The sequence below is a fragment of the Phaenicophaeus curvirostris genome, chromosome 9 (genome assembly GCF_032191515.1).
Source record: "Phaenicophaeus curvirostris isolate KB17595 chromosome 9, BPBGC_Pcur_1.0, whole genome shotgun sequence".
NCBI lineage: Eukaryota > Metazoa > Chordata > Aves > Cuculiformes > Cuculidae > Phaenicophaeus > Phaenicophaeus curvirostris.
The window spans coordinates 10,042,297-10,114,385 of NC_091400.1; positions in this window are offsets into that span (position 1 = coordinate 10,042,297).

Consider the following 72,089-nt stretch of genomic DNA (forward strand, 5'->3'; position numbering starts at 1 on the left):
TGCACATCACTGCATCTACACATTTGGCGTAACTACCTCTGAATGTTTTGTCTGATACTCTGCTCTCTGGAGATGGTTAGCAGGCTCTCAGGAGCACCAAACTCACTCAGCCACTATCATGTATATTGGCTTATTTCTGACAAGTGTCTGATCTTCTCTTCGCTGCATTTGGTAAAGACATGACATTGGCAAGTAATATGCTAGGAGTGACCATCGTGTCTGGCACTCTTGGTGGTTCTTAATGTAAGATAAGGTACAGAAGTCTCTTTAGCAATTGACAATCAAACTTGCTGCTCTTCTGCCTATACTCCTATCTTTCAATAGAAATAATACCTTCTGACTTAGAGTACACATTGTAATGGATACAATTTATGCTGGATGAAGTAGAGATTGCCAAGCTCATCTAACGCTTTGTTGTTGGTGAAATGGGGAAATCTTGCTTTTCCCCTTTCTTCCCTCTTTTTCTGTCTTCTATTAAGCTCCTGCCTGATGAGTCTCCCTATCCCTGCACCAAGTTTATTCAGGCCTTTGCTGACCTCATGTAACCTCCTAACTTGGCAGAAAGACCAGCAAGGCTGGTGAAGCACAAGGTATGTGGAGGAACTGGGAATGGGGAGCAGGCAAGGTAGAGATGGGACTTCTCTGTTCAGTGATGGTGAACAGAGACATCAGCTACTTCAGTGGCAGACATACCTAAGCCACTGCTAAATGGGATGATTTGGGGGGTTGCTAGCCATATAGCTCCACGTGAACTAGAAGTTTGTGCTGTCACCTTACAGCTGGCATGTGAGAAGTTATCTTTGCTCAGCTCATTTCTATCTATGAAGCAGCTGTCAGTTATTGATAAGCTGCTATCAAAACCTGTTAGCTAAAAGCTCATTTGAGTATAACTATTCCAGCTCCAGCTGCTGTGATGTTGGTGCTTTTTTTGACAACTTACAATCAGGAGAAAGCCATTGACTCTGGGAGATGGGTCAGCTGTCAGCTTGTAAAACATAGAAGCAACATCTCAAGGATGGCAAGGTCTGTGGGGAAGCAGTATCATCTACTGGTACAGTTACTGTTGAAAAAACAGCAGCATCTACAAGACACGCAGCCTTCCTTTAGGTTTCTGTCATGACTTTCCTCACAATCTTCACCATTCAAGAATGCTGGGTGTAAAGAGTTCACAGCTACTCCTTGCCACCACTTATTTCCTTCCAAACTCCAGTTTGGAAACGACTCTGAAATCAACTCCTGCACATGACGAGGCACATCTTGTTATTCTGTTGTTTCTTTAGGACCTTATACTTGTGACTGTGGATGAAATCAAGGTCACTTATTACCCCGTATTTTGGGTTTGCCAGTTACTTTCATAAAATGACATCACACTACAGTAATTAAAAGGCATCTATTTTGACAACTAGTGTGGTTGAGGCATTCTCAGGCGTTTTAGAGAAGAATAGGTAAAGTGTGATGCTGTGAACTTGTGTGTTGAAATGTCTGGGTACTTATTCCAGCTGTCTTTACTGCACATTCCCAATTCTCTCTCCCTACATATCTAGTCTTGTCCTTAACCTGCTCCAACAGGCCCTCTCTGCACCAGTACTGCTGGGGCCTGGGAATATTTTCAGCTGATTAAACCATTCAGCATTATTGTACTCAGGTTCTCACCAGCATGACTTCTTCACTTTGTCCCATATGTTTAGGCTAACCTCCCTTTCCCCTTACAAATCATTCCTCTGTGAACTACTGGCATCTCTACCCACATATTTTTGTATGCACCTCAGTAGGGAATGTATGAAATCAACGTTCCTTAAAGAGCATTGTGAGCAGGTCAAACTTTATATTCATAATGAAAAGTCTTAACAGTGTTGCTTTAAACTCAGCTGCATCTCAGCCTCTCTCTTTCTTCCTTCTAAACATGGTTTTACTTGGTATCCTAAAAACAAGTTCCAGGAATTTCTATCTGGTCTGGTGAATCATAAGCCTCCTGTGTCTTCTCTGAATGCTGGCTTGGCTTTGAACAATTTATATAGAAAAGTATTGGAATTAAAACTTGCAATGACTTCACTGGAAGAAGTTGAGATTTTTTATATGTTGTTGGTATGAAAATTGAATGAAAAGATTATTGCAGAATAAAAAAACCCAGTATTTTTGAGAGGTGTGTATGTCAACAGAACTGAAAGTTTGATTCCAGCTTGCATATTTTAAATAAATACTTTTATTTTTAAAATAAAACTTAAGTTTGTCACCTAAAGGTAGTTTTAACCTAGGGAATGCGTGTGTTACTTTTTAAACTCAGATCCCACCACCCCATTTCAGTTAACCATTGAGGAAAACAACAGAAACTAATGAGACTTTTTAGTATTTAATCTTTATTTTTCTCACAAAAAAAAAAAAAAGGAGGGGGAAGGAGCAGCTTTGTGCAAAATAATAAAAGCAAAGAAAAGATAACCTATCTCTCCTAGGAAGATGGAATGAGCTTGAAGACCCAGTGATGTTCAGTTAAGTTAGTACCTTTTTCTTCTGTTTGCAATAACATAGAATGATTTAGGTTGGGAGGGACCTTAAAGATCACCCAGTTCCACACTGCAGCCTTGGGCAGGGACGTCAGTAGGACAATGCCCAGATGCATGGACAGGGACTGTCCCAGGGAAAGGCATTTTGGGTGCCTGGTTTTATTTCACCATTGAAAGTCATTTGATCCCACCAGTTACACTTAAGGTTGTTTTGTTGGCAGTAGTTGTGGGGTTTTTTCTTTCTTTTTTTTTTATATAAGCAAATTTGAAGAAAATGCAGCAAATTGAATGACAGATACAATTTTGAAGGCTAAAAACCTAAAACCTTTAAGCAGTGATTTAAAAGCTAATTATTATGGATATAGCCATTCAGCATTCATTTCTTAATATTGTTCCCTCAAGAAATAGTGATTTAGTCAACCAATTATTTTATCTCTTTTAGGGATACTTTCTTAATTGCAAAACAATCTAAAAATATAATCAGCATGCTAAATACATGTGCTATCTTGTTTAGAATGCTATGTTGGAGGAAGAATGCAATTAAACTGTCAAAATGTAATTGTTTCTTATATTTAATTTAAAGAGTCTGATTCAGATTTGCTTTTCATGTTCAGGAGTTAAAAAACAAAGCAGGCTACTAGTAGAACTATTAGTTTTTTTATAAAGACAACATGAGCTTGGAGCACTCACGAAAGCTGCCTCTGTCAGGAGATATTGCTATCAAGAGATAGGCAAACATTCACAGTTTTTCACTCCTCACATGACTGCGGTTCAGAATGCAAAGTTTCCGTTTGCAAGGGCATATTTGTAATTTCAGGTGCAGCTCTAACACGCGGTGCTGTGTGAACTGTATACCCTCCATCCACCCCGTTGACTTTGAAGCCCCTGCCCCTCAGAGATGTCTTCCACCCATTGCTGTTCCTTCCTTGCTGCTGGAGGAAGGAGACCTTGAGCCAGGATCCATCACATTCATCTTTCTTCCTCACTGCTCCTGCTCTGGAGGAAGGGAGATATACAGCGACTTCATACATGTGTAGCTGCATCCAGAACCACCTGTCCAGTGATAGCGAGTCCAGATTTGCGTTTCTAGTCATTCCAAACTGAAGTGACAATATAAACAATGAAGCAGTGCAGTCCTGGGACCACTCCTTCACAGGATATAAAACTTCAGTGGAACGGAAGGAAAGGGGAGACTCATTTGGATACGTGCATTATCTTCAAAGACAGCTTTGAGCAGAGACCTCTCCCGCTCACTCAGATGCATACAGATGTTTTCATCATGATGCCAAAACAACTAGTTCTTGGTTCCAGGTCAGAATAAGTAGGTTTGTCTCCTTTTCTTTTAAATATCATGTCAGTTCAGCAACCTTGTACACTTCTTTTTGTAGCAAGCAACTTCTTAAAAGTTGTATGACATCCAGTTAAGGAACTTTGAGTGAAATTAATCCAAGTCTGCTGGGCCCATATCAAGTTGTCAGGAGCTTTCCAATCCCACTTATCTGCTGAGCAAAGATAGAAGCTCTGTGGAATCAGTAGCAGTGGGATTTAACTTCAGATCTCAGATGGGGTGGAAATCTTCTAGTGAGCACTATGCTGAATTCCGTTTGTGGTAAGAAATGTGATATCACAAATTATTCAAACCAACTCACCCAAACACCTTACACTTGGGCCTTGCTGCCTGAAGTAGTATGTGTTCTGGTGAGCAGGCATGAAAGACACATGCAAATGCAAGGCAAAAAAAAAAAAAGTCATGGTAGTACACACATTTACAGACCTGCGTGTCTACATTGCCTTGGATATATTATCTAACAGTTTATTTAGGGAATTGAACTGTCATGAAAACAGTCCCATTTAAGTACAGTTTAAGTGAAAATATAGATCACTGGAGGGTTTTTTTAATAATTTTATTGGGTTTTGTGTATTACTGGTATATATATTATTATTGCTATCCAAACTGAGTGGATTTACTTTTGGCTTAGATTATATGTTTTGTCAATTCTATGACTAGAACAATAAATAGCATTAGTAGGTTGTTCATAGAATGATTTGTGTTGGAAAAGACCCTAAAGCCCATCCAGGAGGCAGGGACACCTCCCACTGGATCCGGTTGCTCCAAGCCCCATCCAACCTGGCCTTGAACACCTCCAGGGATGGGGCAGCCACGACTTGTCTGCACAACCAGGGCCAGGGCCTCCCCACCCTCACAGGAAAACATTTCTTTCTAATATCTTATCTCAATCCCTCCTCTTTCAGCTTAAATCTTTTACCCCTCATCCTATCACTGCATCACCTGATATAGATATGGTGCAGCCTTCAGAGAGGGCTGAGACATCAGCTTAGCAGGTGGGTTTCCTACATTTTTGTTTCCAGCAGAGTAGATCTGCAGGTTTATTCCTACATACAAAGATGGGATCTAGCTGAAAGATAATTAAAGATCTGTCTGCCTCTTCCCCTAAAATCTCCCCTTTTCCTGGTGGTACTTTCCTTATTCCTTAACATGGCCCAGCTGCAAGTGAGGTGCTATACAGGAAGGGAGTGTTCTTAGTGCAAACTGAAGTACTAACAAAGCTCTGGTAAGCAAGAGCTAAGAGGTTTACAGCTATGCCAAAGCTGAAAGTCCACAGATTTACTGCAAAATTGAAGGTAGCACATCCTTTACTCTAGAAAGAAATCCCTATTGAGTAATTCCCACTGTAGCCTTTCCCAAAACTCCAAGTCCAAGGTAAGATATGTAGCATGGAAAAAAAAACCCTGCCCATGCAATTGATGGGAATAGTGCTTTACAACAAAGTTCTGGAGGACTTGAAGGCCACAGGCCCTTTCAAGAAATATAGCAATAAGCCTGTAACGTACCTCACCTTAGCTTGCATGAGAGACCTGATTCTTGGGTAGCATGTGGGGAACAGGTAAGAATAGAGACACCAAGCTTGTACTGGTTAATTTAGAATCATAGAATGATTTGGTTTGGAAGAGATTTTAAAGATCATCTAGTTCATGATCTAGAAGTTAAATAACTTGTGTTAATACGTGAAACCAACTCTCATCCACATTTTTTTACTTTGTGTTTGTATTATTCTGCCCCATCATAAAATGGAAAATAGAAAAAAGTAGAAACCCAAGAGTCTCCACCACACGTGCCCTGTGCTTGCGTGGCAGGGCTTTGCCTCTTCTGTGACAGCACGAAGGGATGGGGTTTCTAGGCTCCCAAGGTTGCTGTGGGTCCAGGGGAACTCAGGAGACCAAAGACTGTTCTCTGAGCCATGTTCAGGTCCTCCTCTGCCACATTCACCAGCTCCAGGGTAAAGAAAAGCAATGTAGCTCCCACTTTCCCTTCTATATGCTATTGTTACCTTTTCGGCATGCTTCTGACCCGAAAACAGGGCATGACTGGACTACAGATGCCACGTTTATGTCTGCTGCCTCCTAACCAAGGGCAATCCCCACATCCGCAGCTGGAAATGTGGATCCTGAAAATCCTTAAGCCCTGCCCTGACTCTCAGTGGCTCCACCAAGGCTCGAGCAGACGTGGGAGCAGATGAAAAACTCCCCTGCTATCCATATACTCCTGTAGCCATCCTCACACAAAAAAGCTGGTTCGTGTGTGCCAGGCCATGCATTGACTCCTCTTTGGGAATTTCATACCAGATTTGTATCCCATAAGAACAGGCATTAGGGTTGCCAGTTTGAAACATGACAAAACCCAGCCGTCTGACAAATGGCCACTACCCACGCTCAGCTTCATCCGCACATGTGTGGTGCTCGGGATAACAACTGCCAAGTCTATAGTAAAAGAGGCGAGGCAGGAAGCCGGCCACATGGCAACTCTAAATGATATTAATAAGACTTTATAAAAAGTTAAAAGCACAACATATGCATAGGTGTTTCATGTCTATGAGATAGAGGCTCAGGGTAAATTTAATGCAGTATATTTTCCTGGCTAAGAATTTTTTTTTTCCCCTCTTGAAAGCTGTTGATGTAAACTGGGATTCATTAAAAACACCTTCTGTTTTGTTTTTATAAATCCTGAGTTTATGTTATTCACTGGATCATTAGAAAGTGATGTAGCATCAGCAACTGTTCCGAAGGAGCCCTAAGTTGCAAGAAACAGAATATCCTTGCTTCAGTGAACGGCAGTAAAAGGGTGCTTAGCACCTTTCAGGAGATGCTGAGCATTTCTCCCAGGCCTAAGTCCAGAGATAGCGTTCCCAAAGGACAGATACAAGGATATTAAAAAAGACTTTGATCAAAGAAATATTGCTTCTTTCCTCCTTTCACTAAGCAGATGTGCAATGTGTCTTGGGAAAGAAATAGAAAAATTCCTGAGTGATTTATTTGATGAACCTAGTTTTAACCCAGGTTATTGCATGCCTGATACGGTGATGCTGGTTATTAGTTTCCAGTTGAAAATGACCAGATAGAGGACATATTCACTTCATCAATATAATACATTTATTGGTTGTCAAGAGAGTCACATCACACAGATATGTAAATCTGTCACTTTGTCTTAAAAGTGTATTTCTCTATTACAATGCTGCTTGATGTATGTTTTAAGGCAGTAAGGCCTTTTAAATATTAAAAAAAACCCCAAGACAAGGGGGAAGATATGTCTATTCAATCACAGGATTTAAGACATTAAAAGCAGATGCATCATTTATAGAAGTAGGATTTTATCAAATGCCATTGTAAATGAAAGAATCATATCTACCATATGTAGAGACGTGAATTAAAGAAACATTCTTTCCCAGGAAAATTAACAAACTCTTTTGCTGGCATTAAGATGGATTAGTCCGTGAAGCCAGTTACTAGCTGACCACAAATCTCTATCCGCTGTGTCAAAACTAAAATAGAATAGAGTCTTTGTTTATATTATATAGAAAAAGAAGTGCTTTTTCACTTTGTTTCTGTCCCCTAAAGTAATCCTAGCTTTGAAAAAAAGTACATTCAACATTGGAGCTAAAGGAACTCAAAGTTTAGTTGTAATGTAATTCTGTTCTTTGCCAAAAACTACAAGAACTGTGTATAACAGTAAATAGTAAAAATAGCAAAAACCTCACTGTTCTGTATTTTTTCCTTCAAGGTGTGCAAAACTGGCTCTTTTTTAAAAAAAAATATAATGGCATTCTGTATTTCAAAATAAAAAATAATGCCTAGCACCATCACATGTAATGGCACTAATCCTTCATCAGGGTCCAATGCTGTGATGATGACATGTGCTTGCTAGCAGCTCTCCCTGCTCTGTGCAGAGTAAGACTGGGTTACACAACCACCCTAAAATACTGAACCAGAGCCTCATTTTTTTTCTGTTGATTGTATTTTTTGTGATGGGACAGAGTAATATGGCACACGACTCACTTGAGTCAACATGAAACCTGCCAATGGCTGCAATGAGATGAGATTTATGTCAGGCTCTTAGGAAATAGTTTAAGACAGTGGTTTGGCTGTAAGCTAGAAATAATATTAAATGAGATCAACTATTGTTTGTTTTGACCATGTAATAGTAAGCAAGATATTGTGTGTGCATGTTAGATATCTAAGTACAAAAATGCAAAGGAACGGCAGGATTAAATATAAGAGCTCTATCTGCCAACAAAAGGAAATTCTCACTGTGTTTGAACCAATGACGCACTCGGGGCCTGATTGAGCAGATCTTCTGTATATAAAACTGCTCGTGAAGTTAAAAACCTTTTGTATATATGGTACCTCTGGAATTCTGTGCTATCTCATTACAGTTAAAACACATGGTAATTTACCAGCTGGGTGTCCCTGCTGAAAAGGATGTTGCTAGTACAGAGGAGAGCATGGTAATTAATTCATATGCAAGCAATTTAAAATAAGGTAAGCATGATAGGGGGAATTAAAAAGCATATCAGAAAGGGAAGACAAAAGAATGTGGCAAACCACATAATTAAGATACCGATTTTTAACTTCATTTATTGCAGAGCTATAGATACACAGAACTGGAAGAGAGGAGGTCTTTCAGTCCAGTCTGAGGTGTTCTAGCCTAAAATTTTAATAGAGGCAATGACAAAGATTTGAAGAAGATGAGATGTGTGGGCCTCTTGCTGAAATACAGGGTTGCTGATACCTTCACTTTTCCACACAGTTGAACTGCAGCTTTCCAGCCAAACTACCTAAAACTTTGGCTGTTTTGGTGTATCCTGTACCCATATGGACAAGTTTTTCCTGGATATCTCCACCCTATTGAGATTTCTAAGGGTTGTACAACCTAGCTGCAGGATCCTGGGTGCAGCAGCACTCACACTATCCCTACCCTTCCCCAGAGAGGGAATACAACCTAGGAATTAATTTGGGTTTTGTAGTAACCCCACTAGGGTCTAAGACTGCGAAGTTCCCTGTAGGACTGCCTCAAAGGAGAAGGAGATGGGGCTCTGCTGGGATGTGGGAGTTCACAAGTACCCAGTAGCCAGCAAGGACTTGTAGATAATAATAACAGTTACTAATTGTGCCAGCCAGCATCCCATCCCTGACTGCTCTTGTGAGACCTCACCTGGAGTCCTGCATTCAAGTCTGGAGTCCTCAACACAGGAAAGACACGGATGTGTTAGCTAGTCCAGAGGAGGCCATGAAAATAATAAAGGCTGGTGCACCACCTGTATGAGGACAGGTTGGGAAAGTTGGGGTAGTTCAGCCTGGAGAAGAGAAGACTCTGGGGAGACGTTAGAGCAGCTTCCAGTACTGAAAAGGGCTGCAAGGAAGCAGGGGAGGGGCTCTTGATCAGGGAAGGCAGGGATAGAATGAGGGGTAATTGCTTTAAGGTGAAAGAAGGGAGATTCAGATCAGATCTCAGGAAGAAATGTTTTCCTGCAACAGTGGTTGCCACCCAGAGAAGTCATGGCTGTCCCATCCCTGGAGATGTTCAAGACCAGGTTGGATAGGACTTTGAGCAACCAGATCCAGCGGGAGGTGCCTCTGCCCATGGCTGAAGAGTTGGAACTGGTTGGGCTTTCAGGTCCCTTCCAACCCAACTCATTCTGTGATTCTATGGCTGCACCTGCTTGTCCCCTTCCACCTCATCCACCACCAGTATTGTTAACATATTATCTCCTACCTGGCTCCTGACTTGGTCCTCTGTCCTGCCCATCCTCTTTCTGCCCCCCAGGTGCCCTGGTTTTCCTGGGGCTCCTAGCCATACACACACACATCTGCCTGTGTGCACCAAGCAGAGTAGTAGTAGCAGGTTTTATTACTCTCAGTTCTTTATTAATGCCACATGTGCTGTTGTAAGGTTAAGTTATTAAGTGATATCCAATAATTGTCTCTGCTCTAAAGTGGACGTTTCATTTAACTATACTCATGTGGATCTGTTTCAGTCCCATTTATCATGACCACCTTTTAAGAAACATTTCAATAGGCCATTTCTCTCTTTCCTTTCTTTAAGGTAACTAGACCTAAAAGGTCCCAGTCAAAAATTAAATACAATTACTTTTGAAACAGCAGAAGGGAATGTGGGGTTTGCAATGCATTTCGGAGGTTAAAATACATATTTTACTGGGCTGTCATCTCAGCTGCAGAGTTAATTTCACTGCATTTGTGCACTTGCTGGAAATGCTTACATGAAGGCATACAATGACCTGTTTAGTTTGCAGGAGAAAATTATGTCATTTGCAAGCAAGCTTTCAGCTGTGATATTTTATAATTGTTTAGATGAAAACCCGATAATCCTCTACTCCTTCACATAAACTGCAATCCATCTTTAAAACTGTGATAATTCATAAAACCTGCAGCTTAATAAACTAACAAACCCCAGGCCTATGTTATTTTAAGGGAAGTCAATCTTTGATCAGTCAAGCTGAAATGGGTCTGATAAGTGGAGGCCTTACTCACAGGGAGCAGCACTCCAGTTTGTTATTGCTATTTGCTCATCATCCTCAAGTGCAAAATAAGCAGAAGTCTTTCCGAGCTTCTTATCTCTTTTCACTTTCTTCTCTAGATCTCTGTCGCTTTAATCCAGCATGTCTGCTGCTGGTTAACAAGGAAATCCTGTGTCAATTATCGCCAACAACTTCCTGCTGTGAAGCTGTGGGGAATCAAAGCTTTTGAGAGCCTTTTTCACACCAGAGAGTAGTGCAGGGCCTAATTAAATGGCCCTCATATCCTGCAGCCTACTGGTGGCCAAATGATAGAGAGCTAATGAATGATAACCTGATTTTTTTTTTTTTTTTTTCCTCAAGAATTGTTTTGATTCTTGTGGTCAGTTGTGTTTCTTGAGTCACGGCTCATTGTTCATGCTTAGGGCTGAGGAGGGCGTCAAAAGGTAAAACTTGGGCAAGATACAGATCTGTTTGGTTTATTGTGTACAGACCTTCGATTATATAAAATATATGTATTTGTTAAAAATTGCTTTGCTGAAATGTATTGCCCTCTTTCCTTGATATGAATTGCTTTGGTGACTCTTAGACACATGTGGGCTGCAAAATTGTCCTATAAATCCCCCTCATAAATGCTATCGCTACAATATTATTTTTACAGAATCACAGAATAAGGTATCTGCCATCGCTCGTGCACAGCTGCCCTGGTTCCCCCTCCTCATTTCTATTCTCCTCCCCCTCCCCTTCTTCTAAAATCATTCTATGAAGAACTTGATCTCCTGCCTGAGCAAAATTGCAGCTCTTGTATGGCTGCTGCTTGAGATTAACTAACCTTATGCTAAAGTTATATGTAAAAGAAATACAAATCTAGGTGTCTCTGCTGCTTTTAAGTGTAGCCAAGCACTCTGAATCGCTGGCTGCCTCTGCCCGCACAGTGATGCTGCGAGCACTCAGCTGCCACGGTCCCGTGCTGAGCACCGTTTGCATTAATACAGCACTGAGCAAGGTTACCAGCAACAAAACAACCTCAGGAATAAACAAAATACCCAAGTGAAGAGCAAGATACTTGCATTTACCCCAACTGTTCATTTCTGACGGTCCTATCATAGTGCATGTGCGCGAGGTGACAGACTTAGAGGTACCATGGGAGCTCTAACTCAGAATTTCTTGACTTTTATGGTTTTACATTACAACTTTAATGTTCCATTAGCATAGGTTTTTTGTAGTTAATTTCCTTGGGGAGCTTGGGAGAGTTCAGGTTGTTGGGTTGTTTTGGTTTTTTTTTTAAATAAAAGCAGGGGTTTGGAGAAAGATGGTAAAATCTGCCCAGCTGCTTTGAAATGTTTAGAAGGATTTAATAGGATTTTTTTTTTTTTTTTTCAGAAAGGAGCAAATCCAAAATGCCAGCCAGAAGTATGCACACCTGCTTTCAAATACTGAAAAGCTTGTGTCTGTCCTGCCCCATTCCATACACAGAGCTCTGGCTGACATAAGATCCTGGGTTACTTAAGTGGGTTTTGTTTACATTGGCAACAAAGCTTATAAGTTTGATAAGTCCCACTTTAAAGAAGCTTTCTTCCCTTCACCACAATTAAATGTATTTACAACACCAAGTCTGTAATGTGCTTGGTGCTTCTCTCGCATCCAGGCAACCCTCACATCTAGGGGCTTGCAATCAAAGCTGATGATGGGAGGTATGGGGGAGTGAAACACCATGACAACTTGGTGTGCTTTAGGTTGCATGGCAGAAAGCTCGTGTCTTGGCAAATGTTCAGTGAGATATTGACAGCTGCAGGAGCAAGGTCTTGCACCCTCAGCAAGTTTGCAGATGACACCAAGCTGAGTGGTGTAGTTGCCCCACTGGAAGAACAGGATGTCATCCAGAGGGACCTGGGCATGCTGGAGAAGTGGGGCTGTGAGAATATCATGAGGTTCAACAAGGCGAAATGCAAGCTCCTACACCTGGGTTGGGGCAATCCCTATTTTCAGTACATGACGGGGGATGACGTGATTGAGAGCTGCCCTGCAGAGAAGGACTTGGGGGTGCTGGGAGAGGAGAAGCTCAACATAAGCTGGCAATGTGCGCTTGCAGCCCAGGGCTTTGACCCTTTGGTGATCTCTTGAGTCAGATGAGTATGACCTTACCATGCATTTAAAGAATCCTCTCCTGCAGGCTATGAACGTTGTGTGTCACGCCCTTGATTCTTTTCTTAATATAGGAATATTTTTAGGAATTCAGGAATATTTTTATTTTGTTTTTTTTTTTTTGGTGCTCGAGTCTTATAATGTCCAAAATTCTAGCTTTGCTGGTTGCAGAGAAAGTAAAACTTCAATAAAACTGGGAAGTCTCCTATATTCACACCACTCCAGGGGCTGCAGATTCAAGAAAAACACCTGTGAAACCTGATTAATGTTATCAAGAGCCAAGCAACAGTTTCTTCCATTAGATATTGAGTGGTAAAGTTGCTCTGGGAATACGGATGAGGCAATCTTTTCATTCCCTTTTCCTTCTTTCCCTGCTAGCCCTCTGATCCTTGAGCCCTGGCTGTTGTTCCCAAACAAGACAGCATTGGCTGTAGATTGTATTTTCCCCCAGTGTGAATGATTCTCTCACATCCCCGCTTGGTCTCCAGCAGCCAGTAGAACTCCTGCCATGAGCTGAAAAATGCTCCAGGAGCCAAGAAGCAGAAGATGCAAGTTTTAAGGCCCCAAGTCAGCAAAGCGTCTCTGCAGATATGTGGAAAGCATGGAAGTGCCCCTTCCTAGCCCTCACTTTTATGTTTAAAATCACAAATGGGCTTATAAGTCTTGCTGAGATGAGGAGTTGAGCCAATATCTCACCATGCAGGTACTCCCTTCATTCTTCTCAACATTTGTAGACACAATGGGCATTCGCTACCTCATGAAGTGCAAATTTTATTTGATAGTTTTTGAGCTAATGAAATAGCTTCATGGTTCAGTTATTGCCTATATCAGTACACTGGTGTGACATCTCACGATATAGGTGATATAATTAATTCTTACTCGTGATCTTATATTTTCACATGGATATATTTTTTCCTTTCAAATAGGATTAGAAACCCCAGAATTGTTAATTACTGTTTGTATCAGCTCCAAAAGCATTGTTTGTGTGGCTTTATACACACTCCAGAAACAAAGCCTTGAAAGATATATTTCCTGTAGCTATTAGAAGCACTACTAGATGTTTACTAATGGATGACATAGAGCAATGAGGCTAAAAGGAAATAGATTTTAAACAGTTGTTCTTTGTTTCCTTCTGAGGTGCCAAAACCCTTTTAGGGTTTACAAATCAAAGGTTGTATTTTACTTCTAGCTCCAACAGTCAAAAATGTAATACTCTGCATAAACCAGAATTTTATCCATGCTTTTTAACCTTCAAATAAATTTCATAATAACAAAATAAATATATTTTCAAATCCCATGGGGAGCTTCACCTGACAGTGTAATGGGCTAAACAGCTTCAAGGATTTGCTAATAATTCACTACAAGAATTTTTCAGCTAGTTGTATTTGTTTTTTCTTCCCAGGCCTAACATATTTCTTTTATTAAAAATGATAAAGGCTTGATCCTGCTTCCATTTGAAGAATTGCTGCTCCAGGTTGGTATAAATTTATTAATTTCGGGAGTTTTTTTATCCTGGTCTGCTTCTCAGATGGAAAGAGTATTTGCTCTATTCACACCACACACCAAAATATGAATATTATTTCAGTTATGATTTCCTATGTGTCTGTACTAGGGAAAGAGTGGAAATAAAGGACAAAACCAATAAAGACTCAAAACCAAAAGCATATGTATGGGAGAGTAATACACAAAACAAAATAGGGGCTGTTAAACAGATGATTCCACTGAAATGTAAAATATTCCACAAGTTTTGCAAATTTGAAATGCTACACTTTCTACATTTCATCTATTAATCATTCTTAGGGACTTTTTCAGTTAGCCAAGAGACAACGTATTCCCTAACTCATGATTGTGTGCATGTAACCCTAGCCATAACTACATTGATAAATATGATGAAAAGAACAAGGAAGAGGCAATAAATTAAAAATTTTCAGTGACCAGTAAGCAACAGAAAAAATTGGCAATTCTTAAGCAAATGGCAATAAACTAGACCATAAACATCAGGAAACAGATTGGCTGAGTGTCTAGGAAGTGTTAGGAATGAAAAAAAGCAACAATTTTGATGGTAAGTTTTCATACAAAAGTGAATTGAAATGACTTAAATAATGGAAAGTTTAAAAAAAAAGTCCACTGTAGGCAAATCCTGGTAGATCTCAAGCAGACAAAACCAAATAAAACACTGTTCCCATTAAGGGTCTACATCATTGCTTTGCTTTGGGAGGGTTCAATAATTGACAGAACCAGTTATTCCATTAAAAGAAATAAATAAGAAAAAGAATCTGCATATTAAATAACACAGTTGTGGAATAAACACAAAAGTCAGTAAAAGAACAGTAAAAATACCTTTGCTTATAGCAATATGCTATTCATCCAGTTGCCTGGAGAGTATCACTTGTGAGTCCTTTAAGTACTGTCACAACAAATCATTGGAAACCGATGAATACACAATCCAGGATCCCAAACAACAAACTATTACAAACTATCTATGTGTGAAAAGACTGCTGGAAATTCCTCTAAGCCTCTGTAAATAGCTTTGAGCGAGCCTGGTTGAGGGCCAGACTCCCACCAGAGGCAAATCCTTCCTGATTTTAACTTCACTAGAGCTGTGCATTTCATACCCAGTAAAAGTTATTCCCTTTTGAAAATTGTGAGAGTGTACTTTTTCCTCTTTCTGGTCAGAAGACTGAGACAATTGGTCCACCCAGCACGTATGCAAAAGTAATAAGACTGTAAATATGATGTGAAGGTTTAAAAATGGGATGAAATTTAGTAGCTGTTCCTAGATAGGTCTGATGGAAACGAGCATCAAAATGAAAAGGTAATTTAAAGTGGCCTGGGCAATATGATCTCACCACAAAGTTTACATTTAAACTTTATTTTCTTCTACCCAGGCTTATATTTTTTGCAGACTATCTCCGAGAGCACCACAATAGCAGCAGAAGAACCAATACAGTTATGTGTGTATTACAAACACATGGCACTTGCCTGGCTTTCTCCAGCTGGAGGCACATCCTGAGGTGCATGGGGAGGGGAGAGAAAGATATTTGAACTCTTAAAAGGGTATATTTTCACATTTATTTAGGTTTTTCAGGACGTGCTGCGTTTTTCCTGTGCCGTGGGAAAATACCTCATCTGTAAACCGGCCATTTAAATTTAGATAATTTACGTGTAATCATTAATTAAACTCTTAAGTGGAAAGGATATTCTGACAAAGAGCAAGCCAACAAAACTGATCTTTAAGTATTCCGTTATCTTAACCATTTTTGGAATACTGATACTTAGTGAGTTGAGGTGCTAGGACCATGGTAACCTGGATAAATTTACTCAAGTTGTTGGAAGATGCCTGAGTGCCAAGGATGTGCCTGACCCTGTGAAACAGAGATTTATGCTGCTGATCATTAAAAATACCTTAGCAAAGTAGGAAATGGTGAGGGGTTGCTTTCAAGGTGAAGGCACAGGATTGAACAGAGATAACCTTGGTCTTACAACGGGGCTTGATATACTGAACTAATTACGCATTTGACTAATTTAAGCAGAACACGGCCCTTTAAAAGCACTTTCCATCCACAGAAAGGAAAGTTTCACATCTGGAAATTCAAGGGCAGGGTGACAAAACACAATGGACTAAATAATTTGAGGAGGGCAGGTTTTTCTCTCTGATTTGAAAGATATGTCCTGATGAGAATTTGCATTGTCCTCCCACCCAACGGATCAGACTAGATCATAGTTTTCCATAACAGCCTGACTTTCTTTATATAGTGGAAAATGTAGGAATACAAAGAAATCCCTCTCTTTTATTTTTCTCCCAATTATTCTTCCTTTTAACTAAAACCCAGAAACTTGAGGGTATTTTCAGGGAAATCTCGGGATTCTGAAAATATGCTGAGCATTTGAACTTACAGCAAAGCAGAGCATCTCAGACTGAGGGGCTTCGTGATTTCTTCCCCTTCTCCTGTCATGTTTTTTCCTTCTTGTCTGAAACAAACTGATTATCAAAGCTCCGTCAGTGAGCTGAATGCTTTACACTCTGTGAGAGACACTAAACTCCATACACAACCTGCTCAGTTAACTGTGAATGTCACATCTTTCTTTCTGGGAATAACAGTTCCAAATGTCAATAGCTGTTTTAGCCATGTTTGATAGGTAAAGTAATGTCTGAGATGGTGCTTCTCAGGCCCTAGCTATATACGAGGATTACTAACAATTTTTATGCATTCTGTTATAAACTCAGACCAACTGTGAAGTGACACTGACATGTACCAGCAAAAAAACGACCAAAATTAAATACTTTTCTATGCCAATTGTGCACAAAGAGTTGGATCCAAGCGTTATTATAGCAGAGCCTTTCATGTTGCTCTAGCCATGGTTATGTTTACATTTCCATAATAAAACCTATTTTCAGGGGGTTTATAACACTGCTGTAAGAAATTCACTCTGTGCTCCAACTTGGCATGACAAGGTATCAGCCAGAGAGCTGCAGCCCTCGAGCTTTAACTCTCCCTCACTGCTGCAGGAAGAAAGGATTTGTTACTTGCTTATAGGTGGTTAGAATTGTAGAATAGGTTGGGTTGGAAGGGACCCTTAAGCCCACCCAGTTCCAACTCCCCTGCCATGAGCAGGAACACCTCCCACTGGGTGAGGTTGCTCATCCATCCTGGTCTTGAAGACATCCAGGGATGGGGCAGCCACAACTTCCCTGGGGAACCTCACTTTCACAGGAAAATTTGATTTTTTTTCCTAAAATCTCATCTAAATTTCCCCTCTTTCAGCTAGAAAACATTCTCCCTTGTCCTACCCCTGCACTCTCTGACAAAAAGCCCCTCCCCAGCTTTCCTGGAGCCCCTTTCAGTATGGGAAGCTGCTCTAAGGTCTCCCCAGAGCCTTCTCTTCTTCAGGATGAACAACCCAAACTCTCAGCCTGTACTCATAACTGAAATTCATTCTGCAAAGCCAACATGGGCATGCATAGGGGATCTGGTGATCCTAGATACGGTGAACCAACATCTACTTCCAAATCTTTGCCTGTCTGCAGAAGTGCTGGATGCAGTTGGACACCAGGAGATGTATGTGTGTGGCAACTTGCTGAAAAACAACCCCAAACCCACCCTTCAGTGCTCATTCCTTCACAGGCTGGGTGAAAAATCACTTCCAGTAACACAAAAATGCATGTTTTGCAGAATTGTGATTGTGTGTTTCAGAAAAAAGTGGGAGAAATCAAGAAGAATAAACAGAAGAAAGGATTTAGTTTTGCAGAGAGCTGGCAATGGGGGGAGCAGCCTGTTTTTTCACCAAAAAAGTTTGAGACCATAGATCTGATTCTGCTGCAACGTGCTCTGCAGGCACAGGGACCACAGTGAAATGCAGCTGCTGTGCAAGTGTGTGGTGGGAGCGGGAGAAGGGATTCTTTTAGCTTCTTTTCAGACAGCTGGAGCATGAGAAGTTGGAAAATGAATGCATTAAACTGGAGATTGTGCTAAGCGCAAGCCACTGCAGAAGTTGGTACAGCAGGTAACGGGCTCCAAGGGACCTTCTGCTCAGCAGCTGCACTGTTTCCCCCTGGAGCTCATCCAAGTTGCGTGGCTTTTTTTCTTGAGGGACTGTAGGTAAGACTAGGAGTCAGGAAGTAATAAAATCTCATTATTACTATTCATTGTTAGTAAACATTTATGCAACAGTAGTGTCTGGAGGTGCCAGCCAGGTACTGGCTGTTTCTACAACACACTTTATCTCAGTGGAGCCCTGTTGGACCACCGGGAACATGGAAACTTTGGACGCCTGGACTTTGCGTGGCCTGTTTCTTTGTAAGGACTGCTTGCTAAAGCTCGCCATCAGGAGGATGGGGTCTCATACTCAGCCTTGCTGAGGCACCTGGCACACTTGTCTTTGGTACACAATGACGATCCTTGATACTTATGATGTGAACAGGCTTTTTCCGACCACTGATTGAAGGAGTGAGTGAGGGGAGCGGGTGGAAAAGCAGGCAGATCTTCACAAGCTCGAAAGTTGCTGTATCTACAAGGCACAGACAGAGCCAGAACCATGGGGAACAGAGGATGGAAACAACCCGCAGCGCAGATTTGCCTGGAGCTACGCTGCCTTTGTAAGGAGCGATACCGCTGGCAGTGTGGGGAGAAGGACAGGCAGAGATGCAGGTCTACACCTGCATGGCAAGTACTACCACCACTTCCCACACCACCGCTCTCTGGCCTCCACTCTTGCCAGGGAGAGATTCATACTAGAGAAGACCTGGGTTAAGGGATCCTGATCCTCCCTAGACTGAACAATCACAAAGGAGCTTTCAGAGGAGTACAGGGATTTGTTTGTGCCACCAAAGCTGGGTAATTTTCCCCCTTCACCTGTCAGCAACCAGGTTATCCCTCTATTCCTTCCCACTCCTCAACACATCTGGGTGGGGAAGGCGTCAAGGGACATTGGAGGGGTTGAGGTCCTGAGAAAGTTTTTCCCAGGCAGGAGGAGAAAGATATCCTGCTACCCTTGGGCTGTTGGCCCAGGCCCTGGGATGCTGGAAGATGCACATGGACATGGGTGGGTGCAGGCAGCAGAAGGACCATGAGAAATTGGTGACAGAGGGATGGCAGCTGTAAAGGTGATACCATCACTCCCTTTAAATGCAATTTTTCATGCCACTATAAATACACTTATAAAACCATCACTGCATCCATTGGGTTGCCTTGCGGCTGGGTTGTGCTCCTCGCAGGGACTTGAATTTCTTGCACTGGGGCAAAGCAGTGCTGCCCTCACAGGGAGAGGGCTAACTCCAGATTAACTATCCTGAAATACCACTAAACACAGTTAAAATGATTATAATTGTCTTTGAATGTGTGTTGCTTAGTTTATCTATTTTTAAGCTCCAGACTCATTTGGTGTTTGTATGCTTTGCAAATGTGATTTGAAAAAGTCTCCTACACAAGATAAATTTCCCTAACAAGATATGATAGGGAATTCATGTTGGGCATAATAGGCTATCAAAGGAAATGCTGCATTGGGATCTTTTGTGCTATATGTATGAAATGTACAAAGTAATTATAAATCCTACAGTATCAAAATTGTCCATTTATGAGACGAATGCTGCTAAAAAAAGACTTCTGATATTCTGATTGTATTAAGAACAGCGTAATTCCTGCAGGGCCCAATTCAGCCCTGGAATAACTTAGTTTAAACATGGAACATACATTTATCCTCTATATTAAAATATTTTTTATATTATAAATAATACTAAGATAAATTTATATCCAATGACTATGCCTTAAAGTAGCTTAAAAAAATTAACCAAACATTTAATTTGGTTCCAACAGATATTTTAGGTGTTACTTTGGATTACATTTATTCAGCTCTTAACTAAAATTTAGAATTTATTTCAACATGAGATTTAGTGTAAATCCATTTTAAGAGTAAAAAACTAGAGACTTTTTCCCCAGGGGGTAAAGGAGTCACGGTTGATGCATTTAATGCAATGAGCTTGGAGCCTCGCCTGTCTACTCTTCTATTATGACTCCATCACTTTTATAGACTGTTGTTGTTTAATTAGAGTGTATCACTTGATTTTTGGTGACAATTTCTTAGGGTGTTTATGGTACTTCCCCAGGAGTTCTAGAAGGGACCTTTGACTCCTCCTGGGCTTTGTTTACACTGAGAAATATTAATACATCATGTAGAATCACAGAATGGTTTGAAAGGGACCCTAAAGGCCATCCAGTTCCAAACCCCCCCTGCCATGGGTAGGGACACCTCCTGGATAAGGTTGCTCCAACTTGGCTTTGAACACCTCCAGGGATGGGGCTGCCACCACTTCCCTGGGCAACCGGGGCCAAGGCCTCACCACCCTCATCCTGAAAAATTTCTTCCTGATGTCTAATCTAATCTTCTCCTTTCCAATTTAAAGCCATTCCCCCTCATCCTATCACTCCACGCCCTCATAAAAAGTCCCTTCCCAGATTTCTTGTAGGCCCCCCCTCAGGTACTGGAAGGCAGCTAATAATACGTCTAATACATCACATTAGAATATGAATTAACTAGCAGATTTTACCTTACAGTACACTAAATATGGCTTTAGTCGTAATTATTAGGCTCCATTAGGATTACTATGGGATGCAAAAATATTTTTAACCATGCCATGCTCATGGCTACATTAAGGTTTGAACCATGTGCAGCATTACATGGATTAAAACTTATTACTTTCTCTGATAGACTTGTCCCTCTTCTCTATTAGTCTGGACTAAATTCCACTTGAATAACTAGGAAAAACCTAAAAAGCATCTCCTTTTCATCCTCCTACTCCAATGAGGATTGTCCTCCTTTTATTATTTCACTGACCTTGAGATCCACTTATATGCTGGTGGGTGTAATAGAAGAGCACGATGGGCAGAGTTTCCTGCTGCATTTTGCTTTCTCTACCAAACAAATAGCACGGATGAGTCTGGGTCCCACCTTCTATCTTTGCTCATACGTGGATCTCTCTCTCCTCAGAAGGCAGGTTTCACAGTATGCATAACCTTTGCCAAACTGTCATAGCAACAACCATAAAATGGCTACATCTGTGTTTAAATGGATTTGCTAGGACTTATGGGATTTTTCTCCCCCCCCACTCCATGTGAAAATGTACTTCCCAGGAATAAGAAATGAAAACCTGTAAGAGGAGGTGATGTGAGTTAACGCTTGCCAGCTGGAAAAGGGAGAGAGTGAGAGCAAATAGCAGCGAGTTCATTCAAAAGCTTTATCAGCTTGTTTCTGTGAAATGTAAAGGATCAGGCCCAAAACCGGCACACTGGGGGAAAATATCTGTTAGAGGACAACTTCTTCCAGAGAGAGTTAATAGAGACCAGACAAAGAGGAAGGCACTCCCTGACCTCAGACATCTTGTTGTGGCGTGAAAAGGTAGTCCCAGCTGCATGAGGCAAGATAATATCTGACCACGCTGAAAAAGTCTTGTAGTGTTTTATTTTCCCAAGAACAACTCAAGAACTCTGACTAATTACCAGTCAGTCTTAAATTATAAATGAAACACATGAATCACTAACATGCAAAATGATGTTACGTGTGCTTAGTGGCAACATGTACTTTAATATGATACAATACATCATGAAAGGGGTTACAACCACATCCCACCTCACACACCCAGTCTGCAGTCCCACGGAACGTTTGATCATCCCAGCATGTTTCCTCCTCCTGCATCCCAAAATGCCTGGTGGGGAAAGCACGTTCACCCCGAGGGCTGTGCGGATGCCGGAGGGGGCTCCCTTCCCCAGCTCTTGGGGTTGAAGTAGTTACAGCTGGTACCAGTTACAGCTAGTACTAATAAGTATACCTAAAAGATGCCCAAAAGGATAACAGAGTTCTCCTCAACAGATGCACCATGAGAGGAGATTACTCTGCCGGAAATAGTTTTAATCCATCATCAAGAATATGTTGATTTATTCACTTTTCCATTTGATCCTAAAGCACTGGCATGTGTGTGTGCATCTCTGAAAAGCTGTAATAGGCAACAGTAACAATAAAAAGTACAACTGAGTTCCAAAAGTAGAATAAAAACAATAATCTCAGAGACTAAGGGTTCAATATGCCCTCCTGGGAAGTGAAATTCACAGCCTGTTAGAGGTGTAGCTCCTTATTCCATGCAGAGCGCGCCTCAGCCCTGACAGGAAAGGAACCCCAGGAGGCAGCTAAATGTGATAGAGGGGGCTGAATTGGCCCCAAATCCCATCTCCTCATGGGGTGTGGGGTGCAGGCAGTGGGCTGCACACCCTGGCAGCTTGTCCCAGGCCAGCACTGGCCCTGTTAAGAGTCCTTTCCCTTGCTACTGTGCAGGGCAGCCTTAAATCTGTAGGCAAGCATCCCCTGAGCATCAGTGGTACCCCAGTAGCTGGGGTGAGCTGGGCATGAGTTCCAGTGAGTGTCAGCACCATTCAGTAACATTTGTCCAACAGTAAGAGCGCTTTCAGACATAATTCTTTGTTCCTGCTGTTATTCTGAAGATTAAGGATGCAAAGTTTGGATAAGTTTTCATGTCAGCTCTAAAATATAAGGAAATGTCTGTCTTCCTTGTTAACCTGGACGCAGAGTTGGGATTATTATATTTCCTCATCATTAACAAGGGCTGTACCTCTTCAATATTAATTAGATTCATCTCACTTCAGAAACTGATATCATAGCCTAGCAGTAAAATTTTCCCAGGATCTTTCCCAGACAGCAGAGGGATAGACAGTTGAATCACTCTCTGGTGGGCTGAAGATCAAAATCACCTTTCATTTGTGCCTGTAGCTGACAGTAGGGAGAAATGAGTGCAATTAAGTATCTAACATGGAAACTTCAACTGTGAAACTGAATATAACGGGGATAAGTAAGCATTGGTTGTGTCTCAAGTTCTCTTAATTTCTTTCTGGTGTGGCTGTGGGCTTGCCAGGCTGCAGGCAGTACAAGAATATTTTTTGCTTTGATGCGTCCTCCGAGTGGTGGGCAAAGCTGGAGACCCATACCTTGTGATTTTTGTGTCTGCTGAGGAGACAATGGCTCCAGCAGGGAGCTGTTTGTTGCTCAGGAGTCGGTCTTACAAAGCTTCAGGGAGGATTTTGTTTTCACTGGAGGACAGCTTTCCCATGGGTGTGTTCTGCTTTCTTCTCCCTTCAACGTGTGGAGGAGACCATGGACAAACCCATCATGAGCAGATGCTGCAACAGAGTGATGATGGTACCAAAGGTGATGTTCTGGACAGTTATTCTCCATGGAAGTCCTTTACAGGATCAGTTAGGGTATGTCTGAGAAATGTTCACTCCAGCTCTGGTTATTTAAGGACTGACTCTCCATCATCCTGGATCTTGTTCTGAATTATACTCACAGTTAGATTCCCTTCAAGCTGCTCTATTTGACAACAGATGTACATTTATATAAATAAAAATCCTACAGCTTTAAATAACTGAAAAATTGATTTTGAATATACATTTCATAACACACACAAACACTCCCTCATGAGTGAAATAGCTAGAGCAAGGAATTAATCATACAACTAGTTAAGTTAACCATGGCCTTATTTGCCTTATTTAACTTATTCACCCTCCTTGTGCTATTCATTAAACGTGTACAATGGAAGACTGAAATGAGAAGTGAAGGAACAGATCGATCCTGGTGGCTTTTTCTTTAATGTGCTCATTTAAACGGCTAATCCTTCTCTGTGGTAGCTGGGTTTTGGGGGAAGATCAGTTAACATGGCCAAGCAACTCCTTTTCATGCTTGGAGGTTTTTTTTAAAATTGGATTTGTTTTCATTGTTTGAAGAGATGGGAAAAGAAGATGCTTAGAGAAGTTGCGAGAATACACTCATGGTTAAAGTCAAAAGAGAAATTAAACAAAGCCTTACATGTCAGTGGAGAGAATCACTAGCCTCCTGGCATTTTGAACTGTAATAAACAGCTCTCTCTCCATTTCACAAATACTTTATTAACATTAACTAAGATGAAGTAAAGCCCAACCAAACCCAATAAACAAATAAATGTCCCCTCCCTCGAACATTGACTCACACTTGCTATGAGTTTATATTATTAATGAATTTGTGGGTTAGGAATAAACACGACGCTAAACATAAACTTACCAATGACATTAGGTCATTTAGACATTAAGAAGAAATTCTTCATGATGAGGGTGGGGGGGCCCTGGCCCAGGTTGCCCCGAGCAGTGGTGGCTGCCCCATCCCTGGAGGTGTTCAAGGCCAGATTGGATAGTGCTTGGAGTCCCTGATCCAGTGGGAGGTGTCCCTGCTCGTGGCAGGTGGAACTGGATGGGCTTTGAGGTCCCTTCCAACTCAAACCATTCTATAATTCTATGATTCTGTGATTCTGTGAATGACAAGGTTCATGGCAAACATAGAATTATAGAATCATAGAATAACCAGGTTGGAAGAGACCCACTGGATCATCAAGTCCAACCATTCCTATCAAACATGCAGCACAGGAATTAGTGCTAAGACAAGCGAAAACAGCAGGTTGTTCCTACATGCACAGATATAACTGGGTCATGAGGGTAATAAAATCTGCAATTTATCAGAAATAACCTTGGCAGCAAGGGAATAACATGCAGGTGAATGTGAAGGAGTATCAATCTGATCCTGAATGCTGTAGCTGAAATTCTGTTTGCAGTTGGTATCAGAAAAGTGATGTTCAATGGCTCCTCAAGATCAGCTGCTGAAAATGTAGGGGAAACAGGGCACCAAAATCCCAGGGCCCCAGAGTATTTGGAAAATGAGGTTTAGATTTCCCACCAGACCTCAGCCAGAGGGTCTCAGTGCCAGCATTCTCCTTCGACCTACCTGCATATGTCTCCATTTCTCTCCTTGATGTCAACGGGAGTTCCCTGCATGTGGGAAAGAGCTGAATATTAGTGTCAAGATCTGCCATGCAGATCTGAGAGAAGAATTTTTGTCCTTAAGTGTTGAAAATGTAATGATCTATTTGATAGTGAGAAAAAAAGACAGAAACAGTATGAAGATTTTTAAAAGAAAACACGCACACACACACAATCCAAGCAGCCTTTGAAGTCAACGGCTTTGAAATAAAAAGCAGCCACTTTACCAGCCACGTGAAACCTATTTTGTTAACAACCTAGGTGTTGTATTTAAAACTGAGTTGGCCAAACTTTGCAGTCAGACGCTCAAATATAAACAAATCCACGAGTCTCAGGATATTATCTGTTGTTTTCAATGAGTCTAATGTATGATAGCACACCAGGAGATCTCACGAGGCTATTCCAGAAGGAAGGTATCTTGGGGAATCACCAAAGAGTGACTTTATTCTTTCATTTCTGGTAACAGAGCAGCTATGGAACTTCTTCCTTTATAGGACATATTTGATCCTTTACAATGAATCAATGTTGGGACTTCCAAAAGGATTTAAGATAGCTGAGGGACCAAGCACAACCTTTGTAGAATGTAGAATGGTTTGGGTTGGAAGGGACTTAAAGATCAGCCAGTTCCACCCCCCTGCTACGGGCAGGGACACTTTCTGGTAGATAAAAAAAGCCTCAGCTTGTACACAGTTTGTTGCTGGTTGTTTTGTGTTCTTCAGGTAAAGGGCAGTAATGATGATGGCCTGAAAAGAAAAAAGTCAGGAAAAAGGCAAGTCTCTAGTAGATTTACTAATCCTGAAACAGTATAGAAACCACCTCATTTTAACTAATGTATTGAAATGTGAAGATTAGTCTCCCTATGCGGTAGATAAATTGCATTAACATGATTAAAATAAACCCTAAACTGAGGCTGCCTTTATAATTAATAGAGGGTCAGACTTCATTAGTTCTTCAATGAAAACAGACCTGTTCATTTAGGAAAGTGGAAACTCACTGTCCTCTGCAAAGGCAGATATCTGAATGCAAAAAATGAACCTCATATTTTGCCTCATGCTTATGGGTGGGAATTTTTTTTTTCCCCAAATGGTAGGTTTTGGAAGGATGCTGTGGAAATGAAGGACACTTGCTAAAAATAAGTCTGCTTTGATGGTTTTGCTAATTATATCTCTTGCGAGAGAAGTCTGGCTCACAGCAAGCAAGGGAGATACAAATATTCCACAAACCATTTAAGAGCTATCATATTTCTTAGGAAAAAAGACACTTCCATATACACACATGCATCTTCCATTCACATGAATGGAGAGTGTCTGGATGGATACAGGGAGAGAATTAATTCATTTTTTTGTAACTATTTCTCTTCAATGGAACAATAACAAAAGCGCATCTGGAGTTTTGGAGTAACACCTTTGCTAGTTTCTAACATAACCCTTAGAAACCAGTTTCGGAATGGACTTCATGCTTCACAGCATTTTAAATCAATCACATGCTAATTGTCTTTTTTTCCCTCCTCCAAAATTCCCATAACTTTTCATTTCATACAAGAATCAGTTCTTGCAACATTTTGCTTACACTGAAAATGATGGATGTCACTCTGTGGAGAGGACTTGCTAGAATACTAATTTATGAAGCTGGTGAAGGGGCTGGAGAACAGGCCTTATGAGGAACAGCTGAGAGAGCTGGGGTTGTTTAGCCTGGAGAAGAGGAGGCTGAGGGGAGACTTCATTGCTTTCTATAACTACCTGAAAGGAGGTTGTAGAGAGGAGGGTGCTGGCCTCTCCTCCCAAGGGACAGGAGACAGGACAAGAGGAAATGGCCTCAAGCTCCGCCAGGGGAGGTTTAGGCTGGACATTAGGAAAAAAAATTTTCACAGAAAGGGTCATTGGGCACTGGAACAGGCTGCCCAGGGAGGTGGTTGATTCACCTTCCCTGGAGGTGTTTAAGGCACGGGTGGATGAGGTGCTGAGGGGCATGGTTTAGTGTTTGATAGGAATGGTTGGACTCATTGATCCGGTGGGTCTCTTCCAACCGGGTTATTCTATGATTCTATGATTCCATTGCTTTTTTTTTTTCTAAAACCAAGACAAGATTTATGAGTGAATAGAGTCACTTCCAAGATGAAACAGAAAAACATCTGCAAGATGAGCATTTACTTGCATTATTAGTACTATTCTTTTTGCACTGATGAGTAGTGCAGATAATCCCATTCATTATAGACTGTAATAACTTTGCTAGCAAACATTTTAACTCCTTGAAGATACCGGCATAGATGCTGCACCTCAGCAATGGCTTTCATTAAAAAACAGGATGGAAAATAGCAAACATACTTTATGGCAGCCCATGGAGTAGTTCATATAGCATTGTTATTGGGGATCTGTTCTTATCTTGTGTGCACCACTTAGGTATGAGTGTGATTAAAGGCTTCTTCATGGAAGTAGGCAAGATTTAAACTGGTCAAAGGGAGACAGAATCACTTGAAATCATAGAATCATGGAATGATTTGAGCTGGAAGGGACCTTAAAGCCTATCCAGTTCCAACCCCCCTGCTATGGGCAGAGACACCTCCCACTGGATCAGGCTACTCAAAGCCCCATCCAACCTGGCCCCTGTGCAACCTGTGCCAGGGCCTCCCCACCCTCACAGGAAAAAATTTCTTAGTAATATCTAATCTACATCTCTCCTCTTTCATCTCAAAACCATTCTCATCTTATCCCTGCACTCCTGGATCAAGAGCCCCTCCCCAGCTTTCCTGGAGCCCCTTTCTGCACTGAAAGCTGCTCTAAGGTCTCCCTGGAACCTTCTCTTCTCAAGGCTGAACAACCCCAACTCTCTAATAGACAGATATTCAGACTGCAAGTTTAAGAAGCATAGGAATGAATATTATTCTTGGAAGCATAATACAGCCTCAAAATTGAGCAGACTTGTGACTTAAAAGAGCAAATGTCACCAAGTGCTGTCTTTAAAGGGAAACTTGCATGGCACTGCCATAACCGCATGTCATCAGAAATAAATATTTTGCCTTCCTAATAGCAAGAGGCCATTTCTATGCCCTGGTTATTATTAGCCAATGCTGAATGAAATGTCTTAGGGCTGTTTTATACCTGCTGTGTATTAGAGCCCTGTGTGTTTGCCCGAGAGGACCTCTCTTCCCCACCTGCCCATGCAGAGCTGTAATGTCAGATTAAGGTGATGAGGCTGATGAGACTCTCTGCCTGGTTTTGCTCTTCTGTAAGATGTCTTGAGGTTTTCAAAGAGGTTAAGTGGCCTTATGGGCCTGACTCCCACTGAAATTTGGGTGTCTGCCTCTGTGTGGCTTGTCTGAAAATCCCAGGCTAATACGTTAAGAAATATTCCGACTTCAAAAGAGGAGGCTGTGCAACCATAACCACTCAGGGGTTCTGATGCTGATAATACAGTACTTAGAGGGGACTGCTCGTGCTATCCAGTATGATAATACCAGAATTCACAAGAAAGAGCTGTGAGCCTCTAGCACTTACCAGCTGTAATACTGAACAGATTACACAGAAAAATCAGGCAAAAAAAAGTAATATGCTTTCACCTCACAGCAAGAAACGCTGAAGTTCAGGAAGAGGAAATGTGTATTAAGAGAGCAGGTTAAAAATCTACATTATCCCGGGCTTTCATGAAATCAAAATGATAGGCACGATGCTAAGTTATTATAATGTATTTATTACCAGAATTGCTTTCATATTTAACTGATTTGGCCCATCTTGAGACCTGTTTTAAAATGCACCACCTTGTCCACCTTTCCATTTTCATATGAAAAACAGGAAAGCAAAAACTAATTTACTCAGGGAGACACATCGACTGTTTGCCCGTTTATCTCTTACAGACCACCCCTCAGTCCAATGTTGACAGTACATGATATTCCATTAATCTGCCTAATGAAAATTTAACCAGTGTTATAAACAAATAATTGGCTATTATCCTCTCAAAGATCCCGAATAAATTACTTCTGCTTATTTTTTTTCCTCTTCTCTCTCTCTCTGCCTCTTCCCCTGGCCCTGCCCCCACCAAAAGCCATCTCTTTCCGACTGATGTCACAGGAGAAGAAAAAAATATCTATAGCTGCCACTCTGCTACTGCAGGCAGCGAAACCCAGGCTAAGACTTAAGGGGATGCTTAAGGAGTGTCCCTGCACTTGCTCAGCTTTAGCTTTGGTTATTTGAAGAAGAGCTGGGCTGTGAATTGTGGGCTGCATCCCTGCTCATACCCCATCCTCTGTCTGCTCTCTACGATTCCTCCAGTGCCTGATCTGCCTCCAATTACATTCCCATCTCCTCCAGCTCTCTGAAGTCACACAAGAGTCACGACTACCTTTCCTTTTATCATTTGCACTGGCTTCTCATTTTCCTCTTGGGCAGGGCAGAGTTTTTCCATCTGACACTAAGTGGTGCAAAACCTCTCTTCTATTAGAGTGCTTAAAGTTGGGAAGGACTCTAACATAATGAACCAGCCATGGAGTTATTTACTGACTGCTGCTGAGGTCACCCAGGCAAAGCATTGCAGGAAGTTTCCTTCTTCCAGGTGTTCCCTGTGCCAGGAGCAGCATGGCTCGGTTCATGTTCAGAGATATGGTTTAGTAGTGGACAGGTACAGTTGGACTTGATGATCTCAAAGTTCTTTTCCAGCCAAATGATGCTGTGATTCCATGCAGCACTTGAAGGTGCTGGGTTCTGTCACCCTCTGACTCGCTGGGTAGTGCAAAGAACCTCTATGAGCCACAGGGGATGGGACTAATCTCTATTGCTCTCCATGCCTAACACCGCACCTTTATTCATGAAACAAGGAAAACACTGCTTAAGAGGAGCCAAATATCTGATTAAGCTTTTTTTTTTTTTTATATATAGCTAGGAAGGGATGAATTATATATAATTTTCACAACAGGATGTAAAAAAGCATTCACCAGATCTTTGCAATATGCCCAGTGTTTCTTCACAAGCAAGAAAACAGCCATTTCCAACTGACACAGTATTTGTGAGAGCTAAAATGGAGAAAACTGAGCAGTGCATTTTTCAGACAGATCCTGAACTCTTTTAGGGTATTCTTCGTTACTGAGACACACCTCAACATGCACAGACACTTTAATATATCACTAAACAAATAATTTTTTTTCCACCTGATAAGGTGTACAGGGGGAAAAAAGGGTCTAAAAATCTTTCACAATATTTGATGAACCTAAATAATTAATTTCAGTTCTGGTTTTTTTTTTGTTTTGTTTTGGTTTTTGTTTTAAATAGAAGCAAGACATTAGTTTCCTAAAAGAACAGAAGTACTGTCCACAAATCCAGCAAGGAGTAAGAGGAGGAGCAATTCTCTCTTGTATTGGAGCAGCTCCTGATGCCCTCAGTCCATGTTCCCCCCTTATGGGAACTCAGAAAGTTGTTGAGAAGTTCAGGAGGCCAATTTATGGAGCACATCAGCTTCTTGCCACCATGGCAAGAAGAGGAGCAATTATCCTCCGGATCAAGAGCTGTCCTTTGATGACCTACGTTGGCTTACAGCCCCAAATATTAAAATCTGGCTTTATTTTAGTATATATCCAGGCTATAAATGGTGAAGGTCCGTGCATGTTCCAACGCTCCTGCTCTTGGAAGCAGCATCCTGCAGCAAGGCATTGAAGGATCCAGAGGCATTAACCTTTCCAGCCTCATTCCTGAGCCAGTGTCTGCTCCAGAGGAAACAAATAGGAAATGAAGAAATTAAACTTTCAACTTGATTTTCCTGTTGTAAAAATAAATATATCAGAGCTGATGTGGATGTAGGAACAATTTCTTCTTTAAGCCTTGAGGAAATCACTTTGGGGAAGGGGGCTGTGGGAGTTTTGTTTGTTTGTTTGTTATTTTTGAAATTAAGAGTCTGGAAAAAAAGGAGGTTTGGGCATTGCTGGGACCAATGGCATCTGCTGGCTGGTTCTGTCTGAGAAAGGTCTTGCACCCGTGGCTTCCTGGAGCAACGGGGATCAGGGGACACTAAAGAAAGAGCAAACCCAAATAGGTGCATCTCAGGCTGTAGGAGCTGCTTCTTTTTGTTGGAGCCGGAGCAAATCCTGCCTTGTGGAAGTGTTATCACCATCCTGGTGAGGTGGAGGTGATACTGAAAATGCTCTTCTTGCATCGGAGGGGTCCAAGGCTGCAGGACCCAGGTGCTCAGGAGTACAGGTTGTGGGACTTTCTTGCATTCTAGGAAAAATAGTCTTTCCAGGGGAAAGGGTTGACAAATCACTCAGCCCTTGAGCCCTCATCCCCCTGGAGTGAGAGGAAGAGCCACATGAGAGGAGCTCCACCCTCCTCTAAGAGGAAAGGAAAGCCAGATGAGAGCCTGGGACCAGCCTAGGGACCCAAGCTCTCCCGTTTTGAGAAGGAAAGCAAGAATAAAACCAGCACTGCATTTATCTGTAAGTGCTCAAATTAAGAGCAGAAATAAGATTTTCACCATAGTGACAAATTAATTCTTTCTTTCATACTTGTATTAAAATAAGCATCTTCTATCTTTTAACTAGACCTGACATATGCTTACATAGATACAACACACCCTGTAACCTAATCTGCTAGCAATCTTGAAGCAATTAACTCCTTCTAATCTTTAGCTAACAAAGCCCACCAAGCAAAAGGTCCCTTGAGAACAACACTCCAAAGGCCGCCCTAAGCTCCCTCTGACTATTTCTCTATTATTCGGTGTGTAGGAGCTCATTGGAGTGCTCAGAGAGCAGGGATTCATTTGAAACAACAAAGATGAATCATCACAGATCATAAGATCTTCATTAACTCCTTATTTCTCTACTAATTAACACAAAAGGAATGACTTGAATGGTTGACAGGCAGCGAATGACCCACAGCTCAGTGGTTAATAGGATGCAAATGATGCCTAATGAGGGTCTCTAGCTGCAGTCTGGGCATCTGGCCTGCTATTTTTGTTGGGGATTCAGAGTGGGTTTGAGATGAAAACAGTTTAACCAGTAACATTGGCTGCAGCTGAGTTCATACTAAAGTCTGTGAATTTATGAGTCCAGAACACATAAGAATTAGCTTAAACTGCTCATCAACAGGTTTGTATCCACGTAAAGCATTTCAGAGACAAGACGTCTTTCTTGCCTTCTGTGATGAAGAGCAACAACATTTGAATAGCTAATTTGCAAATTTCTAACTACCTCTCAAATTGCAAGGGAGGCAATTCCCAAATAACCGTAATGCTGGCCTTTAAAATACTTCATTCATCTCTGTGTCTTATTTCTAATAGAAAAGAAATCTGGGGTGCTCCACACTTTTTACCCCCAAGAAACTATTTCTACCTGAGTCTTTATAATTAATTAATTGATTAATCATTTAATTAACAGGCTTTCAATGAAGAGACACAGTACTACCAAAATTTTCACAAGTCCCTCCTTCATTCCCAGAAACATGTGGAGCAGCTTTATGTTGAGCTCAACTTCTTGTGTAAGTTTAGTTTTCCTTTTTTAGCTTTTTCTTTGTATTTGACCTAAGAGAACAGGCTTGTTATTTATTTGCTTGTTTTTATTGAAATGTTTAAATGCTGCCTTTCATTGCTTTAAATCAACCACGAAATCATAGAATCACTAGGTTGGAAAAGACCTTTGAGATCATCAAGCCCAACCGTACCTGTCCACTACTAAATCATATTGTTATCAAAAATATTTGAAATTAGAAGTGAAATCTATTTTCATTTTGGTGAATTAATATGTAAAAAACAAGGGAGTTCTTTATTTAAAAAATATTAAATTTGAATGTGATCATTTTCTCCCCAAAAGACTATGAATTATAACTGGCAGTGGGATGCAGGCAAGGCTTCACACATGAAACTTTGATTTCAAGTGCCCAAAATCTGTATGTGTTTTCCAACCACATCTGTTGTACTTTATCTAACAAATTTTGCTATGTTTGTATTCTTAAAGTCATGACTATAAAAGATGCAGTAATCAGTAGACTTCTACCGAATATACACAATTACAGCCCTGCGACAAAGGCAAACATTTAATATCTTATTGGGTTCTGTTTTTAAAAATAATAGTTTCTGTTTTGTTATGTGGAAAAAGGAGTTGACCAGAAAATACCTTTTCTTTACTGGAAACTCTGTGAGAAACCCAAGCACTGCATAAGCAGACAGCTGGCTCTGCAAACCCCTTCTATTTCCTCTTATTGTCAGTGTGCATCCAGGCAGCGTTAGTCTAAGACCATTCAGCCATGTATCATTCCCACTGAATCTTTTTATTGGATGCCTTCTGTCCAGAAACAAGAAGCACAGCACTCAAGATGCTGAGGTAACGTGCTTGGATGACGTGCAATCGGCATGCGAAAGCTGATGTAACATTACCTTTGCTGGACAAGGGCTGCTCATCCCGAGGCACTTAAGGGATTAATGAAATGAAATTGTTTTTGGACTTGCTGCTTATCTTTTAAATCCATAATGTCCCACAGAAGGCAAAATGTAGTCATTTTAGTCAGCAGCCTCTCATTAAATTTCTACCTTTGGGGGAACACGCGTTTATAGAAAGAGGGACTATATGAGGGCTAAGCTCATCACATTGCTTTTCACTTAAAGAGCTCAGCATGGTACAGCAGAGACAGAAGCGTAACATACTTCAAATGAAAGCATTCTTTCAGAGGGGATGCACATCTCAACTGTTTCCACAGATATAAACATCTTTATATATATATACATTTATACGTACATTTATACATGTGTATTTATACACACATATACACAAACTTATGGAGTCATCAGTTTTGAAGATAATCTTTTAGGTTAAGTATTTTCCCACATTAAACTGATAATTATCCCCTCCTTTTCTTCCTCTGTCCCCAGACACCAAACAAGCTGGATTTTTGCTTCATGTATAATTTATGGAGTGGAATTAATATGCAGATTCACAAAAACTTAAAAACTCATAATTATTCATAAAGGGCTTTAAGGTTATTTAGTACATATTTATGAAACTTTATGTTTGCTAGGAACTGTGTTTGAAAGTGTGATGGAAGGGTGTTGACTGAGGTTAATTACTAGCATGGAGAGTAATCTGAAAATGATCAAACTCTTTGAATGAAAATATTTGTCAGTATTTCTGATCTATATTTAAGTGAAGTAATGGACATCAATAGCCTTGCAAATATATTCGGAAATGGCTCTGCAAGAAAGAAGATTTACATATCTAATGCAAACAACCAATGAGGAAAAATGTCTAGTTAGACACCTTTGATCGCTAGGCAAATGTAATAAATGATAGAGATTTATCCTGTTTGTTGTCCATCTGTGTTGAGTTATGTTCTTATATAAATACACTCTCATCTAGAAAATATTGGCAGCAATTTATGGGAGCCAGAATCCTCAACTCTTTTCTGGACTAAGATTCAGAAATGAGGTGTGAGCTGTTCGGGATACCCAAGGTTTCTCTAGACCTTACTTAGGATAAGTACAGGCTGTATGTAAATAATACATCATATTGGTTTTATATTTACATAAATCTTTCTATCTTATGCATAATTAACCTCCTTTCTAATCCATTGTGCTCAAAGGTTGGAAACCTATAAAATCCGTTACGGGTTACAGTATGTCAAACAAGCAGCAGTGGCAGCAATTCAGGAAGGTAGGGAGCACCAAAAATGTTATTACACCTCTAATTCTACTGACACTTATAAAGATGTTTAATTTTATGACCTTGACTTGTCCAGTGGTGGCGTAGTGCATGTGAGGGGGGTCTGTAAATGCTCACAGGGCTGGGGCTGTCTCCAGTGAGAGAGCATGCATTCCATAGAATCATGGAATGGTTTGGGTCAGAAGGGACCTCAAAGCTCAATACTGTTCCACCTCCTGCCGTGGGCAGGGCCACCTCCCACTGGATCAGGGGCTCCAAGCCCCATCCAACCTGGCCTTGAACACTTCCAGGGATAGGTCATCCATAACTTCCCTGGGCAACCAGTTCCAGGGCCTCACCACCCTCATTGTGAAGAATTTCCTCCTTACATCTAGTCTTCAGCTGCCCCTCTCCCTTTTATAGCCATTCCCCCTCATCCTGGAAGCATGATGGAAGTTCCTGATGTCACACATTTACCTGCTTGAACTCCAATCCTTGCTCCTTGAACGTGGGAGTCCTCCAACGCCCTTTCAGTGTCTACAGCAATGGTGAAGAAAGACTTGCCTGGCCCATGGCAAGGACAGTGGTATTAGGTGATCTTTAAGGTCCCTTCCAACTCAAACCATTCTACGATTCTGTGTCCCTCAGCAACTCTGCAGCTTCTCCTGACTTGGGTGCTCTCTCTGTATCTCTGGTCCACTATAGGCTTAAATTGAGATACACAAATAAATTAACCAAGCCAGGGTTTACCAGGCTCTTCCCCTTCTGCCCTAGCCCAACTCTGAATTAACAGAATGTGGTTATTGGGACGGGGCTAGAAGGGAAAAGGGAATGGCAGAGCCCTCTGCCACACAGAAGGGCAGTTCATCAGACAGAGAGAGTCTCTTTCTTAGACTGTTTGTGGAGGAGAAGCCCTTGCCGAAGATATTTTGAAATAAATAGAACAATAATATAACCATAATAGTTGCCCTAAGTGCAATGACTATAGCCTCGATAGATTTGTAATCTCTTTTAATAAATACATTAAATTATTTGAAATAATGTCCTATTTGCCAACAGCTTATTCCATAAATATATATGGAATATAAAATAGGAGAGATTCTCAAACGTAATTAAAACTGTACAGGCAAGTAGGAGGCAGGGAATAGTGTTATCTTTTCAGCTGCAAACTATTTTACAGAAATATTTCTCAAACACAAACCTTCTATTTACCTTTAGGGATGGTATAATTGCATATTGAAAGCAGTGCAGCTCTGAGGCAGCGATGGGTGGTGCCTCCACCTTCTACCCATGTCTGTAAGGGGAGCTCAGTTAAATAAACCACAACTCCCTTCTTACCAGTGCCAAGCGCACTCCCTCCTACAGACACCCAAACCGAGACTACTCTGAATATTAAGATCTCCTTTGTCTTGCAACAAATATATTCCCGTGCCACCATGGAGAGGTAGCCTGGTTGGTCACCCTTCTCCATGGCAAGTGCTCAAATGGCACTGAAATTGTGCAGGTGGTCAGCAGGTTTCAGGGTGCTCAGAATAGGATCTCTGCTTGGTCGCGTTCATCATCTCCAGAAGTTCCAGTGCTCTTCACTCAGAGGGTGGTGGAGCACTGGAACAGCTCTTTAGGAGCCTGACAGTTTTCCAGAAGCATTTTGACAATGCCTTCAGATAGATGGTGTGAATGTTGGGGTTGTCCTGTGCAGGGACAGGAGCTGGACTTGATCTTTGTGAGTCCCCTCCAACACAGGACATTCTATGATAGGTCACAGCAGTGGGGGTTGATCCGCTGTGCAGACTGGTTATTAATATGTGTTGTTCAAATGTCTTATAACATTATTTCAAAGGATTAAGTTTCCACTACAAAATCCACCATTATTATTAAAATCCATTATTATGTAGTAGATTATTGATTAGATGTATGCTTAACTCCTAATGCATTATGTTTGGCGCACTGGTGATTTCTATGCAGGATAACACAAAACAAGAATGCAATCGATGATGGTGTTTTAATATCTCATACTGGATATTACATCATCCCACCTAGAAAAGCCTATTTCTAACAAGGCCTTTTCACTGTGTCATAGCAAATTCATTTGATAAGCTGTCTCTTTGCAACATAAATTATTATGTCAGAGAGTATTTTAGCTCTCAAATTACAAGTCACCATCCAAAAAAAAAAAAAAAGATGAGTTATATGTGGGCAGCTCCCAGGTATGTCATAGAACCAGGCAGACAAAATTTTCTTCAAGAAAGAACTCATCAGTGATAAAGAACACCTCAACTCATCCATTCCTCTGTTTTCTAGGCTTTCTGCTTAAAAAAATAAGGAGGCAGGGTCATAAATTTTGTGTAACTGACTGAGGTGATGGTATTAGAGCTTGTCTTCTGTATATAAAGATAACTGCTTTTCTAGGGTGCAGACTAGTGTCTCTACACCAGACCTTTGGGTGCCCTCTGACATACAAGGCATCGTCCTCAGCTTCAAAGTGCTGCCTACAGATGGTTCTTTAAAATGCACAGAAAGCGTCCACATGGGGAACTAGCACAACGTAGCCAACTTACCGTAAACTCACACCATCTCTGCACGCTGGCTTCCCTGTGAAAGCCTTTGCAAAATTAAAACATCAGGTCAGAAGGCAGGTACAATGACACAGGCGAGAGGTGATGGGAACAGCAGTGTGTGTATCGTGTAAGTGATATGCGAAGACAGAAGAAGCCAATGCAAATCTTTGCTGAGGTCACTTACTGGGCTTCTCATAGTCTTCTCTGGGTGAGGGAAAGACTGCAGTTTCTTCCAAAGCCAGGTGCTCTCTGAGGAGGCCAAGTTGTGTTTTCAGCTGCTTTTCATGACTTTGCGGTGGCTTCAAGGCAATGTGATTCCTTCAGGCTTGCTGACTTCTGAAAAAGGAAATCAAACACGACAGTGACTTCTGCTGGATCTCTTTCTCTGGTGGACTTCAAGAGGTCTCACTTGACATCACTGATCCCCTCTCCCTTCCAGAGCACAAACCACTTAACACCAAAGTGGTGACTTCTACACTTCCTTCTCTGCACCAGAATCATAACAAACAGGCTCTAAATGCATCAGGCAGTGAGTTAAATTCAAATAAATTTTAAATATCCTGCAATAACATCATGCCAGCCCTGTGCACAAACTATGTGCATGCAAAAATGCAAAATACAGTGTAGCTGCATAGGGATGCATGTGTAGGACACGCTCCTGCATGAACTCCCATACCTCCATACCTAAACAGCACTTGTTTACATAGTTATACGCATAAAGTATGGTGTATTATAATCTTTCATTACCTTCACTGGTCCATCTCACCATCACATTGGGTTGTGTTTCACACACTCAAATTGTATTTGTGTAGATACCATGTAAGTATATGTCCTATCTTTGGTAGAGGAGTGGCTGAGTTAATTTATCGAAGCAATGCTTACTTTTGTTAAGAGCAAAAAGCATTTCTCAGCTTTTACTCTGGTTTCTTTCCTCCTTTTTTTTTTTTTTTTTTGGTTTGTGAAGCACACAGTACACATTTTGGGGAGCTGTAAATGCATAATCCAAATAATTTAATTTTTCAGACTAAACTTGCTGGAAGATGCTGCAAAACCCAAACCATGTACATATAGGATGCAGGATGACTATGCTGATTAGAGAACTGTATAAAATAAAACAACCCAAATGTCTACTGACATGTCTATTATATTTGCATGTGTTAAATTACAGTTTAAAAATATTGCCTCAAGTTGTGCTGGAGAGAGACAGAAATGAACAATATTTAAACACTGAATTTAAAACCACTGCTAAATAACCAAAATAGTTATTCATCAGTCAGTCCAAATTTTTGAATAGCAACTCTAATACTCACTACATTGCTTAGGAAGAATGTTTAAAACACAAAAACTTCCTGACATATCTTAAATTCAGATTTAATGAGGGGTGGCACTACTCCTATGCCCTTCTCCCTCAATTAGGCATCATTTTATATCGCGTTGTGCCTATTAGTTGGACCTACTTTTAATATCAGCACTCGAGCGCTGCCATTTACCTCTGACAACTCCTATATTCTGTGCTTTCATCATCTGAGATAGTTCTGTATATTATGGAGCTGATCTAAAATTCCATTGAAGTCAATGGAGAGGCTCCCAGTTGTTTTGGTGGATGTTGGATCCATTCCACATCTCAGGAGCACTGGGTTGCTCCACCTGTGAATTGTGAGCATATATGTTATTAGATAAGTTCTGCTTTCTATGCCCTAACAGATACCCTGCCCTGTTTTCACCCCTGTGCATTCAGCAGATAAAAGATCCGACTGTCAAGAGCTGCTCTGTTCAGAATTCAAACCTGAACTTCATCAAGCACAACACTGCAGTGCAAGGGCTGAGTCCGAGATCATTACACGTATAGGAAGCAGCTGGGAAGTTTGGATTGGTGTCTCAGTTTCGGCGGAGCACAACAAGATCTGGGAATGAAGGCCATTAGCAGCATGAATGGCCTAGCAACAAAATTCTTCCAAGCCAGATAATTTGTAGGTGCTCTGCTAGTCTTACACCTATTATGCTCTTAAGTAATCTGGGAAGTGAAGAATTCCATAGAATTATGGAATGGTTTGGGTTGGAAGGGACCTGAAAGCCCAACCAGTTCCACCGGCTGCCATGGGCAGGGACACCTCCCACTGGATCAGGTTGGATGCTCCAGGGATGGGGCAGCCACCACTGCTCTGGACAACCTGGGCCAGGGCCTCCCCACCCCTCACAGAGAACAATTTCTTCCTGATATCTCATCTCAATCTCCCCTCTTTCAGCTGAAAACCATTACTCCTCATCCTATCTCTGACCAAGAGCCCCCCTGCAGGCCCCCTTTGACTAAAAGTCTCTTAGTGGCTTCATAGGAAAATCAAACTTTCATGTTTTGTTCATAATTCAGTCTGTGGCATGTGGAGCAAAATACAAGCCAATGCACAACAGGCAGCACAGTCACTATGTCTGGCCTGTGATTTCAGATGAGACAATCATTTGCACTGCTATTTTTAAGAAGCTTTAACTTCCTGTGTCCCTGCTGCCCCCAAGTTCTGCTCTGTGAGCTCTTAGGACCTTCCTCTCTGCATGCTGCCCCACACTGAGTTGTACAATGGAAGAAAGATTAGATCTTCATACTGTGATCTTTATGATCCATAGTTAAAAAATAAAGAAGATCGAGTACAGAAAGGATGGTGACCAAAAATTACAGAGTTCATGGTTAGAGGCAGAGGAAAATCTTACTTCTGTTCCTCAGTAAATTCTGCTATTTGACACAGAAGCTGAGACTCTAAAATTAAGCAAAGGTGCCAAATATTACAGACAAATGTCCCATGTGAAAATTCTGGTCAGTCTTTGAACTCATACATATGACAGACACTGGAGTATTAAAACAGCAGAGGTACTCGCATCAGCTTGGGAACTTCAGTATAATTTAGTCTGAAGTTATTCACAAACATTATCAATATTTCTGAGTTTACACTCGCACCTTTGACTGTTGACTTAAAGCATCTAGTCTGGTTCATGCTACTGGTAATGTTTACACTTCGGAATCTATTATGCATAGAAAAATTAGGGATTATCTTTGACCTGGGTCCCACATATTTTTATGCAAAACTAAATAATAAGGTTATTTATTCATTTAATCAATTCCATATATTTGCCATAAGCAGTCCTGGTTTCTTCTGAGGTCACAATCAACATCATACTTCTAGGAGGACATATGGTTTGACTATTAACACAGTTATCCTAGTCAGCATTCAAACAATCCTGAGCTCTCGTATTTTTTTTCTCATGTTAGGGGCACTACATATTAATATGGGTTAATCAAGATACGGAAACATCAAAAAGAAAGTCATTGGGGTAGTCCAGACGTGTTTAACTCTTGAATGGGGAGGTGTGTGTGTACTTGTTAGGAGGGAAGGAGGAAAAAACAGAGTCTCCTAGACTCAAACATCCTCCCTCCTCCCCCCAAATTTCAAGTGATGAATGTGTCTGTCTGCAGGACCTCTGGCAGACAGCTGTTGGCCTTCTCTGACCACGATGTGACTGGACATAAGTTATATAAAAAGTAACTATCACTTGGTGACTATTTGGTGGAAATAGCAGGATGCAGAAAACCACCTTGTCTGTCATTATCATTTTCAGTGATAATTGCCACGCCTTGGGTTATGCCATCCAGTAGTATAGCTGCCTAAAACCAAATACTGCCTCAGTTTACAATAAAGATGCTTGCATAGCTAAAATTCTGCTTTTCCATACACTTATCTGCTTTTCCATACACACATCTTCCCAAGCCTCATCCTGCCACATTAATAGATCTATTTATTTCATATGATATCTGCTTCAGAGGAACATCATCCATAGCTTTAAAAATTAATGATTATTAATGACCTGCAGTCCAAGAATCAGAAGCTTATAGAACTTCATGAATATCTTGGGATAATGAATTAATTCTCCTTTTCACAGCCTGTTTAGCATTGCTGTCAAAAGAGAAATGGAAAAGCAAAGAATGTAAAATATATTTATCCACTTAAATCTGTTGCTAACAGGCTTTAAGGAAAATGAAAGGACATTATTTCCTTTTAGAAGAATAAAAGTAGATTTGGTCTGAAAACAAGAGATATTCCTTCTAATGAGGGCCAGTTGATCAGTAAAACCCAGAAGTTAGTGCATTTAAAACCTTGAATACCATATTAGGAAAAAATTGTTTATTCCATTCAAGCAATGTGGAATGAACACTAAACAACATATTTTACTGAATGTGCAAGTCATGCTGGTATCAATATCTTAACAAAAAGATCAGTAATTTTTATTATTAGCACGCACCTGTGATCTAGTGGGGGGAAAAAGCATCACCTCCAAGTGTGGGGAGGAAAAGTAATAGTTAACATAGCAGGTACCTGCCACAAGCAACAAGGATCATCAACATTTAATGACTGGAGTAACCATATCCTCCTTCATCTGATGGAGGTGGTATAGAAGCAGATGGAGTAAAATGCTAACAAACACTATGCACCAAATGTAATCGGAGATGTGAAAGCTCATCAGGATTATGCTGTGGTGAGACTAATTGCCAGCGTGCCTGGAAGTTTTAACAAGCATGTTTCCTCCGCTCACCCATTCTCTCTTTTGACCAGTGGTTATATTTTATTTATTTATTTAGGTTTTAACACCTCCTCTTGTGATTTAGAGGCAGGAGGGATTAGTTTCAGCACCAGTTTAATGCCTCATGTGACACTCCTATAGCTGAACATCTGCTTGACAGAAGGCTGATGGAAGCTGCATGCCAGTTTTGGGACTCTTTCTCATAGTTTGTGTGGCAGAAGTAAAGTATTTAAAGTATTTAAGGACCCATGGGACACACCAGAGAACAAGGATCTATGAAGACACATAAGCTGCCTGTACAGAAACTCCACCAGCATTGATGCAGCCTGGTGAGAACAGCTGAAGGCTGGTCTGGCCTCAGGACAGCTCACAGCCTTCAGAAGATGCTGCTGTCTGTGCTTGCTGCAGAAGATACACAGAAAAGCTAGACAGGTGTCTTCTAAAGATATAAGAAAGTCCTTCAAAATTTGTGCCTGAAGCTTTAATGTTGAGATTGAAAGAAATGAAACATCTGGGGGAGGAAAATGCTGCTCCTCCCGAGAGAGAGGGTGTAGTCCATGATGTGTGGAGGAAGAGAGAGGGTGTAGTCCATGATGTGTGTGAGCAAAAGGGAGAAGCTAAGAACAAGAGATATGAGAAGCTAAAACCTTTGGCCACAAGGAGAGCAGTATTGTTGCAGGGGGTTCTCAAGTGTTGGGCAAGCAGCTGGATCATAGTGTGGTGGGAGGGTGGCATGTGAACCAACTTAATAAAAGTCACTAGAGCGGCTAAAGCGTGCAGGTGTGGTGTCCTCAGCAGGTTGGTTAGGGGTTGCATTCCTTCCACCTCTTCGGGAAGGCAATTGAGGTTTCATGGCAAAACACAGACTTTTGGCACATTATATGCAAGGGTCTTGGTACTTAATCTTCCTCTGAAACAGGTAAAAAAATTAAAGCGGATACATATATTCTACCAATAAATTGCAGGTGCATACTGATTCCCAGGTGCAGGAGGAACTCCCCTGAGATCTGCAAGAGAGTCACAGGCTATTGAGTAGCAGAACAAATACTGGCAGAAAAATTACAGGAGCTGATGGAATAGAGATGAGGTGAAGGAGGGGATGAACTCTGCTCCTTGTCACAGGGTCCTCTGTAGCTACTCCAAAACCAAAGCTAAGAACAGGTGCAGGATGATCTACCAGTGAGAAGGTGCTATCCGTAATAATGTGCTTTTCAACCAGCATCAGAAAAGGAAGTTGGAAACAGGAATGGGCTCAAGGGGAAAATGAAAAAGAAATGTCAGGGGAAAACGCTGGGAACAGATGCAGATGGATAGTTACCAACACAAAACATCAGTGCTTATAATAGAGAGATCTCGATTTATAGCTTTGAAGACTAAAAATTGTGTTTCCTTTTCTCTCTATTTCTGCTAGAAGATTCAGGTTTTCAACCTGCAGACGGTTTGTGCTTGTCAACAGCTCAAGGCTTTATGTCTCAGTGTGAGTAGTCAAATGCCTAAATGTGATTACCCATTTAGCCAAGGAGAAAATAAACAAGAACTGGTATCAGTAGGAATAGAATCATAGAATCATAGAATAACCAGGTTGGAAGAGACCCACCAGATCAATGAGTCCAACCATTCCTATCAAACACTAAACCATGCCCCTTAGCACCTCATCCACCCGTGCCTTAAACACCTCCAGGGAAGGGGACTCAACCACCTCCCTGGGCAGCCTGTTCCAGTGCCCAATGACCCTTTCTGTGAAAAATTTTTTCCTAATTTCCAGCCTAAATCTCCCCTGGCAGAGCTTGAGGCCATTTCCTCTTGTCCTGTCCCCTGTCACTTGGGAGAAGAGGCCAGCACCCTCCTCTCTACAACCTCCTTTCAGGTAGTTGTAGAGGGCAATGAAGTCTCCCCTCAGCCTCCTCTTCTCCAGGCTAAACACCCCCAGCTCTCTCAGCCATTCCTCATAAGACCTGCTCTCTAGCCCCCTCACCAGCTTTGTTGCTCTTCTCTGGACTCACTCCAGAACTTCAACATCCTTCTTGTGGTGAGGGGCCCAGAACTGAACACAGGATTCAAGGAGCGGTCTCACCAGTGCCGAGTACAGAGGGAGAATAACCTCCCTGGACCTGCTGGTCACGCCGTTTCTGATACAAGCCAAGATGCCATTGGCCTTCTTGGCCACCTGGGCACACTGCTGGCTCATATTCAGTCGACTGTCAACCAACACCCCCAGGTTCCTCCCCTCCAGGCAGCTTTCTAGCCAGACTTCTAGTCTGTAGCACTGCATAGGGTTGTTGTGCTCCAAGTGCAGGACCCGGCACTTGGCCTTGTTAAACCTCAATCAAACTTCCCCAGCTGAGATCAGGTGGTGAGAAAGACTGTGGTCCTGTCTGCAGCTGAGGCAGAGGTGCAACTTCTGGAGAGGGGTTGGAGACCAAGCCTGAGGTCCTGAAGTGGTGGGGCAACAAGCTCAAACCCTCCCAGTGTCTTTCAGCAATGCAATTCATTCCCTGTGTTCGTTGCATTGGTGTTCATTGGCACCAGGCAGCTCTGAGCAATGCCAAGGAGCAAGTACTCAATTGTCATAGAGGGGAAGGAGAATTCCCATACAGCAGAGCAGGGAACCAAGCCTTGTCCTAGGAAGGGCTCAGCCCCTGGCTGCAGAACTGCCTTTGGTCAAAAAGGCTTGGTTTTGATAGACAGTTGTAATGTGTGTCATTATGTCCTTGCAGGCAACTGTGAGCACTAAGGTAGGACATCATAGAGTACTTAGTAACTAAAATTTTTGCAATTTTGATGGATTTATTTCTTATGTGCTCCCATAAGTGATGCAGAAGTATATAACTGCACTTAAAGCAATAATTTTCTTTCAAGCAGGTTTCTCAATATTCAGTTCAGAGAGTTCACCATCTGTAAAAGCAGGGAAGTTTCTGAAGTTGAGCCCTTGGAGGTTTCTTCAAAATAATGTAGTCTCAATCCATTTTCCTGGTTAGTAAACTTAGAAGCAGACCCAGTTCTCTTCTTGCAGCTGTTTGTATAGTCCATGAAATGATTTGTGGAGGTATGTGTCACCAAACAAATATTCCAATTTCTTTTCAATAACAAATAGACTGCAATAACGAATGTACAGACAGGCACATGATACTGCTGCACGCTATAGCATGCTGTAAGACCCGAACTGTAGTGTATGGAACTCAGTAAATCTAAACTACATCTTTGGAGTTACCTTTCCAACCTAAATTAAGAAAAAATAATGAATGTCGATTTATGGCCAGGATTTAACACACAAGAGGACCTGGAGCGTCTTGGTGGAAAACAGGCTCAAAACGAGTGAACAGTAAAGAAGGCCAACAGGATGCTGGGGTGCATCAAGAAGGGCATCACCAGCAGGGATAAAACCATTATCCCACTCTGCTCAGCGCTTGTCAGGCCACACCTGGAGTGCTGTGTTCAGGTTTTGTCCCCACTGTACAAAAAAGATGCAGACAGGCTCAAGTGAGAACTGGAATATAAACACTGGAGAGGAACCTAAAATGAGACAGAAACAATAATATTAAGACCAGCAAAACCATAAGCAGAGCAGGGCCACTAAGATGATCAGAGGGCTGGGAAATCTTCCATACAGAGTATGGCTGAGAATCTTGAGAGGAGAAGGTTGAGGAGACACCTTATTACCGTGTACTGGTACATAAAGGGTACCTACCAAGAGGATGGAGACTCTTTTTTTACCAGGAGTCACATGGAAAAGACAAGGGCTAATGGGTAGAAGTTGATCCTGGCGAGATTCCAATTGGATTCCAGAAGAAAATGTTACTCTGCAAGAACAGTGAAACACTGGAATAATCTCCCCAGGGAAGTGGTGGATTCCTCTACTCTGGACACTTTTAAGGCTCAGTTTGACAGGGTGCTGGGCCATCCCATTGAAACTACAGATCACCTAAAAGGTTGGACCAGATGATCCCCGAGATCCTTTCCAACCCGGCATTCTGTGATTCTATGAATAGGACTTCGTAAAATTACTCAGGAGTCTCCAGGCTGATGTGATTTTCTGCTTTTGCTGGTCTTCATATTATTGTTTCTGTCTCATTTTAGGTTCCTCTCTAGTGTTTATTATTAATTCCAATTCTCACTATTAAAGGGAAGATATTATCCATATGGCTGACGTGCTGCTCAGTATGTTCCTAAGTTCTCCAACGTTTTGATTAACACTGACAGAAAGCCCTTTGAAAACATATGGCCCTATATACATTCTGTCATTTCTAATAATAGGGTACATTCTTCAGTACATTTTCTTAAGAAGATAAATTCGGTCATATTTTAGAAACATGCTATTACTTTATTAATTAGTCCTTTGAGTTCAGGGGGGAAGAAAAGACTGAATGAAAATAAACTTTTCCTTGAGCAGACACCATGAGCGCTGTAGATAATTTGTGCAATTGAAAAACGTGATATCTGTGAGTAATGGTCTCTATATAGAGCCAGATTTCTTAAACCAATTAGCTTCTGGCATATTCCTGAAGATATTCATGCTCTATTTGATATGCCAGACCCTTAAAGCTTTAGCATGAAGACTGATTTTGATGCTCATTTCATTGATTAGGTCAGTATTTTATTTCTGGTGTTGAATGTCTGTATTTATACTAATTGTTTCCCTTTTCTTACACCTTTGGGATATCCCAGGATCTCAGCACTCTTCTCCCTTACACAGGCAGGTCTAACACTAAACCTAGTAGAGATATTGTTGGCTTAAATTCACTTTGCCTGGAGCTGTAACATGGCATATTTATGTTAGAATTTGTCCCCAGTGGCTGTTCCCGCCATGTCTGCTCTGCTGGGATTTTCATCCATCCTTTTCACTGTGACAGTGGAAATTCCCACCTCCACGGTCTCTTTAAATCATATTTTTCCTCAAACAGCTGCTTGTGCTACTGAGCCTCAGACTCCAATAGCTCTGTATTTGTTCAGAGAGGAGCTGCTCAGCCACATATTCTTTAACATGATACTTCAAGATGAGACTATGCAAGACAATCAATCTGCCTGGAAACTATGCAGCACAATAACACAAATATATTTTTTAAAGATGAGATATCAATATTGTACTTTATAGACAGGAATGTTTTCATACAGCTCACACATGTTCAAAATATACCTGCTAAAGTTCTTTTCCTCTGAAGATTGTTGATGCTGGTAAATTATGATACTAAAAATTGCAAAAATTGCTATTATTGCGATTTCAGCTGCTATCTTACTTTCATTTCTTAATTTCTCCCATTCTTTCTTGAGGAAAACACAGAGAAATACAATTTGATTCTCAAAAACAATTCAAAAAGGACTAGATTTTTTTCCCCCCTTTTCTTCTCTATATCCTCCCCTTCTGTTTGCTCCTGCTCTATTTTTCCCTTGGGAAAAGTCCTTGTCTGGGCTACATCAGTGAAGCATTTCTGGGCAAAAAGCCATCAGTCCTTATGAAACTCCATCTCTGACTGTTACTGCAGATAGGTTTCTCTGAGCCCACCAAAACTCCTCTTCCCTAGGCTCCTCTCAAAGAAAATATCTAGGAAGATTTATGGTCTTTGTCTGCAGGGAGGTAGGGAGAAGAAATCTGATGTGATCTTTGGAAGCTGTAGGAAGTAATTTTCAACATTCACAAGGACAGGGGAACTTTTGAAGTCCTAAGGAAACCTTACCTGTATCACAGAGAGAAGCTCCCTTCACATCTTGTCTTGTGAAGGACCAGTCAAAAGAAATAATACCATATAATCCCTATATATTTTCCATTCCAGGTGTAATGGACATTTCTTTGATTTGCCTACTCTAACATGTCTGTGAACAGCATTTATATTAATAATGATACCCAACCCAGCACCTTTTAGAAAATGGAACATCGTCTTGCATATGCAACATCCTTTTTAGGGCCAAATGCGAGAAAGCATGAAGCACCTCTAAAGGAGGTTGACAATGCCATTCAGTGCTCATCTACAATGAAAAGGAAGGTAAGACCATAGGGAGATTGGTGCAGAAACTGGAATAGATTAAGATCCTCCACCACTGATGGAAAATCAAAACAATTAAAAAAAACCCACAATCAAAAGCATATTTATGGTACTGCTGCCAAAATTCTGTACACTTTCAACAAGTTTTCACTCTGTCGTTTCAGATAAAAGGTGATCTTTTCCACTTTGCTTTGCGCTGTACTTGCTTTTTAGAGCTGCCCATCCTCCCTGCCTTGCTTTTTCAGAAACTGAGACATGAAGTGCCTTCAGACAAGTAACGTATGACAGCCTTGCAGATAACTACTTACTACTAATAAAACTGTGCCTGTGCTATGCTGTTTATCTCATGATACTCCTTAAATTACAATACTGTTATTTCACTTTTTTTTTCCCCCTTTGGTTCTACATTATTTAAACTGCTGCACATGATACTGAAAACTTGAAGACTGTTATCAGTTTAGGAAAAGGGTATTAAATGGAAAAGATTAAGCTTTTGGCCTGAGTCCAGCAAGCACTTAAATGCATGAGTAACTTTACTCCCATGAGTAGTGTCTTTGAAGCCAATGGGACCAGCCATGCATGGAGGAGGGCACGTTTGTATAGACATTGGGAAGGACAGGCTCTGCTGCGAGAGGTCCAGGTTCAAAACTTGGACCTCCATTTAGCTCTGTGTGTGCTCAGCTTCATAAGACATTCACATACTAAACATGCTCCGTACACTTTTCCCAAATGTCAGAGCTTTATTGCTATGTTATTATTTTTTGCCCTCTAAAATAGGCAGCTGTTCTTCATTCTTTCTTACCTATATGCCAGATTTAAAAAGAGTCAGGTTTCAGTTTTTCAGAGAAAATAAAACAAATCAATGATTTAAACGCACAGAATACATATTTTGCTATAAAGCATTGGAAATGCCTAACCGGGTTCTCTTCAGACTGTCAGAAAGTATGCAATAGGCATAAAAACCACTGGCATAACCTAACAACTTCTACTCCCCCTCCAAAAAAAGTCAAAGTTTGTTTTCCATCTGTATCATTCCTGTCCCAGTGTCAGCTACTCTTCTCCACCATTTCTGTCTTGGGTAAAAGCTCTGCATAAATTGAATTTAAACCTCTCACTTCAAGGTTTATGCCGGTCACCAGCACCACTGAGGGACAAACAGAGGCCACAGATTGAATGTTCTGAGTTGGAAGGGACCCACAAGGATCACTGAGTCCAGCTCCTGTCTCTGCACAGGACATCCTCAACATTCACACTGTGGGTCTGAAGGCATTGTCCAAATGCTTCTGGATTATTGCCAGGTTTAGCACTGTGATTGCTTCCCTGGGGAGCTGTTCCAGTGCTCCACCACCCTCTGGGGGAAGAATCTTTTCATAATCTCCAACCTCTACATTACCTGGAGCATCTTCCTTCCATTCCTTCACATCCTATTTTGGTCACCGGGTACTTGTCCTGCTGTTGTCCTAGGAAAGATCCCAAAATTAACCTTCATTTTGTCTCAAGGAAAAACAACTTGTAATAGTTAAAAAATCATTTAATGGAAAATGTGTAAAACTTCATAATTAGGAAGCCTCAAAACTTTCACTTTGGCATTTCTAACCCGACAAAACATTGCAGCATTACGGAATCAAAATATTTGATTTCTTTTTGTTGTGCAAACATACTGATAAAAGATGTGCCTTTGTGCCCTGTGAAAATAGGGGCTAAGCAGCCACTTACATGGCTGTTCTTAGCTACCAAGAAGGTGCACTCCTGCAGGGATGAAAACACACAGCAGCACAAGACATGGAGCCCTAAGAAAGAAATTGCCTTACAAAGGAACATGGGATCATGAGATACTTGAATTCAAATTCCTAAACCCTGGCCTAATTCAGTGGAGTGTGCTGTTGGCAGAACCACCCTACTGATGTCTGTGGTAGCAGTGATGAAAGAGGCGATGCATGTACCAATGTAGAGTAGAATAGAATAGAATAGAATAGAATAGAATAGAATAGAATAGAATAGAATAGAATAGAATAGAATAGAATAGAATAGAATAGAATAGAATAGAATCATCATTGACAGGCTGAGAGAGTTGGGGTTGTTCAGCCTAGAGAAGAGAAGGCTGCAGGAAAGCTGGGTAGGGACTTTTTACAAAGGCTTGTAGTGATAACACTAGGGGCAATGGCTGTAAACTGAAGAGAGAAAGATTTATACAAGACTTAAGGAGAAACTTCTTCACAATTAGGGTGGTAAGGGACTGAAATGGGTTGCCCAGGGAGGTTGTGGCTGCCCCATCCCTGGAGGTGTTCAAGGCCAGGTTGGATGGGGCCTTGGGCAGCCTGGTCTAGTGAGAGGTGTCCCTGCCCATCACAGGGGGACTGGAACTGGATGATCTCTAAGGTCCCTTCCAACCCAAACTATTCCATCATTCTATGTTTAAGGTTGGAAAAGACATCTAAGATTACCCAGTTCAACCACATCTGTTCTCAGGCTGGCCCTACCTGATGGGGACATCAGGAGAACTTACTGGGAACCCATGACTTTCTGCAAATAAGGCATCGTCCACAGCCTGTGTCACTGGGACTGTGCAAAATTAAACACAATTTGGAATGGTTGTAGATTGACCCTGTCACACCGTGTCCCTCTCACAAAACACTAATATACTACAGGGTCTGGTGTTTTTTTTAATTAACTATTTACTTCCTACACAGAAACTTGCTACTTGTTCAGCTGTACTTAGCACGGATCAGTGATTTGCCTATGACAATATATACTTGTAAGATGAAATAGTCTTATATCTAGCTGGCAGATTAAGGAGAAAAAAGTCAATGAGATTGCACAACTTCTTTCCAAGTTTGATGAAGCTCCCTGCCACAGATCGCAGTGCCTAATTTGCCAGATATTTGTTTCGTAGCTATTATTGCCGGCTGAATATTTTAAATCCATTGTAATTCAATATTTTAGCCAAGTCTAAAATAAACCTTTTATTTTTTTCCTTTTGATTATTTTTGTTGAAGATATTTCTGTCTTCAGTCTTCCATTTCAATCTTGGCCTTTTAAAAGGCCATCTTCAGCTTTAAAAGCAGCCTTAATTACTAGACATTTTGTCTCCTACTTGGCAACATAATACAAGATGAGGAAACTGGATGCAGACTCGAATAAATTCACTGCACCGTGCAGAAGAAGCAAGAGGATGCAGGAACTGATTTATATTAAGTCCCAGTTACAGGTTATTTTACCCTGTTTTTCAGGTATACGAGCTCTAATTTTCTGAAGTTAGCTTAAGACAAACATATTGATGACTTTTCAAACAGTTTTCAATAGATTTAGTGCTTTATTCTGATAAAGTAAATGGTTTTGTGAAGAATTTTGAGTCAGTACTTCTGGAGTGAGAGTTGTACACTCCTATCTGCATCGTCAGAGCAATTAGGTACCTTTGGGGAGAAAAAATGGCCTTTTCATTAGGTCATGTGAGAAAAGTAAAGGAATTTAATACAATGTAATTCTCTCATTAGGGAATACCCCTAGCACTGTTCCCACAGTTTGAGTGCTATGTAAGGCTTTATAAACGTCAGTGGAACCTGAATTTCAGGAGTTAAAGTCTAGGTCCTATTTATAGAAAGATTATGTGCTTTCGAGAGGAAGGGAAAAATCATGAATCATTACAAGAAAAAAATCAGATGTTTGTTTTTTGGTTTTTTTTAACAGCTGTAAATAGTGATAACAAGAAAACTGGTAAGTGAGAAAGGCAGCAAATACACAAGTGGTAACTTTCCTGCACTCCTGAAATATCCCAATACTCAAAAAAGGGATGGGGATTCAGTTCTGCTGTGACACAAGTTTGTGCTTTCTTTGCCTTATTCTAGAAGGAAGGGAAAGATGGGGTGTTTGAAACCATATTAGTATTCTCTTCTTAACAACAAATTCCTGTTTAGCTACCAAATCTTGCTGTTCCTTAACTGAGTTTTTTACTTGAAGGAGTTATTTCACTTTTTGCTCTGTTTCACAATATTAAAGCATTTTTTTCCTCAACGTGTGGGGCAATGGAGAAGTATATTCACTGCAGGATAAAGCCTTATCTGGTTGAGGAAAAGCTCTAGTGATTGTTTTTGGAAAAAATTGTAAGAAATTGTAATATATTGTCTTATTTCTTTATCTGGATTTAGCTGGATTTAGGGATTTGGGGGTGGATTTAAAGAAAGCTTTTAAAATGAATGTTCAAATTTTTAAAACACTGAAGTGTGAGGTATGCTGGTGGCCATAAGCTATTGAGAAATTCTAAGTACTTCAAAGGAGCCTGCAGGAAAGCTGAGGAGGGGCTCTTTATCAGGGAGTTCAGAGACAGGATGAGGGGGAACGATTTTAAGCTGAAAGAGAACAGATTCAGATTAAATATTAGGAAGAAATGTTTTCCTGTGAAGGTAGCGAGGCAGGGGCACGGGCTGCCCAGAGCAGTGGTGGCTGCCCCATCCCTGGAGGTGTTCAAGGCCAGGTTGGATGGGGCTTTGATCACCCTGATCCAGTGGCAGGGGGTTGGAACTACGTGATCTTTAAGGTCTCTTCTGTCTCAAACCATTCCATGATTCTATGAAATTGTGACTATCTCTGTAATGCATTTCTATGCATCTCATACTGTGATGTACTTTTTTTTCCAGGTCAAGAGGTGCTTAGTGAAAATGGGGAAGCAATAACTTCTTATTATACAGCCAATATCATCCATACTGGCAGTGGCAAAATACCTCTATTTTTTTTTAACTACAGACATAGTGTGTCACTACATCTTCAGACTTCTATTTTTACTACTCTTCACTACCTTGATTACTTTCATACCTTCTTATTAAAACAGTGACCACATCCATTCAAGCAAGGGAGTGAAGCATGGTAGGGTTTTCCTTAACACCTCCAGGAAGCACCTAAGTTACACACACCACGTGTGATCTGCATGTGGCTATCATGACAGTGATGCAAAAATGGCATTTAAATACGCTGTTTCTCAAGGGTCTCAGAAGACAGAGCAGAGAGAGACAGTGAGGACACCAGAAGCAACAGCAGAGGTGGAGGAGAAGCTGCAAAGACTATAGATGACCATGGTGTTTTCTGAAGAAATCAGTTCCAGGGATGTGAATCCTTCTTGTTGTTGTTCTTTTTTTTGTTAAAAAAACTGTTTATTCTTTTTTTCTGTGTTATTTATGACAGCATACATGTGCCCAGGGAGGAGGAAGGGAGAAGGGTGGAAGAGAGCTATTCACACACCCCATGTTAAGCACTTAATTTGCTTTCTGCTTGGCAGTCATGCTGCTTTATCTAATCGCTGAGGAGAGATTTGCTGCTCCAAAGGGCAACTGAAAGCAGCTGTATTAGGTCCTTGAGCTGAATTGCCCCCTGAATGACAGCTGTCAAGTGGTTTGTCACCAACACCAGCAAGCCTATAACGTCCAAAATATCTTATATTGAACAGAAAGACTCCTTGTAGAACAGTTTATATGATGGAAGAAAGATTTGAATAGGCTTCTGTATTAAGTCCATGATAGTGTTAATCCCATAAAAATATAAAACATCCAGAATTTCTCTCTAATAATTGTAAACATTGCTTCCTTTGTCAACTTTTTGATTTATTGGAACGTATTATGGAGCTAGACTTTATTGTATTTGCTTATGATACCACAGTAATCTTTTCCCAGGCTTTCACTTTATTTTGTTACATTTATCTAGCAAGCCAGATTCACACTCCCACAGTAACCATATGGAGAAAAGCCACAAAAGCTGTTAAGTACATTTAATTACTGTTTTGATGAGCTCATATTTTAATTATGTTTATTGATTCTGTGTGTGTTGAAATAGTTTTAGCATTTCAAGAAAAAAAATGGAATCAATATACTGTAATTACTGGGCATTTTATAATTTTTCTGTGTAATTAAAACTTTTATATAATATTTTAACACTTTCTACTAATCCTTCCAGTGTGATTGGCTGCAGTTCCTTCTATGTTTAGGTGAGTTTTAATTTTCATCCCTCCACAATGCAAAGCTAAATTCAGGACTAAATATCATTTCCATCCAATACTTTCCTTCACCTTCGACCTTCTTAGAAAATAAAAAATAACATGCATATGGTATTTACTAACAAAACACCAGTTGTGACACATTGATATATCTTCCACTTGGAGCTGTCATGACAGCACTGGCTAGCACTGTAGTAACAGCTTGTTGAGTAAGACAGCTAAGAAAAAGGTCTTCCCAATGTTACTGTCATTGTCCCATTCCATCACAACAGCTGTCATTTTAGCTAAAACAGTAAAATACATTATTTGACTTTAAAAAATCCAAATGCTTCAATTCAGGTCAAAAAATCATTCAAGGTTGTTCTTAGACTTTTAAAAGAGTTTTTCCCTTGGATAGATCTTATCTTTTGGATTATTAAAATGGTAAAGTAGGTATAAATGTATGGGGACCTCATCCTCCAGTGATATAGCTGGCAGAAGATCCTTTGTTTGCACGGAGCACAATTTTTATTTCATGGTGAAAGAAAATTACTTGGGACACAAATTTTGGCTAAAATCAGTTACAACCACACATTTGGGTTGTTGAATGGTGGGAGACTAAGTTGATTGTCAAGCTTTTAAAGTTGTATGTCATGATAAAGAGAAGCGTTTTTTCCCCATGAATTATCCCTTATATGACAAATAATTTTATAAATCACAGATACTGCTCTCACTCAGTCGCCTTACATGCCTGTTGAGTGAGATCATAAAATCATGAAATGGCTGGGGTCGGAAGGGACCTTAGATCCCATCCAGTTCCACCCCCTGCCACCTCCCACTGGATCAGGGGCTCCAAGTCCCATCCAACCTGGCCTTGAACACCTCCAGGGATGGGGCAGCCACAGCTTCCCTGGGCAACCTGGGCCAGTGCTTCACCACCATCACAACAAAATATTTCTCTCTAATATCTCATCTAATTCTCCCCTCTTTTAGCTGAAAACCATTCTTCCTCATTCTTTTCCTGTACTCCCTGATAAAAGGCGAAATGACTTGTAAAGTCCTTTCTGTAGGAAGAAGAGTCAGCAATGGCAGCAGTGGCCTTTCCAGCAGAGGGACCCAAGCAGAGATCTGTTTCACTGGACACTTGAATTTCAATGATGTGACTGAGTTTTAAAATTTCAGGATTCCTCATGTGATGAAAATTCCATCCTCAAGAGAACTCTGATGTTTGTAGACATGAGATGGCGAGCTTCAGACCTTCCTCTTTTCTTTTGTCTCTGGGTTTTAATTTCAGTAGTATTAAAAGCAAGAAGTAGTGTCATATCATTCAGCCATCAAGCTCAGTTTTCATTTAAATTACACCCTTGCATGCCACACAGACAGTGAATTAAAGAAAAGAAAAGAAAAAAACAACTCAACTGCTTGTATTTGAAGACTCTGATTGTAGAAGCATCATTTTCACCCTTTCAGTGTACTTTTGAATCTGTGACAAAATGCTAGAAGGTTGCTCTGTGTTCCTGACAGTCAGACTGGATTTGTTACATGAAGAGCTATTCTTGAAGTATTGTAGTCTTGGCTTTCAATCTCAATCTTAAATTACCAAATAGAAAGAAATATCTTTTCTGTGGAACTCATCTTGACTTGACCTCAGGCATATAAAGTTAGCAGAGCTGGAAACTAGGTGCTGGCTGAGGAAAGAGAAAGGACTTCATCTATTTTAGTACTGTATATTACCTGAAGGTCATGAGATTGCTGTGAGAAGGGGCAGAATGTATGACTTTGGTAACAAAAAGAGGCATCGAGAGCTGAAAGAGAATATTTACGGGAAAAAACACGTGATAGCAACAAATAGAGCTACCTGAAAGAAAAGTAGAAAGGATAGATAGGAAGAATACAGAAACAACACATAACTGTCCATTTGGAATGAGATGGGCCATGATTAGAGAAGGTTTGGGTGTCTTCTTGACCCCCACAGAAAAGTCATTGTAAGAGGAGGGAACAGGGAAATAGTGTGGAGGCACAGAAAGGTGAAAGCCTCATTTGCTCCTCTCTGGAGCACTTACCAGAAGAGTGAACCTTAGTTCTGGCCAGCTGCCCTTGCTCCGGGCTGGGAGAGCCGCATAGGTGTTACCAAGAGTCAGAGCTGTAGGACTCTGCAGAAGTTGTCCCAGAGCTTTATCTGTGTTACAAAATAGATTTCACTGAGTTTTCAAACCAGGCTGGAGAATCCTGTCACAGCAGTGCTGAAGACAGCGGGAGGGATGGGGAGGAAGATTACTGACTGGAGCTGGTGTCCTCACTGCTTGTACCTGCCGCTGAATCTGCAGCATCTGGACTGGTTTCCACAGGCACCAAAGTGCATGAACACTATCCTGACATCTTTCTGAGTCTTCAAAGCAAGCATCATATTCATTGTTCAGCAAAGTCAATAGGAAAAATTGCTTCTGATGTCAGCGATGTTTTCATCAACCCTTGGTGCTATTTCTACGACAACCTTGGTGCTATTTCTATGACAACCTCATTCCTGTATATATTTTGTGGATATTCACTTCATACTCTTTAGAGTATCATTCAAGTATATTTGTTTCCTTTGTTTCTGACACTGGTTTTCTTCTACCATCATTTAATAATGTGGTTTTCTCTTGACATAAACCACATGCTTAAATATTAAAAACTGAACAAATAGGTACACCTGTGAAAAGGAAATGGAAGAAATGTTGAGAAGTCCTAGTTATTTCTTACCATTTCAAGATAGAAGTCCAAAATCTCTACAAATGCATTGCTGTAAACCCCAGAGCATTTTCTTGAAGTTGGAGGAATTATTTATGGTTTTGGCCAATCTTTCCCCAGGAAAAACTGTTTGATGTCTGTCTGTTGACTTCTTTGGGAGTTCAGAAGACACGCAGGAGAATTTGCCAGTGTCGCATAACTGATTAATTAAAGCTCACATAAAATCAGAGAATGGTTTGCGTTGGGAGGGACCTTAAAGTTCGTCCATTTCCAACCCCTCTGCCATGGAGGGTTACATTACTCACTGAAATAAAGGATTTCAGATAATTAAGATGATTGTGGTGAAATGGATGTTTAGGCTAAGAGATGTCAGCTGTGTGAATAAGGATCAGTGTCAGCCGCAACTTGGAGTTTCCTGGCTTTACTAAGTGTGAGAACATTATTGTTGTTTCAATATAATTTTATTGGCTTTTTTTTTTTTTTTGAAAAAAGGAAGGGTAATAAAAATACCCTACTTCAGAAAGGCTGCTTTGCTGTCCTAGGCATAGAATCGTAGAATCACGGAATGGTTTAAGTTGGAAGAGACCTTGAAGTCCATCCAGTTCCACCCCCTGCCATGGGCAGAGACACCTCCCACTGGATCAGGTTGCTCCAAGCCCCATCCAACCTGGCCTTGAACACCTCCAGGGATGGGGCAGCCACCACTGCTCTGGGCAGCCTGGGCCAGGGCCTCCCCACCCTGACAGAAAAATATTTCTTCCTGAGATCTCACCTAAATCTGCTCTCTTTCAGCTTAAAACTATCACCCCTTGTATTACACTGACTGACACGCGTTTGCATACACATACAAACAGCTTTCAAACAGCTTGTTATTCACCCATTAAGCTGGTAGAGCTCATCTAAAGTGGTTTCTGCCCTAAGGGATAAATACCCTTTTATAAACTTATTTGCAGTGCTGTATAATTTATCTGACAGACCCAAATGGTTACAACTCCAGACAAACATGTAGATAATTTTGAAGAGAGCAGGTAAATGTTAGAAAATCTGCTGAACACTGGTAAATATGCAAGTACAGCACATATGGTTCACAGTGTAGTTACTCAGCTGTTTCATTTCTCTCTTTTGCTCAATATTCAGCCCCTTGAGAGTTCCAACCCTGGCTCCAGTGTGGCAGTTTCACATACATAGAAGTCTTGTTCATGCAAGTTTTGTGAGACACCAGACAAAAAATTATTCTGCTGACTTATTTTGTTGCGTCTCTAAATCAGAAAAACATGATTGTTTATGAGAAACACAATCAAGCTCTTTTGATTTTAATTTGCAGCAGAATTCTATGACCATTATCTTTGTCATTAGACCAAAACAGGGTAAAGAATATAGGTTAAATTATCATCTATGAGGACAATAAGATGACTGACCCACGGTTTTATTAAACAGCACAATAAAAGTTATATTTCACACAATCATAGAACGGTTTGGGTTGGAAGGGGCCTTATTTGTCCTCCAACTGATGAAGGAAGAAGATTCCTGATGTGCAGGTTATACCTGTGCATCTGGCATGCTTGAGTAAAATGTCTGAACAACCATTAGAAAAAGACAACTGGACTTCCAGTGCCCCTTGCATCCAAGCTGCCTTGAAATTTGCATTCCAGATACTTCTCTTGCCATGAAACAATGGTCATTAATACCACCACCTGTAACCCAGCAGCATCCAGAGGGTAAATGTAAGATCCCTTTTCCCTTAACTTATGTTCCCTTTGGAAACCCAGAACCCTCCATCCTTCAGATACGATTTGGAACTCATCAGTTCTATCATCAATCTGATGAAACCTGTTAAATTTAAAATAATTCCTCTGAACTCCACCATCTGCAATTATGAGAGAATAAGGTCAGGAAAATTCAAGGTCTATTAGAACTAATAAGTTTAATAGTCTCATCACATCTATCACCTTTTTCATGCGAACACTGAAGTCAAAGACTTCAGGAAAATGTTGATACCTCTGTAGTACCTGCTGAATATTCCCAAACTATTTCATTTTAAGCAGTTTTTTAAGATATTTTCCAAGCACTGCTCAGCCTAGCTTTCATTTTTTGCTCACTTTTGTTTATTCATTGTTTACCGACAGAGTAATTAAAATTCACTGATTAACACATTTATACTTAACACTGCTGCCGATAACTTTTTTCTTGCCTGTGTGCAGAGACGCAAAACTTTGCTTTGTAAAAAATTAAGAGTCACAGGCAGCTGCATCTCGTTGCTTCTTCGAATAAGAGGTTAAGAGCCCAAGCCGAATGAGAACTTGAATCTTTATGTGCAGGAACCTGCTGATTTGCTTGCTGAGTGCTTGCCAGCTGAGGACCATAAGAAGGAAGAATCCTTTTTTTCACTTGGCTTATTCACAGAAAGTAATCATAGCAGGTTAAAAATTAAAAAGGACGGGGAAAAAAGCAAGCAAACAAACCAATATTAGCTATCACAAATTATAGCAAGAATCTATCAGACAGATTTCTGTGAGGTCTCGTGTGGATGAATCTGTAAATTACAATGGATGAGAAGGAAATTTCTAGCAAAGCTGGTGGACGCTGCCCAAACTAGATTCTTATGTAGATATCGGTGTCACTAAATCTCATAACTCAGCTGCAGTAAATGAAAATTTGTCTAGAAATAAGATCACCATTCAGTGCAACAACTACGAGCAATACCCATCCCCTGCTCACTGCATGTTTCATGAAAGGATCAGCAAACATGAGGGGTCACCTCTGTACCATATGTGTCCACACAATGTCACACGCATGCCTACAGACCCCTTCTCCCCTTTCAGGGTTACATTCTTCTAAAGGCAGGTTGAGGTTTAGGGACCCGTTTGTCCTCAGTGCGTCTGCCTGCGGGAATCAGAGACCTAGTTTGTCATCTTCTTCCTTCAACCTACTGAGAATTTTATTTCAAGAGGAAAAAAAAACCCACAACAACATGAAAAATACAGGCCACATCGAATTTCACTACAAATGAAAGAGGAAGGATTGTGTAAGAGCAGCATTAAGTACTAGATTTTATGCTACTCCATGGAGGTTTTATCTTCGTTAATAAGTGCAATGCACTGAAAAAAATCATGTACCAAATACTGTCTTCAAAAGGACAATGTAAAAGTGAAGGAAAATTCAAACTGACAGAGCTACTGTTAGGGAAGAAGTGGTTGAACCCTTTTGCCATCTGTTAATACATTGTCAGCTGGCACGAATAACAATTCCCCTTACCTGGGGGTCACTTTCCTGCCTACTTCTCCTCCCCCATTTCCCCAGCCTCCCTGAGGTCACTGGGGAAGGGGAAATCAGAGTGTTCCTCATCATAGGGAGAAATCAGAGAGGGTACAAAGTTTCACTTAGCTGTAGATTAGTGTAAATTAAATAGTGTGGCCTGGGGAGGGGTCTCAGCCTGCGGGGCAACCTGATAGTGAAGCTAGAATCACAGTCTATCTATGTTCTAAATTGATGGCAATGAAAATAATACTCCCTAGACACAAAAGTACACTTGTTTTCAGATTAATGCATCCTGAATGTGAGCTTTTCATCTCCTTTCTGAATGAGCTGACGTGTGCTCATTTGCCTTGGCCAGAAACTGAACTGCAGATTCATTATTTGAAAACTTATTTGCGCTGAAGTCCATTAGGCCAGTAGCTTGGGAAGATGAAAACAGCTTTCCACAGGCCCTCATTTTGGGAAAAGCTGGTTGCCCAGGCCTGCCAAATGCTTTCCCAATGAACTCTTCCATTTGCATGTCATATTATATTTGAAAAACTATTCATAGCACCCACCATGGAGCCCAGGAATGCTGTCATCTTGCACTGGCACTGCACGTTCCCTCTTCTCAGAGCAGAGCATCACTGTCTGCCATAACTGCCAGATCCCATGCTTGAATCAATTAATTCCTGGAGTGCGCTGCCAATTAATATGTGTAATGGATGATAATTTCACTAATGTTCTAGCTTCATTTTGTGTTTTCTAAATTGTTATTAGTATACAATTAAATTATTCTTTGATTCATTCAGCAACACATATTTTTGGGGAGCTTTTGGGTATTGCATTTTTAATAGCACAGCTCTGTATTTTTCTCACTTTTCTGTGGACAGAAGATGTAAGATAGAAGACAGTTGTAAAATACATCTGTCAAGATAAGGTTGTAACTACTGCTCTTTCTGTAACTGGAGAAAAATTACACTAATTTAGAAATTGATGTTTCGTTACACTTAGCTGGAGTTCAACTTTAAAGGGTAGAGAATACTGAAAAAAAAATATTTAAAAGCTGGATAGAAAAGCCAAAACAGCCTCAGCAGTTCATTCCAAAAGAGATGTTCTGATACTGTCAAAACATCATCAGACATTCTGGTAACACCTGACTTTCCAAAATATTAAAATTCTGACAGATGATGTGTTCTGATAGAGCGTATCTTGTACACGGTCTCTTCAGAGTCCCTCCAGTCTGACGTCATTTTATATTTCTCTTTAGCAATAGACTATTTCAAATTAATGGGACTTACTCATAATATGTTTTTTACTGCTCTTATAACTTTGCACAAACAACTGGCCTCAGTCTCAGCTGACAGAAACTCCTCAAACACAACCATTATCAACACTCTTAAAGCTAATGTACCATCCTCGGCTTAGTTCCTTTACATACCTCGATGAAATCTCTTTCCTTATCCAAGCATTAGTTTGTTATCTCCCTGCTATCTGTGCCTATGACTTTAACTTCATCCTGGAGAACACAAATTCCACATACTGAGAGCAAAAGAGAAGCCACCTTACAGCTTGTTCCAGAGCCCATGACAAACTGCAGTTGATCCATTGAATCCAGACTACCTGAAATCTTCCTTATACTTTCATATTGACACTGCAAAGGCCATTCCTGGGCCAACAAGACTGCTGTGCACTCATACATGTCCGCTTGCTATTGCCACAACTGGCTGTGTTTTGAAAAGACCTGAAGATGAAAGCTCGATGTCACAAAGCCCTGACTTTTTGAACTCACAAAGACACTTTGGGATTTGGAAGCAAGCTGTTAAATGATTTTTTTTGACCTGTGATGCACACAGTGATAATACTCAAAGGATAAATTGAAGAATTGAGAAAAAAACTCTTTCTCAGCTCTGGAATTCCCCCTCATAGAGTGGCATTGCCATTCAGTCCAGGGAAAAAACATATCTGTGTTTGCATCAGTGAAAGCTACAGCCAGAAAGAAGAACATCCTGCCACAGAACTGGAGTATAAAGACATAATTCAAATTCCTTTACTGGTATATCACTGAATATCATACTTTAAGATCACAAACTCTTCACAAATATATGAGCTGTGAATATTTTAAGAGGTTTCTGTAAGCTATTAATCTATTGTGGTCTATTTAGTTATTGCCTGTATTACAGGGCACATTTCACAGTTGTCTTGACTACAGACAAAGCATGAAAAATAGAGAGGCATATTTTTATGCATTCATAAACAGAGCAGATCTAAATTTAGCTTAATAAGGGCAGTTTATTCAAGCACTAACATAGTTAGAATGAAATACTTAGAATGTAACAATAAAACATGAGATATCGAGGTTGCCTTGGCACGACTCTGAGTGACAGCTCACTTTGGACTTTGCCCGTCCAGGGAAGCTCAGTCTCTTGCTCATCTGTGTCACTAAAACCCTCTGATCAGAGCACATAAATCACATCCCAACCAAAGCTCTTATGTTCAAGGCAAAATACGTTATGAAAAATAAGCTCAAACTTATTGAGGGTGAAAAAACCCCTTCAAATAATAGTGTTCCAGTGGTATTTTTGTTCTGATTTTGGGAAGTTGCATGCAGGCACGTAAGTATCTCATCTCTTCATGGGATTTTCATCTGCATACCAGCTCGTGTGCTGGTGAACCATTGTGAGCTGAATGATGTTATCCAGTTAATTCTTTTAGGCTTCATTTTAGCAAAGCTTAAAATTAAAATTGCTCTCCCAAATAAAAATGTTAAGACATTTGAACTCACTGGTGCTTTTGAACACTGGTTAAATTTTAAAATCTATGCTGGTTAAACATGAATTAGCATTTTACTTATGAAGCAGTTTTAAAAAATATTACAATATAGAAGAACTGTAGAATTACAAGGCCATCCACTAAAGTAAGAATATAAATTTCCCAATCTAATAGTTATTTGACTGAGCTAATATTGAAACACTTAATAGCATTTAAACAAAAAAATGTTCAAATTTCTTTTAAAAGTAGTCCTCTGATCAGAAGATTTAAATTATCATATTCATTAGAAAAATCCTGTGTTAGGAGTGAAACTCTTAATGTTGCAGTGAGCCAAATTGACACACAGAAATATATTTGCCTTAAAAAGAAGATAGACACTAATGTGGGATATATTGGCAGATGGAAATAGTCTTTGTCAGGGCTACTGTATTTTTTCCACAGAGCAAGGTATCATTTAACTTTCTCCCTTTTTCTATTAAAAAGACAATCAATATTTTGAAAGAATAAATTAACAGGAGTCTCGAAACACAACAGGAGTGGGCAGAAAGGACACGGTCATATGTCTTCATTTTCCTTCTAAATATAAATGAAAACATGAGTGTTTATTTTTAAGCCCGCAGACCAAAGCATCTAATTGATCCCACTTGGGAGACAGGCTCTGAATAAAGGGCCATTATGTTTTGATGAGATAGGCAATTGCCTTGAACTTGCCAGGAGTTCAGGTGTGGGTATATCTGTACCCCGAGCGCTTGCAAGAATGTTGGTTTCGGCGCACTGCTGCTCATGCATCTGCCTCGTGCAGCCCTTGTAGGGACCGGCTCTATTTCACTAGAATAACTTCGTTATTCATCAACAATAAGGTTCAAATTGTACTTTTCTTTAACACAACATTAACTCTCAAAGAGCTGGAAATTCAGTATTCTGTTCCCTCAGCTTAGATTCCCAATCAGTCACTGAGAACATTATATGAGCAGTAATCCCATTAAATATATCATCTTGCAAATATCTAAATCCAGTTAATTAACTTGTATTGCAAAAGAACTCCAAGATAGAGTTTTCAGTGAGCAAACTTACATTTTAGGTTTCTAATTATATCAGAAATAAGTTTCATATCTCCTTTTTATTTAAAAATTAGAGTAAAATCACCTAAAAATCTATCGGCACTGGCAAAACAGGTGTTATAGACACACAGAAATGAAAAAAATCAGCGTATTCTTTATTGAACTCTAATCTTGTGGAGAGGTTATGTACAATAGAGGCCCCATAAATGTGAAAAATGGAACATTATGTGAAGAACATTGTAAAATATTTTCCACTTATTAACTAAACAGAGACAAATTATTGGACAGGTAATGACTGAAGTAATTTTGCAGCTCATGAAGAATGCAGTATTACAATTCCTGTGCTTGGAAATGAGTTTTACTAGAAGGTAGCACTGATGAGAGCATAAGAAAAAAATCAGAAAAAAATTCTTTGCAGCCCAAAATGATTAAAAAAATATTATAAAATCAAATTTTTCAACAGATATGAACTAAGCCATTTTATTATGCCTGCAGTTAAGAATGGGGCACTCTTCCAGCAAGAATATATTTGAAGTAAACTGCTAATTTACGTCTTCACATGATTTCACTTTACAAATATAAAAATAAAGACAACAAAAGGCTGGCTCGAAGCACTGCTCATCAAGCTCTTAAAGTACTCACCTAGGATTTTCTTTCCTTTTCCAAGGGCAGCAACAACTCACTAAGGATCAGCATCCATCAGCAGAGAGCGTAGGGGAGCAGATGGACTAAGCAACACTTGGTGTGTTCCGGAGCAGGATTCTGGGCTGGGTTCAGGTAGGGATGAATAGACGCTGTATTTTCAAGGCTGCCCACGAATGTTTACTTTACTTTCAAAAGGAACAGCAGTTGGTCAGTGAAAATATTTTAAAGTATTTTAAAATCATTTGACACCACTTTGAGTTTAAAAGGAAAAACTCATTCTAAAATGTCTTCTTAAAGTACTGTCTGATATGCCAGCCGTGGCCTGGGTGGCCAAGAAGGCCACCAGCATCCTGGCTTGGTTCAGCCATGGTGTGGCCAGCAGGAGCAGGGAAGGGATTGTCCCTCTCCACCAGTGAGGCTGCACCTTGAATCCCGGGCTCAGTTTTGGGCCCGTCGCTGCAAGAAGGACATTGAGGGGCTGGAGAGTGTCCGGAGAAGGGAATGGAGCTGGGGAAGGGGCTGGAGAACAGGGTTTATGGGGAGAAACTGAGTGACCTGGGGTTGTTTAGCCTCGAGAGGAGAGGGCTGAGGGGAGACCTCATTGCTCTCTGTAGCTCATTGAAAGGAGGTTGTAGCAAGGTGTGTGCTGGTCTCTTATCCCAAGTTAAAAGTGGTAGGATGAGAGGAAATGTCTTCAAGTTGTGCCAGGGGAGGTTTGGACTGGATATCAGGAAAGATTCTGGAAGAATTTACTGGAAGAATGGTGAAGCATTGGAACAGGCTGCCAAGGGAAGCCGTGGAGTGGAAATTTCTGGGTGGGATAGGTGGAGTACAGATAAAACGGAGTAGAAGGGATAAACACTGCTGTCTTTTTAGAAGACTGAACACAACAGACAATACATTTGCCTATTAAAGTTTTAGAAACAAATCAGCTGTAGTGTGTGCTTTGTTGTTTTATTAATTGAATTCTGCCTATATTAACAAGTGTTACCACTTTTTTTTCTTCAAATTATGTCAATTATGATTTCTCTCATGAAAATAATGATTCATGTGTTAGATTGAGTTGTGTGAACATGAAACAAAAGCAGTATGGAGTAAAACTGAAAAGAATTCTGAATTATTTCCCTCCAGTTTATCAGTACTTCAGGTCACAGTCCACTCACCAATTATACAAATGCTACTTGGTCTCAAAAGAGCTAATAACTACTTAGTCATCAAAGAGAAGCTTCTGGGATTCACAAAACCTCCTTAGCCACATCCTCTCTTTATACTGCCATGAGCTGCATTGTGGTCACTGGCTGAGCATCACAAAAAAGCCATTGCCTCAAAATACTGGGATACATGAATATAATTTCTTTTTCTCCCTTTATGGAGAATTATCTCTGTCTTCCCATGTGCCCTTTCTCCTTTTGCCTTTCTGTATTTAGCTGTTGTGGTAGCTGTTACTCTGATCTACCTGCCTTGCTCAACTTTTTCCACTGAACAATTGTTTTTTCATACCAACACTCATGCCATCTGCATCAGGCGTAATTCAGTGCTCCAAGTCTCCTTGCTCTAGGCCTCTCTCCCTTTTTCTTGATGATAGGCTTCTAATTTTGGATCTCCAGTACACACCTGCCTGAAGCAGACCCTGACTGTGGACACCGCTACTGGTGGTCCTGATGGAAGAGCTGTAGCCTACCTGACACTCTAGTATCTCCGTGCATGTTGGACCCAGAAAGTTGAGATCTCCTGCTCTTGAAATGTTGAAGATGATGTGATTTTGTTCCATACTGCCAGACCAGGCTACAATCTCACCATTCACTTCTGAAAAGGAAAATCTGAGCTACAATCTGTCAAGAACAGTAAGAAATTGCAATGTTTGCGCTGGACAGAGAAATGAAATGGTGTCACCCTCCAGCTCAGTTTTAGACAAGGGTGCTGAGTCAACTCGGATCTATGATCCAAATTCCAGGAGCACTAGGTAGGAGATGTCATATGACAGCATGGAGTAGCACGTAACTTTTTACACTTTGTGTTGTAGCTGCAAGTATGCTTATGATTTTGGATCCGTTTTAGACCCAAGAGTTGACTATCCAGGCCCCTAAGCTAAAGAAAAAGCCTTACAGTTACATAATAGCATCATCTGCAGCTTGAAAGCTATAAAAAAGATGGAAGTATTTTTCACTTCATGGATTTAACAGCTGCTCTGTGAGTTGAAAGTGACCTTGACCAACGCTGTCGTCTGCAGCCCAGTGCATTATCTGTTCTTGGCTCCTTTTCAATGGTTTGGACAACAACTTAGTGCCAGAAACTTCACCTCACATTTTCCAGTCAGGCAAAAATTAGATCAAAATAAAGTGCATTTTCTTTCCCTTTTGGCTATCTTGAGAAACACACATCATCATTTCTCCATCTTTGGCCTCTGGCAAGAATGCACAGTGGCCAGGTAATTTACTCTTCAGTATTGTTTACCCCTCAAAATTAAGAAAAACCCTTGTGAATTTTCCAGAAACCTCGAAAAAATATTATGACTTGACTTTAAAATCATAGAATCAGAGAATGGTTTGGGTTGGAAAGGACCTTAAAGCTCATCCAGTTTTCCCCCACCCCGCCTGCCATGGGCAGGGACACTTTCCACTGGATCAAGCTGCTCAAAGTCTCATCCAACCTAGTCTTGAACAACAAAATAAACTGTTCTTTTAGCTTGCCCAAATCTTCCACTTTATGTGCCATGAAAGGGTTAATACCTAGATTTTACCCTTTTTGGATCAAGTTGTTGCAACCAGGAGAGCTTCATGCACTGTAGGAACCTGCAGTAGTGCCCTAATGACAGTATAATTAGAAGTATCATTATGGTAATGATTCTTTTCATCTGGCCAAAGGCTTTAACAGAAAAGGTCTCTTATTCAGTTGATTTCACCTACCCATTCTCTTACCTCTGCAACACTCGTTTTCTAGGTCAGCATCAGAAGTTAATACTTGGTGTTTGACAAGGCTTCAGACTTCGTGCTCATCAAACTAATTAAAGAGAAACACATCCAAAGCATAGTGAATTATTTTACTTTTTAAAAATGCTGCCCATTCATCTTGTTTAAAGATTTACCTGGCTCAGTGGGTTTGATTAATGAAAAGGACAATGGGGCTCTTGTCAGTGCAACCTCCAGTCACTTGGTTCAGGGTCAGCAGGTTGAGCGAGAGGCCTCCATGTCTATATTTAGTCTCTCTCTGCTTTAAAAACCCAAAGGATTGAAACGTTACTGATTTTATCAGCATGCCACGGTTTGGAGGAAAACACAAGAACTGTCTTGATCTCAAACTTCATTCAGCTCTTCTTGGTTTGTTTAAGTGAAATAGCATACAGCAGATCTCCTGATGGTTGTCGTGGGTATAGATAGGTAGGATGGTGGTTGATGTTAACACCAAAACCAAGCCTGGATGTTTTGGGAGAGAAGTACGGACTCTGAGTAAGCTTAAAATGTAGATTCTTATAAACCGCTGATGGGGAAACTTTATAGTAATATACAAGATTGCATAAAATCTGGAAAGACAAACAAAAAGGAGGAGGAAAGAAATGCCATGTTAAAAACCAGTGAGCTTATAAAACAATCATAAATGCCTTGATCCTGCAAATATTTCTGCATACAATTAGCTGTACTGTCACAAATGCCCTTAGTAGTGGATTGGAGCTTTGCCTCTGCCACAGATTTGAAAGTATGTAAAAAAATCATGTTCATATAATTCAAGAAACAGCAATAAATGAGTTTTCTACTAAAAGCCGGTGTGGTCCACAGCTCCCCTTTGTTTCAAGAGGGGGATGCAACTTCCTTGAGACTTGCTCAACTTGGCCTACTCTGTGACATCTCTGTCAGCTCTGCTGCTGGTTGCGTTGGGAAGGGTTGAGTGTTGGCTCCCCCTGCTCCCCACCCTGCCTGCCTCCACCTGCCCGCATGTGAGTGAACGACTCAGAGCTGTTGCCTCCTCCTGACACAGGCAGCGAGCAGGGAAGTCCTGCGTGGATTATAATCTGCCCCCTAGTGATTAGTACAGTTAACATTTGGCAGTGTCGCTAACATTATTTAGGTATTACATAATTGCATATTGATTATGTAATTATTTCATTATGCAACAGCGATAAAGCTCGTGCTTTACACCTTTCCAAGAGCTTCTTTTAATATAATTGATGGACTGAACATCTAGCAGTTGACTGATAATTATGGGTTATGATCATTACCAACTCCTTCCAGTGATAAGTTTACAGCCATACGAGACATAAATCATGCCTATCACCCTAGCACAGCTACTGTTGCACAAAACCATCCACAAGCACATCCCGAGATTGTGCAAAGCAACCATCCAGTTGCTTCACTTTAGTGCTTCAGGCCAATGTTTTCAGTTGTGTGAGGTATTGAGCAATAACGCCCAGATCCTCTCCTGTGAGACTGAGTAAGGTTTTCATGCCAATTTAAATGCCATAGAAGCAGGGCTGAAACATGTCTTTAGCCATAGGAGCAGTACAACAAAAAAAGATGTTTGTTGTTTGGAGGTGTTCTGGTTTGACCTAAGTAGAATCAGTTTTCTAACTTCAGCTCAGCCTCGTCTGAATAACTTCATTTTCTGAAAGTGAACTACAAGTTTTTCAGACTGTTTTCTTTCTAGTAGTGATCACATGGGGCATGAGGATGCAGAAAGGCCACTGCTTACACTTATTCCTAGAGAAACCAAGGTGATCCTCGAGGTGGTGAAGCTGTCAAAGAGGCAAGAAAGGGTGGCACCTGCAGGGAGGGGTGTACAGGACAGATGACCCCAAACAGAGCACAGAGGATTCCATCCCATATATGTCACACTCCGTATAAACCTAAGAGATCACAAGGATGTTTCTCTGTCTTCTTCAATGGCCAACATCTGGTGATGACCTCATCTGTCTGTTTGCCCCTGATCCTGAATCATGCATTCCTGAACCAAGTTCCTGAGCTCAGCTCAGTCTTGCCACTCATCTTCTTTCCCGTGCTTGCACTGCAGCATTTGTCTTGACATAGTCGTCAAGAGGTGAGGATACAATTTTGTATATTTGTGTTTGTATTATTATTATTATTTCATTAAAGTTGTTTAGCTTCCAACCCACAAATCTTTTCCTCTCATTTTACTTCCCTCTTTCCCTGGGCTGGGAAGGGAATTGGGAATCCAACTGCTCAGTTTTAGCTGCTGAAATTGGCCAGGCTGGGGCTAAACCATGACAGGAGGAAAGGGCATGGTCCCTAATGTTTAATTTTGTAAGCTGTTTTTGACAAGTAGAAGTCTTTACCACGTTATTGTATCTTGATTTTTAAGACAACCCTTTAAGTCCTTTATCAAGAATTAAATGCATCATGCCAGAATAACTCATCAGTACATCATCACAGCACTGCTCCACTGCTCTGTGACACGCACCGCTTCAGGAATCTGGAAGAGCTTCCACAGCTGTCCCGAATACCAAGCCTTCTTTAGGGCAGACACCATAACCTCTCTGTGACCTTGCTAACTCAGCTCAGAAAAACCACGAGAGAAGGCATTGTTAGAGTTTTGGTCCTGAGTTTTGTCTGTGATGCACAATCACCTCAAAGTAGAATCATAGAATCATAGAATCATAGAATCATAGAATCATAGAATCATAGAATCATAGAATCATAGAATCATAGAATCATAGAATGGTTTGGGTTGGATGGGACCTTGAAGATCATCCAGTTCCAAACCCCTTGCCATGGGCAGGGACACCGCCCACCGGACCAAGTAGATACGGGAGAACAAGACCTACAATGACTGACCATGCCTGCAGGAGTGTTGGGGCACAACTGAAAGGAATGTGTCCCGCTCTTATCTGCACCCAGCTCCTTGTGTGCATGCATTCTCTGGCCGTGTGTTTCATCCCTCCTAGCCAGCACTGTCTGTGGAAACCCACTCTCATTCAACAGTCACTTTATTCTTGCAAATAAAACACTTACAGGCTTGATCATTTTATCTACCCTGTCATCTAGGAAATGCATTTGGATAAAGGGACATTTATTGAACAGGCTTTTATCACACAAGTATTTCTACTAAAGAAAGATTTCCAGGACTCAACTCTGTGTATTTAAAATGCAAAATTCAAAGAAGTTTTATTGTCAGATTTTCACTTCTCAATAATTATGTCTTAATTGTTCTGCCAGTGTCTATGACAATTTGTGATATGTTTGAGGCTTTAGCATAGATGAAAATCCACCTTCTTTCTGCTTAATAAATCAAGAAGTTGTATTTTTAATGCTGCTTTTTAAATGCAGCCATGCACTAGTATTCTCCCTAGACTTTTAAACAGGTAAATACTACTCTGGGATATTTACGAGAGAAAAAGATTAAAGAGAGATGAGATCACTGGAGGAGGGGAAGAAAAGTGTCATCTTTTCCACATAGCAAGTTAGATAGTAAATATCATCTGCTAAGAAAAAGGAGATTGGACACTGAACTCAATTTTTATTGTATTACATTTGAAATGCCACATCCCTTCATTCCCACAAGAGAATTTTATGTCATCTTTCACACAGTACTTCTGCAAGAGCCATTCACAATCATGTTGCCTAGGGGTTTTCAAGGCCAATCTCCTTTTTCGTAGCAGATGATAGTTGGTGTCTAACTTTCTAATGTAGAGTGGTAAAGTTTTTTAGTTGCTGTCAGTCATGGTGTACCCACACTGAAGGTCTGGGGAACTCTTGCTGCAGCTTTGAGATAAAGATTTTCTGATACCCACAAGACCTGTAAGAAAAATATTGTTTACAAATGAGAAATTATGATGCCTGATATTCCAGGCAGCACTGGGTGTTAGATCTTTCTTGACATCATTACACATTTCCAGGTGTTAGGTATTCCATTATTTAAGAGTAGGTAGAAAAACCAGACAATAAGTATTCATAAAACGTCAGACATTCTCCAAAGGGCTGTTTGAGTTAATACAGCCCATAAAGCTCTCACTTTTACTACGCCTGAAAATGATAGTTATTTGAAGGAAATTATGTCACTACTTAAAATATTTTACCAGAAGAAACTGCTTTGCACCATATCTTTAAACCACCAAGAAAGAAACTTGACTTTCCACTACGTTACAGCTTTCTGCCAGTGCTTGCTGGTGGTGCAAAGCTGTATGGATAAAATAAGAAATAATCTTCCTATCTTAGGTCAAGAATACCAAGGCCATCAGTGCTATTTTTGCTCAAGACTTGGTCCAAATTGCACACTCTGCTCAGTGATTTACCATGCTACTAACCCTCTAAATCATAGAATCATAAACATTGGAGAGGACCTCTAAGATCACCCAGTCCAACCATCAGCCCAACCCCACCTTTCATCCATCTCTCGAATTCTCTAGGGTACACGAGTTGACACAGGGTCAGCTGTGGCTGGGCACAAACAAAAACTCAGTTGGAGAGCAGATCTGAGAGCTGGGTGGCACTATAAAATGGCTCTTTACGTACTGATGTCAGCTGTCGCCTTGCAGCTACAGCACATGCTTGCCTTTGTACTAACCTAGACAGAGGAGTGGCAAGTGATAAGGCTTGCTATAACAATGGCATGACAAAGACATACCTGCAGAATGGTTCCTTTCAGTTTCTTATTCCAGTCTTCTCAGCTGGGGCAGGTTCATTGAATCAGCCACGGACACCTCATCACCGTTGCACTACAGCAAAGGGTTTAGGGCAGCTCAGAGGTGAATAGCCAAGAATACAGAATCAACAAACAGTTTGGGTTGGAAGGGACTTAAAGCCCAATCAGTTCCAACCCCCTCCCGGATGAGGGGGGCCCCATCCAGTCTGGCCTTGAACACCTCCAGATATGGGGCATCCATGACTTCTCTGGGCAACCTGGGCCAGGGCCTCACCACCCTCACACTAAGAAATTTCTTCCTAATATCTCATCTAAATCTCCTTTCTTTCAGCTTAAAATATGCAAGATGCAAGAAGATGATGCATGTGAAAGGTGATTTGAGATCAAAAAACCAGCAAGAATCAGGGAAGCAGAAACCATGTTAAATAGGTTTAAACAACTGATGTTGGTAAAGTGTGGATATAGAAACAGAATCAGAATATCTGGGCTTGGATATAGAATGTTTTCCAGCTCCTGCTAGACTTTTGAGTCTTTGACAAATACTTGCAGACTGTATTTGTTTGAAGT